We start from the raw sequence: 51,794 nt of genomic DNA on the forward strand, positions 1-51,794 counted from the left end.
AAACACGATAGTATTCGGATACTCGCCGAAGCAAAGTTGAACAGCATTGAGGATCATATTTCTACAGCAATGGCCGATTGTAAGATATCCGAGGATGAGTTTCGTTTAGTGCTGTCGGAACTCACCAAATACAACGAAATGAAGCAGGAGATTCGATCAAAATCTCGTAAGACCAGTGGTATTAGCGAAGACGAGAAAAAAAAGTTCATAGAACAGGGGAGGCAACAAGCGCGTCAATTATTCCGTGCCAAAACCAAAGAACTGGTTGGAGATTAAAAATAGATTGTTTACTATCGTGTGATTACATTTAGACAAATGCTAACATAAATATATAATAATGGAGAAAGCTATTCAATGGAAAGAATTACCACAAGGTTTTTATTATATCAGTGATGTCAAACCAACCAAATACGGTTATCAATTGTTTCTTATCAATTTACAAAAAGAGTGTAGTTATATAGTCTGGTCTCCTAGTAAAATGAACGAAGAACTTAATAAAAATGTTGAATATCGCTTTATCGATAAAAATAATAAAGAATATTTTTATTACCATTTAGACTCATCTAAAGCAATGATTGGCCCCAGGTATTGGTGAGCTAGAGCCAATCTAACTTAATCTCATGACTATCGTTGAGTCACATAATCATTTTGGCATAAAAAATTCCCCCTGTAGTGATGGTATAGGTATATAAATCCAGCTCCAGTGGAAGTGAGCCAGAACCATCATTACCTATACTACTCATTGACATTAGTCCGTACCAGTACAGATGCATACACGTTGCTATATCAGCAGAAAGCAACTCTAAACCCTATTTCCCTCACCTCATTGAGATCACATCGTTTTTAGAGGAGATACGGTAAACCTTGCCGGTCGACATGACATTGAAACCACCGGAGTAGGCCACGTCTGGGTCAGGGATATGTTATTCAAAGGTAAGGCGTTCGCGCCAGGCTCCTCTGTTCAAAAACATGGATGGTAAAATATCGGTATATTAAGGAAGTGCATTTGTCCATTCACGTCTGTTCAGCTTCCACTTTCAACCAGCAGACATGCATTTCCTTCGCGCTTTCCGAGTGCTGGGTCGTCACAGGCTAAAGGTAACCCCCGTATTTCATGTAAGCTCGCGTTGTCCATAATTTTGTATCGACGCTTCCATTAAGTCAAATTATTCAGATGTAGCATGTAGAGGTTTTGCTGTGAGTAACCACAGAGATATCCGCACAACTATCATGCTACAATCGCATAACTACAATCGCAACCGCTATTACTAGGGCGGGTGAGCAATTAACAGAACAGCGGGATCACATGACGAGGTTAGCTTTGCTCAAAGGCGACCGATATCACAGGAGTCCGTATCTAAAAATAGACACCCTCATGCATATTCATGACCATCTCCACATGTAAGGTAAGGATGCTAGTCTCTTATAGGGGCAATATGTTCTTATTATTTATTTAATCTTGAAATTATTATTTGAACTAATAACTTTTGCCTTAGAGAACAGTACAAGTCTAATAACGAGGTCTATGCGACGCGGTCGCCGACGCATGTTTGTTCGCTCCGACTTTCCCAGCTTCTGTTCTGTTTCAATGATAATTCTATAGCTTAATGTACAATAGTTTACTGATTCACAGTTAAAACTGTTTGGTTTTTTTGTGATAGAGATCTCTTTGTTTGTAATAATGAAGAAAGTGAATGAACTGACTATTCTCGTGCATGACGGTGAATCAGTTTGAGGTGTGAATAGTGGTTGTGATTGTGTTGTGATGTTTGGTCTGTGGTACTAATCTTTGTGATCTTCTGTTTTGCAGAAGTAAGATTGCTTTGAAATCGTGTATCTTATTACTTGTATATCTGTAATATGAACGAATATATAACTATTAATTAATATTAGTTAGCTTGTTTGTTGGTAAGTTGGTTAACGCCGCACATTCTAGCAATATGACGGCGGTCTGTAAATACTCCAGTCTGGACCAGACAATCCAGTGATTTACACCAGGAGCATCATTCTACGCAATTGGGATACGGTGACATGCATCAACCAAGTCAGCGAGCCTGACCGCCCGATCTAGGTAGTCGCCTTTTACGACAAGCAAAGTCGCTTTTTACGGCAGGATCTAGCCAGGATCTTCACGGATCTAACTACAGTAAGTTGACATGTACGTATTGTCAAAGTGTTCATGATTTTTCGAACCTTTCGAGTAAAATAGACTATAAGCTGGCCAGTGACCCAAGGTAGATGTTCACCATTTGTTTATTATTTCGCGTATCTAAACTTAGAACATTAGCCTCGGTCAAATACTTGCTGGTGATCAAACTTATGAAAAACGTTTCTGAAAAGCTCTCAGTGAATCCTCCCCATGACCCACAGAACTTGGCTGGAATTTCTGGGTTCGATCTTAGCGCAACCAGTGGCTATTACGAGTTATGTCCCTTCTATGTTCCTCCGACTGACCAATCAGATTTCACCTCTCATTTCCCATTAGCATTTGCTTCAAATAAAATCGGGTCACCCAGTGAAGACGATCTGATCGATAATCAAGATCTATATTGTCATAAAAAGGGTTTTTACTGCACGAAGTGCATCAAATCACGTGAGCATCTTGATTCAAAACTGAAAAGATTTGTAAAATATCTTTTGATAAGTTGTCGGCACTCATGCTTTGCAAATCCTCAAAACGACCGAAATAAGCAAGGCTGTTTACGAACCGGGTGTCGATTTCGTTACGCGAATTTGATTGGACTATGCATAAACTCGTTAGTCCAGCCAAAACATAACTACATAACTTCAGCCTAGTTCGGCAAGGGTGGAAACTGGACTTTTATGGTCAGTTAACTCCCTTGCCTCGGGAAGATAATAGAGGGTGTGTCAGATCTTGACTCAGGGGTATGAAATCCGAGTAAAAGATCTGATTTAATGAGATTGTCAGTCATGTGACCTGGAGTAAACCTCTCCATTTCAGGGCCTTCATCATACATGGTCCTTTGCGCATTCGTCACCACTCGCTCACTTCCGTAACCTGCAAGAGGACACGTCCCCCTTGCCTTCGATACCCTGTGCTTGGTGTAAGACAACGGTAATTTCTTCATACACTCAACAGCCACGAGGCTACACGTTTAACGATTGATGTATACCTACAGAGTTTACTTTCAAAGGAAAACATGAAGACCTTTCGTTTTACGGGTTTAATATTGTAGACACAAGTTGTTGACGTTTACAGCATTGTTGAAACATGCGAGCAGGGATGTCCTCCTTATCATCAGATTCATTTTGTCGTTTAGTCTACCATGGCAGCTGATTACCTCACCAGAAGAAAGTTCATCATTGACACAGACGCCGGCATCGATGACGCCCAAGCTATACTGATGTGTCTAGCGGCGTCTGACGTCGACGTCGTTGCTCTGACCACGGTCAAGGGCAACGCTACTGCAACACAGGTGACCTCAAACCTTCTCCGACTTCTAAAGGCGGCGGACAGATTGGAGGCAAGTAGTCTAAGGTCTTACAAATCTTTAAAGGATCTACAGAGGCTGTGAGGACATGTAATACATTTGTTATCTGCCATCAGATCCCGATCTACAGAGGCTGTGAGGACATGTAATACATTTGTTACCTGCCAACAGATCCCGATCTACAGAGGCCGCGAGGACATGTTACACATTTCTTATCTGCCAACAGATCCCGATCTACAGAGGCTGCGAGGACATGTAACACATTTCTTATCTTCCACCAGATCCCGATCTACAGAGGCCGTGAGGACATGTAATACATTTGTTATCGTCCACCAGATCCCGATCTACATAGGTTGCGAGGACATGTTATACATTTCTTATCGTCCACCAGATCCCGATCTACAGAGGCTGTGAGGACATGTTGCTTGGCTGGGAGAAACCCGATGAATACAACTATCACGGCAAGGACGGGTTTGGAGACGTTCCTGACCCCGACCCACCCAGTCGAGACCGGGTCCAAGCCAAACACGCTGTACAAGCACTGATTGATATTACCAAACAATACCCAGGTACATTTATTTCTTTTACAATACATTCTCATATACTAGGGAACATTATCAAGCTATAGGTTACATAAAGGTGGCACTGGATGTGTGTGTGTTTGAATGAAGAGGTAGATACCATTCTCAGCAACAGCATAACAAAAGGTTCGGGACATAACGTCATCCCTTCTAACACAGTAATAATAATAATCATAACTAGCAATAAAAGATTTATGAATGTTAAGGCTTGGTGCTTGTTCCTTTGAAAATACGGTACACAGAGCTTGCAACTGCGTGCAGAAATGGTTTTTTGGGTTGTGGTATAACATTATATAGGGTTAACGTTCATGCCACATGACGCCGTGATATAACTGGACATCCTCTGTAAATCTCCACTAACCCCTGGATCCATTCCGTAGTTCCCGCAATCTCAAATACCGTATTCGACGTAATAAGCGCCCCACTCTAATAAGCGATATTTGCTGATATAATTGCTACTGAACAATCCCAATTCGAGACATTCAACATTGAAAAAGTCACTGACACGCAAAACAAAGCCCTCAGACATCTTTTTTTATGGAAAGGGTGTCTTCAACTCTTCATGTTCATGAAAACTTGCGGTGGCTTTGGTTTCTAGGTAATACGAGTTACCTCCCTTATCCTATCCCCTTCTGTCGACGTTTGATTGGTCGGAAAATGTTAGTGAAAATCAAGGGCAGGTAATTTGCGATAGCAGGAACCACAGGAAAGGATCCGGGGGTTGGTGTAGGCTCACCGAAATGCTCCCCCTGGAGATATAACGGATGCTGACTGGAATGCGTTCAAGGAGGCGTCAGACCTAGCTCATTCACTCCACTCTGCCACATCAACATATTGGAATGGATTTTCCATTTTCAGGGGAAATAACTCTGATTGCGATAGGACCACTGACCAATGTGTCCATGGCTGTACGAATGGATCAAGATCTCGGGTCCAGGCTAAAAGCATGTTACATCATGGGCGGCAACTACAGAGGTAGGTTAATTTGGGTACTGTTGTGTATGGTCAAAATATCTCCCTTTATGATACTAGTATGTATTCGAAATATGTTCATTTGGCTGTCTCCGTTCATCGTGCCATCTCTGGCATGTGGTTAAGCTCTGTGATAAGACAGCGTCCATTCTCAGAGGTCCATCAGGCAGACGTGCAAAGACCTGACCAGAATTCATCCCAGTACTAGGTGGCTTAGGTGCTACACCAATCAAAACTCACTGTTAAAGATCTCGGGGCCATTCTCGATACTAACCTTACCTTACAAAACCGGAACCTCGGAATAATTAGAAAGTTTCTCGCTAAATATTCTGCAATAAAAATAGTTTTATCCTGGGTTATGTGACGGGTGCACGAGTGGCCCTGTCCCCTATCCGCCCCATTTCGCTTCACAGAGTTGCCTCCCTTGGGCACACCAGAATCCTATGATCGTGGGTGTTTCACACGAACCAGCCAGATTACTTCCAACTCATGACTGTCTCCTGTTGTGAAATCAACTCACTTTGGAGAAATGTTCTTATTTGCAGCAGTATTTGCATGGAACAGCTACAATTTGAACTCAAGACCTGTCCGTCTTCTCGACTTCTCCGCCGACAAGTAGTATTTTACGGTGCTTTCATATAATCGTGAATTTTAGATACGCCCTGATTATGATTCTAGGTATGACAACACCATGTCCTTGCTTGTGGGTTTCACCAGGGTGGTACACGTCCGAGACGACCTGCATCACTTCAATGAATACCCCACTCAGACACAGTATAATGACTCCAGTCCTTGTTTTATAGCCCCTTAATGCCAAGCGCAAAGCAGGGTAACAACAAGTACCATCCATATTTTAACGTCTTTTGGTATGACGGGGCCTGGGTTCGACCTTCCGCTCTCCTGGCGGACGCCCTACCTTTCGACCACGGAGGCGGTCATACTCTGTTGGGAGCTTATGGAATACCATGTGCACACAGAACTGTGACTTCCTGATCTGTGCCACCGTCGGCGAATGAGTAGATGAACATGTCGCGGTCATGTGACCGACCCCTCGTCCAATGGATAAGTGTGTAAACTTCACATTTAAAAAATAATCAACCTACCTTTAAAGGTATATATTTTTTAGAACTTGAATCGTGAATGATAATTACAATTATCAAAGGTGAAGGTAACGTCACACCGAGCGGGGAGTTCAACTTTTACAGTGACCCGGAAGCCGCCCACATCGTGCTGAACTCCCTGGGATGCCCCATCACGCTGACCTGTTGGGAACTCTGTGAGCAGTACGCTCTGACCTGGGTATGTCTGTTTTACTATCATGAATATTTAAATGATACTCGTGTTGAAGAAAAGTATTCTCAAGTATTGGAAGTATATTTGAAGTATTAGTAATAGTTTTCACATTAACCCTGACACAAAATGTTGATTTATATCTTTGTCGTGGAAAGGATATTTTATGGCAGTATATTATATTTCTATTATAATTTAACAAACTAAAAATCTTAAAGTATTTAGAGGCGTAATAGGTCTTCCAGATTACCATGATTAGTCTACCCAGACAGTGGGCCGCATGAACACACAATCAGACAGGTCATACATTTTAACCACCCGATCCTCATTTTACTGACTCTTCGAGAAGCACTGGTTGCTGGGTTCCAACCCTGTACTCACAAGAAAATAATTCCAGAATCCTAGTTTTTAAAGCACGACCCGAGTTCGATTCCCCGGGATATGTGTTCCCGCCATGATATTGCAGGAATGTCGCCGGAAGCGGGGTAAAACCCATCTTCGCGAAGCTAGGGAGTTAACTGATGATAAAAGTCCAGTTTCCACCCTTCTCTAATTCGAACTACGTTTGAATGGATGGGCTCGATCGTAGCGCCACCAGTGGCTACTACGAGTTATGTCCCTTTTCTGTCCTTCCTGTTGACCAACCAGGTTCCACCTCTCATTTCACGTGCATTTGTTTCAGTCAAGACGATCTGATCGATAATCAAATTCTATATTGTAATAAAACGGGTCTTACCTCGCGAAGCGCATCAAATCATTTGAGCACCATGATTAAAAACATGAAAAGATTTTGAAAATATTTGTCGACGCCCAGTTGACGGTACACACGGTCCTTTAACCGGATGTCTAGTGTGTAAAGGGGGGCACGGGTGGCCCAGTCGTCTAAGGCGCCGCGATTCGCTGTGCAGAGTTGCGTCCCTTGGGCACGCCAGAAACCTATGATTGTGGGTTCGAATCCCGGTTCGCCCCGATTCTGTTTCTAGGTTTGTCAGCACCATACCCTTGCTCGTGGGTTTCACCGAAGTCGTAAACGTCTGAGACCTGCATCACTTCAGGCTTTCCTCCCACATTAAGCTGACACGCCGCGATATAATTTGAATACTGTTAAAAGCGGCGTTAAACCCAACTCACTCACACACTCACTCTAGTGTGTAACGCGATTTTGATTGGACTAAGCATAGACTCGTTAGTCCAGCCAAAATATAACTCCATAATTCCAGCCTAGTTCGACAAGGATGAAAACTGGACTTTTATAGTCAGTTAACTCCCTTGCCTCGTGAAGATGGGTAAAACCACACTAACAGCGTCAATTTTTTCCGTAGGAAAAGTATGCAGAACTGAGAAAACACAATTCCAAGAAATGCCAGTTTATGAAGGAAGTCGAACGCCTCATGGTGTCCACATGCAAGGAGTTAAACTGGACAACGTACATTCCTTGTGACGAGGTGGCGGCTGCATGCGCTATAGATAACAAGGTCATCACGAAGAGTGACCACGTGTACGCAAGCGTGGAACTGCATGGTCACTTGACCAGAGGTCAGATGGTCGTGGACTGGGGGATGCGGCTTGGAAAGAAACCAAATGTTCAAATTGTTAAAGAACTTGACGTGGAGCGGTACATGGAGTTACTGCTGCATGCGATTGATGTGTCAAGCGATAAATGAATTTGAATACTGTAAACTTTGCTACTACAAGAGTTGTTCATATTCGTATTTCTGTCACATAAGTTCAAACACTAACGTGCGCGACTATTTGATAGAATCTGTTTGTTGTTTAACGCCGCACTCAGCAATATTCCAGCTATATGACAGCGGTCTGCAAATAATCGAGTCTGGACCAGACAATCCAGTGATTGACATCGTGAGCATCGATCCACGTCATTGGGATACGATGACATGCATCAACCAAGTCAGCGAGCCAGACCACCCAATCCCGTAAGTCGCCTCTTACGGCAGGCACGGGTTGCTGAAGACCGATTCTACCCCGGATCGTCACGGGTCCAATTTGATAGAAAGCAGCGAATCATGGTAAAGCATTGTCACTACATGAGTTTTATACACCACGTGCATCCTCCACCCGTGAATAGATACAGCCGCTTCGTGGTGTAGTCTCAATGTGTATACAAGGAAGCCCCGTGAAGATCCGGGTTCGTATAGGCACTAAGCAATATTCCAGTTATGACAGCGATCTGTAAATAATCGAATCTGGACCAGACAATCCAGTAACTGGCCTCAAAAGCATCGATCCACGCAATTGGGATAAGATGGCATCAACCAAGTCAGCGATCCTGACCACCACATCCCCTTTGTCGCCTCTTACGACAAGCATGGGTTGCTGAAGATCATTTCTTACCCGGATCTTCACGGGTCGAATTCACGCTCCGAGTAGAGCTCGTTTAACTTTCCCCGAGTTACACACGGCCTCATTTCATAACCAATATTTAATGGAGATGCGTTACTGCTGCATCTCCTATCGAACCTCTGCATCACGGGTGGTTGATTAACCCGATGGAGTGAGATTACAGTGACACCAGGTGTTCGTACATTGGTGGTGGCCGTAGTTCGTTAAAGCTTCGCTCGACATGTAGTGTCATTTCTGGTGTCCCACGACCTCATCTTGCTGGGATATTGCTGAAGGCGGCGTCAATCTTTACTCACTCACTCACAGTTGGTCCTTGTAACATTCTACGTCTATATAAAATCTTGACTCAGTTGCGCAAAGCGAATGTGTCGTTATTGCTATAGACTTAAACAGGCTGCGGTTACTTTGTAAATCAGGGCACTGGAAATACGTTCTGCAAGAATACAAGGTTTTTGTTCGATTAATAATCACGGAAAAGACATATAATTACGTTTGGAGGTATGCGTATACCATTGTTTGTTCTGCATTTAGAATACAGAGTAGTCCCATGTGTGTGTCATGTACCGTGTTTTGGTTATACATCTCAAGAGGATCTTTGGTTGTGGTGTGGCTCAGTATACGACTTACAATGACCCCTGTTCTCATTATCAAAATATGAGTAGGGTATTTTAATATGAAAAGATTAGAAAGTGGGATATTCTAAATTCGATCCCAACACACCGCGTGAACCCATTCTTGGGGTCCCTTGCATATTGCTAGACACGACGTAAAAGCATGTTCACTCACTCACCAATCATATTCAAAACCAGATCTTAGTGAGCAAAGATCTGTTGGCATCCCCTTAAGGTCACGTCAGAGCCCCTTTCGCGAACTTTGACCCACGAATGAAATGACTGACAACATGTCGATATTAGCCAATCAGAAAGCAGTTTTCTCGCTTTCAAACTGGCGACTTCCATTCCAGTCTATGCTTTGAAAAATATTTTGACAAAGTTCAAAATTTAAAACTGGGCATAAGAAAATTCTGAAATGTCTAATAGATAGCCGAGATTTTATGGCAGTACTTTCAACGGGTAATAGAAAGTCCCTTCCGTTTGATATGTTGACTCCGTTGAAGCGATAGATCATTTTGACAGAATCAGACCCACAGCCTGTAACTGTCGTTCGGAACACCTCATGTTAACCTTTTCGAGATTGCATGATCAGAAAACACATTGCGACTATCACTTTCCTGATCTGGTAAGCGACGCTCTGATTGGTCTGATGAAAGGTCGGTAATGACCTGTAATGAGATGTCCTCAGATCATTGTTTGGTGGTAGCGAGAACTAAGATCTGATTTTAATGAGACAGACTCACTCACTCCTTTGAGGTATTAAAGACTGCAACGACAGATATTTTATTAACCACGCCATCAGAGTATTTCAGACACTTCTTTGGCGCCTTATCTCCCGATCTGAATCACTTAAGTCACAATCTGAAACAAGCATACAAATGAGTGAGTATGGTTTTACGCCGCTTTTTGCAATATTCCAGCAATATCACGGCGGGGGACACCGGAAATGGGCTTCACACATTGTACCCATGTCGGGAATCGAACCCGGGTCTTCGGCGTGACGAGCGAACGCTTTAACCACTAGGCTACCCGACCGCCCCAGCATATAAGTCATAGCAATAGTTGTGTTATATAAGAGTTGAACTAATATCGTGAGTTATGAGGTTCAGAGGAACGAGGCATTTCTTGGCTACTAAATGTATCAATGTTGAAGATCAACCTTCCTTTCGAATTCATTGACCTTTTAACAACGGAATTGAAAGCGAGAAAGTTTAACATTACCAATGAGGATAGGAGGTTCGTGTGTCATAACTCTCCAATGTTTGCACATGCGCATTTCAGCGATTCCCAATGCTGATTGGTCATTTGAGAACAAAGGCATAGCTTAATATATATTATTATTAATGACGTAAACAATTGATAACATCACGTCATCTGAACAAAAGGATGACTCAAGTGGAGGGTTGCAATTTCATGTACCTTTTCTTCAAATGACAATGAGGTAGTAAAGAATAATGTTTGTATGCGTGTTGTTTAACGCCGCACTCAGCAATATATATATATATATATATATATATATATATATATATATATATATATAATGGAATAACCTACACGGCAATATGGATTATTATCTGCCCCTGGTGAATGACTGCTGTAAGTCATTTACTCGAGACGGGGGCACGGGTGGCCCAGTCGTCTAAGGCGCCGCAATTCGCTGTGTGCACAGTTCCGTCCCTTGGGCCCGCCAGAAACCTATGATTGTGGGTTCCAATCCCGGTTCGCCTCGATTATGTTTCTAGGTCTGTCAGCACTATACCCGTGCTCGTGGGTTTCACCAAAGTGGTAAACGTCTGAGACGTGCATCACGTCGGACTTTCCATCCACATTAAGCTCACACGCCGTGATATTACTGGAATACTGTTCAAAGCGGCGCTAAACCCAACTCACTCACTCAAAACAGATAATCCGACATTCCTCGTCGGTTATTCTGTAATTACGCTGACACAGATGTTTCAAGATGGATGTCGCAGCACCAGCTGAAGTGAATGGGGTTATCAGATTTAAACCGGAAGTACCTGTAGTGGCGGAAGTGTGACGACATTGGGAGCTGTGAAAAGAAGATATATGTTATATACAATAACCAAAAAATGAAAAAAAAATGTCCAAATTTATCAATCTCAATAAGGCTAAAAGAGAGAAGAATTCTCGACCTGGAACACGCAATAATGTGTGATTTCAGGCCTCGTTTCTCAAAGTGTTTGTAGGGCTTTGACAGTAAAACATGTTCACAACAGTCGTAGCAATATATGAAAGTCGGGGGGGGGGGGGGGGGGGGGGGGCGTACAGTGGAGACCCGTGAAGATCCGGGGTAGAATAGGTCTTCAGCAACCCATGCTTACTGTAAAAGGCAAACTATCCTTGTCGGGATCGGGCGGTCAGGCCCCCTGACTTGGTTGTTGCATGTCATCGATCCCAGTTGCGTGGATCGATGCTCATGATATCAATCACTGGATTGTCTGGTACAGTACAGGGGTTAGAGAAACAGCTATAATATCCCAAGTTAGATGTTAAATGAAAAAAAATGACAAAATATCACAAATAAATGGCTCACTGATGCAATCCTGTGACCTTGTGGATCCTGTCTGCAGAGTTATCTGCCCCTGTGGACATGTGATGCAGTGGCTCTGACCTTCGCGTGGTTGGTATGTCCCGGTGTCACACAGGTGGCAGACGTCCTGTACTTGGCGGGTACCAGTACCGCACTTCACTGCAACACCAGGGGGCAGACACCGAAACTAGGAGGTAGGTGGTAAGTATAGACAATGTAGGGCCGATTAAAAATATATCCATTGCTGTACAGTAAACTACGGTTATAACGAACACGCTTATAACGAAATTACGGATATAACGAACTTACTTTTCTGGTCCCGACAATTTGCTGTAGTTATGCTGTATATAGGCTTGTAACGATCTACGGTTATAACGAACTAAAATAGTAGCCCTTTTGAGTTCTTTATAACCGTAGTTTACTGTATGTAGATCTATACTTACAATCAACCCCCAAGGAGCGCATCTTGGCTAATTTTAAGTGTAAGCAAAAGCATATTCCTGAGTGCCCCTATATACGTGTTTCACCAACTTATTTTCGACACATTGAACGCCAGAAACCTATGATTGTGTGTTCGAATCCCGGTTCGCCCCGATAATGTTTCTAGGTTTGTCAGCACCATACTGTGCTCGTTGGTTTCACCGAAGGGGTAAACGTCTGAGACCTGCATCACTTCGGGCTTTGCTCCCACATTAAGCTGACACGCCGTGATATAACTGGAATACTGTTAAAAGCGGCGTTAAACCCAACTCACTCACTCACATTGAAATACACAATAAATATAAAGTCACCATGTCATCGACAGAATCGCAGAAGCTTTGAATGAACGTTGAAATATTTGTGACAAATCAGTTCTAATTCAAAGATTTGGGCAAGTTGGCGGTTCCGTCCTCCAGAAAAGTCGTCAATCACTTTGTCAATGTCCTTGTGGATGCGGAGGAGTGCCATAGAGTTTGTAACGTATTCTTTGTTTTTGTTTGTCGTAGGAAGACTTACAACTTAACCAACAACACGTCAATTATTCCGGTGTATCTTTACTTCTCTGAGCTCATAACATAAGACAAGAGTTACTTCCCTTGTACCGTATATAACCGTTATGTGCGCCCATCACGACACACAGTTCATCCTCTCGTTGGTCATTGTTGACGAGAGGTATGTCTTGATCTGCCTCATTGCGCTGAACGAACGTTCTGCAGTAGCAGAACTCACTGGCATTGTGACCAGGATTTTCACAGCTATGATAAACCATCTACCACTAAAATCCTAGTGCGTAAAGATTCGGATTTTCAAGTTAGACAATAAATATGTACGACCGTGTAGAGTTTGAATGAATAATTAACTGAATAAACGGTCAATTGGTTTACTGATTAAAAAACCCAACAATAAGTGCTGTTTTAGGTGTAAAAACAAATTGCGTTTTTTTCTTATTTGTAAGCAGTTGGTTTTCAGCTACAATGGTAGCTTCGCCACTGCTGTCAAGTTGTTATGCTCAGATTGGTTGTTTTAGGTAGGTTACGAATCTATAAAAGTAAACATGTTTTCAATGCACCGTGAGGCCTCTTTTGGCCGTGCACCCGCGGCTTGAAGTTTTGTTTGTTTGTTGTTTAACGCCGCACTCAGCAATATTCCAGCTATATGACGGCGGTCTGTAAATAATCGAGTCTAGACCAGACAATCCAGTGATTGACGTCATGCACATCGATCCACGCAATTTGGATCGATGACATGCATCAACCAAGTCAGCGAGTCTGACCACCCCATCTCGTTAGTCACCTCTTGCGACAAGCACAGTCGCCTCTAACGACAAGCATAATCGCATTTTACAGCAAGCATGGGTTGCTGAAGGCCTATTCTACCCCGGCTATCTTCACGGGTATGGAAAGACGCTTCCCGAGGCCATATTTACCACGTCTACTTTCCCCTGCTAATCTTGACACACATGAATGACATATGGTGTATTTATAATTTCGGAATTCGGATATAAAACGAAAACGGTGTTAAAAAGTTGTTTTAAAAAGTGTTTAAAAATACCAAACAATTAGGAACGGGCCAATTATATTATTAATAACAAGAAAAAAAATTAAAATTAAATTTAAAAGTGAAACGTCCTTATTCAAAATTTGAAACAATCCCTACCACAAACAGATCCTATGTAAACAGCGCCAACGTCACATTGGACAGCGGAGACAATACCCTCGGAGGTGGCGGTGTAGTGGTGGTTGTTGACGGTGACGGACAGCAGGGACGTCGTGTAGTTCTCAAACTGCGACCCCGTCAACTCCATGGACAGCACAGTCTGCAGGTACGTGGCTAACTCCGGGGACACTGCACGATGACAACACACAGGCAACTGACAGATACGTGGGTATGGTGGTCCAGTGGTCTAAGGCGTGCCAGGATCAGCTGATCATGGGTTCAAACCACAGATTCGCCCTGATTATGATCATTGGTTTGGTACCCGGTTTCTGAGACTTTTCTCCCACATTTTAACTTCTAGGCCAATCTCATTAAAATCAGATCTTAGTTGTAGATACCGCTAAACACCTGAGGACATCGACCTTTCGCGAACTTTGACCGGTCAATGAAACAGGAAGTCGGCATTAGCCAATCAGAAAGCAGCTTTCTCGAGCATTACAGCACCGATTTCAAACTGGCGACTTCATAACCAGACACTTAAAAAAATATTCTCGATTCAAAATTTGAAAACTGGACAAAAGAAAATTATAAAATATTCTTAAAGATGACCGAGATTGTATAGCGGTACTTCTCAATGGCTATGCAAATCTCTTCCGTTTGAAATGTTTACCCCATTGAAGTGAGACAGACGATGGTTTGGGCGGATTCAGTCGTACGGACCGTAACTATCTTTCGAAATACCCGATGTTAACCCTTTCGGGGTTACATGATTAGAAAATATTGCGACTGTCACTTTCCAAATCTGGTAAGCGACAATCTGATTGGTCGGATGAAAGGTCGCTCTGACGTGAACCGTAATGGGATGTCGTCAGATCTTTGTTGAGCGGTAGCGAGAACTAAGATCTCATTTTAATCAGATTGACTTATAGGCCGACATAAATGCATGACTTAACTGCCCGAAGTCCCCTTAAGCGCAACTCACTCAAATGTAAATCAGCTGATGGACAGATGGAACGAACGTGTGTTTCTTTGATTGTTTTAATTTTCATTACTGCTAAATCGATTATAAAGTCCGAAGCAAGTTTTAGTGAGTGAATACCATTTAGGAGTATAGCGCAGCCCAGTTATCTTAAGCGGAGAATGACTATCTGCAGGATCCGCTAATCGTTGGTTCGAATTCTTGTTCTCGTCGCTATATGGATGAAACAATACTGATGCGACGTTAAATGTCAGCTCGATTCCCGACATGGATACAATGTGTGAAGCCCATTTCTGGTGTCCCCCGCCGTGGTATTACTGGAATATTGTTAAAAGCGGCGTAAAACCATACTCATTCACTCTTGACTTTCCCACAAGTTTACACATGAAATACCTTCAGAACTACGCCAACCCACACTTACTCGCTAATGCCTCTGCACAATAGGATTCGGGGATATTACATTTGATTGAAGTCATTTCAAACGTTACTGTGGATATCTGCAAAGTAGAATTCTTTGATGTACATCAGTCTAACAGTCGATTACCCTTCCCAGAGATAGTGTTCCTGTTTCATACATGACACAAATTACAGTGTCGAGATCTAGACTGAATATGAGCAACAAACTCTGGAGCATGCCCGCCTTTAACCCTCTGGCTGCCACCTAAAAATAGCCTGTGTACTATCGCTGTGCCGAGTTTATTTGCGAGTGACGTTCTGGAAACTGCACACTTTCGTCTAAAAACGACGTAACGTAACAACGATAAAACCCACAATTTTCAAATTTCACACTATAACAGCACAACCATTTCCCTAACTGTCTATGTAAATATTGTAAAGCATTAACGTGATTAACAGTAGTTTATAGCTCGGCAAACGTATTGAATATGCGATTTTTTACAAAATGTCCATGGCGGCTGTTTTGTTAGCATTGCGCACTGGATACTTTGAGCGTCTTGTCAGGTTGTAAATCTCCACCAATATAAAAACCAAAAACATTATGCGAAAGCCCGTTTGTTTCCCGATTACCGTGTTGAAAATGAAACATCTCCGTGGAAAATCGTCCGCGAAATCGTCGATTACGAATTTGTTCAAATATGTGTGACGCCATTTTGTCCGTAAATTAGTGAAATTGTAACGTTATCGTTTGCATATCATGTCGGAAAAAGCATATTAATGAAAAAACTATTTATGAGTAAGGAATAAAATCTTATCCCTAAAATCTGTGGTTTATTACCTACATGCTGATATAAATTGTAACGTGTAACCTTAGCTATGAAATTCAAAATTACGTACTTTTAGAAAGAAGAGAACGAAATCGCATTTCAAACTAAAACTTATACGCGGTGTTGTGTTTTCTTCATTGCAATAAATTATTTTTCTTTTCGGTCATTATTCATTTTTTAGTAAGAAAATCATACTATGTAATCTGCAAAGAACATGCCCTTATGCATGGCATATTTTTACTTTTCTTGCACCGAAAGGTATTCCTCACGGCTCATGTCAATCAGTTCACTGTAAATACTCCTACCAGGCGATGGCGGACATGTCCATTTGCACGTCGACGAAATTTGCATACAGACGATTGAACGAGTTAGTCTCGTATCTTTATGAATCCTTAATAACGTTGTTTTATTTTCATTTTTAACTAATAACGATTATACAAACACAAAACAATAAAAAAAAATTCACATGAAGTAGAAACAATACGAAAATGCCTTTTGTGTTGTCGACAGCTTTAGTTTTGAATATTTCAAAATGTCGTCGACCGTGTTCAGCGGTGTTTGGGATTTTGGATTAACTATAACATCTTTGACAGCAACCGAGATAGTAAGTACATTTGAACATCATTCTGTAAGCAAAGCTTAGTGTTCTAGTGATGGTCTGAAATCTGTCGTAATTTGGAGATGATAAACGCATTGATTCATCAAAGATTCAAACGTTGCGATCTGGTCATATTTTCCCGATTTCCATCTCCGTCCCTGCTTACATCAGCAGCCACTGAGTGCCCATCAAGCAGTATTAAAGACATGGATCCACTGATCACAAACCCAAAGGAACTGTATTAGCTAACATTTATTACAGTCAGATGGATGTATATGTGATTTTTGTCATGAAATGTTCAAAGTATAATCAAAATTGATCTCTTTCGGGAACTTTTTGACGAATGATTTCCATGGCGATGTGGTAGACTAGCTGTTATGAATACCATTATCCGAAGTATATTTCAACGGACATTTAATACAAATCAAACCATGTATTCCTGGTAATGTTTGACGAATTTGAAAAAAAGGTAATCTATGAAGAATTTGTAAACACCAAAAGGCACAGGTTACCCGCTCGAAAAAAACGGGCATCATTTCAGATTTGCGCAAGCCGGAACAAATACGTTCACGGCTTGCTGTCTTCTCTCACGTCCGCGCTTGCTCGTGGCATTTACCGCTAAAATTTATGGATTACATTATGTCTGTTGAGCGAACTTTATCAGAATACGTTACGGCAAAGACGTGGCAGTTGTCCAATAGTCCTTGCCAAACTGACCAATAGTTAAGGTATAATACGGACAAGAAGAAATGTTCAATTTTTAAGGGTTTATCATAATAAGGACTAGAAGTAAAAAGTTTCTTTAGTTCTGTAGATGTATGTAAGTCATTGGTTATGATAACATTGGAGAATCGATTTCCATATATCAATTAATAATTAAAAAGTATGCTTACATATGCATACATGAATAATCTGTGAACATTTTTGAATATTTTGTTAATATTCCAGAGGAACAACCACACTTTCATATGGCTGTAATTGGAAAGACTTAAGAAAATTATTTCTTATTCCAAGGTCCTTACTGTTATACTTACTGTCCTTAATGTACTTCATTTAATATTTTGAAAAGTATCATCAGTAACAAATCTTGTAACTGTTTAAATGAGATATATAAGACAAATGTACAAATCTCTCAATCTATACATATTTATTGACAGTATTTACATGTGAATAATATATAAACTATGTACAATAAAGTTTAAAAAAAGGGCCGCATCTTAGCTGGAATACTGCTGAAAGCGGCATGAATCATACTCACTCTATTTACATGAAGTACATAATTGTGAACAAAAGATCAATAATCCATATACAATGAATCGCCACGAATTAACTGGAATATTGTAAATGTGGCGTTGAATCATACTCATGCACCAACATGTCCTTTTATATATACACAAATCCATTTTCTATTTACAGTAAATATATATAATATATATCATTAATATAATTTAATCTATTTACAATGAATCGCTGTGATGTTGCTGCTATATTGCAAATAATTTGCTATATTGCAAATACAGCATGGAGTCATACTCTCACAGATATATCCTGAAATATATATATACACATTGAGTATTTACAGTAAGTACCAATATACAATATATACAATCTATTTACAAAGATTCGCTGCGATGTTGCTGGAATATTGCAGATTCAGTGGGAAGTCCTACTCATCAACAGATCCTTACAAACACACAATAATTACATGTACAATAAATATAGAACATAATATGAACATAAATACATTAAACTGCCATATTTTTGCAGGAATATTGCTAAAAGAGGCATAAGACAAACTCACTTCATTTACAATAAGTACATAATCATATACAATAGACAATGATCTATTTACAATGAATTGCCATGATGTTGCTGTTATATTGCAAATACGGCGTTAGGTCATACTCTCTCACAAAAACATCCTTTAATATATATACACACATATGAAACATTTACAATAAGTACATAGATACAATAACTCGCTGTGATGTCGCTTGAATATTGCAAGTGCGGCGTAAGTCCTACTCACTCACTAGTTATTTACAATGAAGCACACAGATGGGGAAACTGCTTGAAGGGTTGATATGATGGAACATGAGTCATGTTCCATCATATGCCAGTACACACAGCCTTTCACTCTTCAATGTGATCAACTGTGTGATACTGACGGAAACAGCGTGCACAGAGACCAATGTGGCAGTCAGGACACCAGGTCCTGACCTTTCCTGCAGAGCCATCGAAGGTCCTCTGTCTCTTTCTGCAGAGAACACACTGTTTCCTCTTCCCTTCAGGCAGCACTTCTATGAAGTGACGTCTGGTCAGTCGTTGGGAAGGAGGCTGGGTCCTGGGCCTGCCAGTCCTCCTCTTCACATGAGTGTTCCCGACGAGTGAGTGGAGAAGGGACATGTGGAAGTCCAGACGGGAGGTCGTTCTACCATGGGTGTTCAGGAATGTCTGATAGGCAAATGAAATGAGTATGAAACATTAAAATCAAACATTATGAAATAGCTGTTCAGAAGATAAGGTCGAACAAATCAACACCTCCATCCCCTCCTCTGAGTTGCTGTTCAAAATAGCATATAGGAGGGGCATGGTAATCTGAAACATATATCATAATTTATTACATGAATTATTATAAATCATGCTGACATATATCATTGTATTTGATACATGTACATGTAATGATAATCTTAATATCATACAACTTATATCCACATTTATACCTAAACGAGACACCAAATATGAAACAATTCCTTACTTAGTTTTGGATGACAGGCATTGTCTATGTTGATTATGAATTCATGCACTTAATGATATTTGTATTTATCAATTCTTGTTACCTGGAGGGTTGACAGGGCCGCACTCCTCGGCAAAGTCAATGCTGTTGCCGAGGTCAAAGCTGTCTGTGTCCAGCACGGGCGGCCAGGGGCCACGGACCATTGGTTTGGCCCCTGCCTCTTCTTGGTTATTTTCCTCGTGATCTGAAATTTGAAATAATGCTTCTTATTAATAATGTCCTTTTCAATCACATATAAAAGTGCTAAGGGAAAGGATTCCTTGTTAAAAGATAGATATGTGTAGTGTGTCAATGCATTCAAATAACATAGGAGCATGGAAAAAGCATGTATGAATCATTCCACTTCACAGACCATATCCTGGACAGAGTAAAACTGTATTATAAAAATTCAAATATCATGAAATTTAAAAGCTTTTCAAATAATTTTGAATAATGACATGGTTGAAAATTAAAGCATAAGAATTAAGAGGTTGCAGATAAATTAATGCAATCACAATAGTGAGGACATGGTTAGCTTTGTTTATTTGTTTGCCTCTTTAGTATTTTTTTATGTGATGCTTAACACCGAAATCAAAATGAAGGGTTGGAACTAAAATACTTTACAAGACAGGGTAAAATTCCATTGTACTGTTAAAACAATGGGAAGATTTGGAAATTTGTCTACAGATAAGTGAGCTGGTATTAATTTCCATGTCATTGTCCTGATTATATATTTGCAAAACAGTCTAATAGTTAAGGTATCATAAGCACTAGTAGACATTTGCCAATTTTATAGGGTTTTGTTATACTCATCATTATAATATATGGACTAGTGGACTAAAATGTTAGTTTCTATCGCTGAATTTGCAAATTTTCATGGATGTTTCTTATCATAATTGGAACTAAGCAACTGCTGACTCATGTTTTCTTGGTGATCAAGGGGAGATAATGTGATTTGTTTATGTCCTATAATATCTCCCTTGGATACATACTTTTTGCAAATTGCTTCATGGAAGTTTGTCATTTCTCCAATTTATTTTATGTTTGTTATCAATCTTAAATTTAAATAAAGATATAAATATATCACATATATATATACATATAGACCTATAGACATATATTAAGTTTATTGAAGGAAATGTTTCAGACCCTGTAGATCTAGTGAATATTTAACAACACAGTATCAATATTCATGTGGCAACTTTATTTTCGTCAAGGCTGATATTTTGCTTGTAATTAATATGTATAACCTGTGACCTTTTTAGTTGGGTACAGATTAAACATGTTGAAAGACTTATTCTTCATTACTACAACATAAAGATAAGATTAGGATATATGTGCTCCACATGAATGTATTAATGAAAACTGAAGGGCTTCCTTGAGTAGTCACAGGGAAACAATTGTGTAATCATGATGCAAACATTTCAAGGGTGAGAACTAAAATCAAAAGCTTTACAATGATGCTAAATTTAAAAAAAAAAATTGGCCATAGCTTCCACGTCTCCGGGCTACCTGCCCGGTGAGGGAACATTTGTTCAGTGCGGGAACATTTGTTCAGTGCGCTGACCCCCCAACCCATTGGCACAAGGACAACAGTCACTTGGTGAATTGCCACTCCCCTTTCCCCTTAGTAAGTTATAGTAAATGTTAATCTACATCATTTAGATATATTTATAACATTTAACATTTAAAATTATGAAACATATTCATTTATTTTTAAAATTTCAAAATAAGTTAGACATTTTAGATTTTTTAGGAATGACTCACTATACTCATTTAAAAATATGGCTTCATGTCCAAAGTGTGAACTAGTGTGTCCTTCAAGATAAATTTAATTTTTAACAAAGACATTTTTCCATTAATATTACTGAGCTTTACCAAAAGCATGTGTAGGCCACATGTAGACATGTTAAAACTTCACTACCATGAGAGACTTTCTTTCAAATCAATTTCATGAAATACTAAACAAGGTAGTTTGCTGTTTCTACTATGACTATCATGGTATGGTAGATATTTTTAACATTTTAAACATCACAACTATCACGAGTAGATCTAGCCTACAATTTCGAAAATTGCTAAAAAAAATAACAAATTCTTATTCCCGCCATTGCTTTTACACTGACAGTACACCTACTCAATTAATAATGAAAATGAATTAATGTTACTTACCGCTTATCTCTTCCTGGGAGTCGGACTCGGAGTCGGAATCGAGAGAATCGACGGATATGTCCGACTCGAAGTCCGACTCCCCCAAATCATCGTCGTCGCCAATTCCCACCGCAGACATTATTCCTTCTTGGTGGACAGCTTCGATCGCAATGTTGTCGTCTGTCACATGGGGCTATTTTTATCCCTATGAATATTCATGCTCTCGGCGGGAGGCGAACGTTTTTTTTATATTTGATTTGTGTTCATCGCGCTGATTCGATAAACAAAGCACGAAGATAAAGATTAAAGCATATAATGTATAAATATTTACATTGGATGTCATATTTAACACTGTTGGTGATTTCAACATCGAACTTTGTTTTGTTTTACTCGGGCACCTGTAACCTCTGTGACGTTGCATGTCAAAGGTCGCGGGTCACGGTATTTCGTTCCAGACGAACAATCGGAAATTTGCCGCTCTTGCCAACCCCGTTATGGTGGATGATTGAAACCAACTGTCGATAACCGTAACAGCTTCATTTGTATTCGTGAAATAAAAAACTTAGTCTTGCAATAATAATAAGGTATTTAACAATAACAAACCGCATGAATACAAATTTACATACTGAAATTAAACGAAAGATTATTAATAATTTAGTAATGAATTCTACTGTCAAAGAGCTAGCTATTTATATTTAGACATACGAACTAATAATAAATATATAGATTCATCGGGGACCGGTATTCAAGTAATTTTAACTGACATTTACACGTTCATAATTCAACATCATATAGTTCTTGTTTATATACTTATATAACCAATAAATTATAAATATATTCGACACTGCATAAGATCCTATATGCCGTTGCTACCAACCTACTTTTCAACGTCTTGTAATAAATTGGGTCGCCTCATTAAACATACGAAAACGTGACTTACATATAATCAGTCACAAAACATGAACAACACAGACCCAAGAGGGTGTGTCAAAGTTTACCATGTGCGTTTTCGTTTCTTCTGGGAGACATGCTTTTGACTTGTTTTCTCTCATGAAAAGTACCGCTAAGCGACCTTCAACTTCGGTCGCCATTTTGTTTTAAGTTTCGGCTAAAAAGTTGCGGTACCTTTTCTGTGTTTTTGCAGAATTTGAGGTTTAGGAAGCATGAATGGAATTTCTAAGTATACGTATGAATATGAGGAGTGGCACATTTTCACACAGACTGTTTTTAAAAGATGTCAGTAGGTATGTATAACTGTATGAATGTTTTTGAATACGCTTTGATATGAATGTGATGAACGAGGCCTTGAACAAATACTGTAAAAAAAATATATACACTCCATTCACCATCGATAAACTGGGCATTTAGTTGGTTTCATTAGCTAATTAATACATAGATGCGTAGATATTTGACCATTTTCAATCTTTTAACCAAAATATTTATGAAGGTTTCAAACATTCCTTCGCATATGGATTTTCAATCAGTCGGTGCAATTTGTTCGAAATGAAAAAAATATTTCAATGGCGGCACATTTGAACGAAAGTGTAAACAAGGGGAATTTGACTAACTCCATATGCGTTATTTATTGACAGTAGAGTTGTGAAAATGACACAGATGTGATGGAAATTTACTGCTTTTTGCGATGTTGCAATTGCTATGGGCTTGGGGTAATCCAAAAATATTTTATTTCAATTCTTTTAACATGATGTTTCAGAAGGACATATATGTCCCTCTGGCACAGCAACTGCGTTTTGTGTAGGGACATATATGTCCAAATGGCATCCAGGGGGTTAACCCCCTGGATGCCAGAGGGACATATATGTCCCTCCTCTACAGCCCTCACTTTGAAGTCGAATAAAATTCAAAATACATCACCCACACAAATACACTTTACAGTTTTGAATAAGGTGGGAAATTCCCTGTTCTGTGATATCACCCACTGGCATTTTAGGCCAAGCAAAAGTACTGAACATGACCTCTGAAAATTAGGTACATCGTAAATGTCGCCATTTTTTACACATTACTAAATCACCTCTCACGGCGTTATTTACAGCATGTTTTGATATCTAAGTTTCGGATATTTACTCGGATAAATGAATTTCAAAAATAACATTTTAGTGATCACGGGTATCTGTCCTTTATGAAATCACCAATGATCATTCCAAAACGTCTCCGATAACCCTAGAATCGTTTCGAATGTTTTGGAAAATACGCAAACACGAACGCCGAAGTGAACTTTCCGCCATATTGGATGGTGTTTACAAAATCACGTTTCAGGTACACCGGTTTTGAGACGCCTGTAACATCACGTATATTTCAAACGTATCTGCGATACCTACATCCTTGAATTCCTCATACATTTTAGAATCAAATGACCAGTGGTCTTTGTCACCAATACAAAGTGGCTCGATGAAATCAAGCAAAATAAGTTAGGTGTGAAAACGAACGCTGTGCTCGAAAAAACTGCACATGGTTGAAATGTAAACAAAGCAAAATTCAGATTTTACACAGTGTAGCATATTCTCCTATTATGAGCTATCCATTCGTCTATTCGTTCAAGATATTGGCTCAACATTTTCAGAATATGCATGGGAAGAGAATCGTAGGAAGAATTGGGGAATTTCAAATAGATACATTGCAATGATTTGATATTTTCAACAGAAGTTGTCAAAGTTACCGTTCTGGTTGACGCCATGACTGACGCAAAATCACGCACAACGACAACGGTATTTATCTGAATTTCTGACTATTTCCGTTTGTTTCAATGAAAATTATGACAACAAATAACAGTACATAGATTGTCAGAATGTTTCTGATTACTTACATGTCACATTTATGTGTATACGATCCCTGAATCAACGAAAGTCCCCCCGTACAATCCCGCGTACTGTTGAAAGTGTACACGCCATTTTGTAAAAGTGGGTCACAGGTAGTGATGTCATACGTCAACATTGTTGTACATATTTGGTAATTTCTTTGAGGTGAAGGTCCTTGAATGAGAGTGCACACGATCACTGTATCATGCTGTTTACAGTTTCAGTTATGGTGTATATTTTGCATGTCTCTTATACATTTGTTCACACAATTTATTTCACTTTGGATATTTGTCAATGTTCAAAATGTAATCATACGTACATATAGGCCACAACATGTATGAACGAACCTTTGATAATCTCCTGTTTGTTTGAACATTGTTTGCATAACAATGTGATAGTTTTATAGTGTCGACTACGATATTTCTTTCCTTTGGACAAGTGTTACAAGATAAAGTGTAAATGTGACTGCAGCATGTATACGTATGTCTTGGGATGTGTAATAAGTCAATATCATAAGTTCATATAACCAATGTCCATGAATAGCCGTTTCATTTTATTTTATAACTAAAACTGAATATATTACTTTAACAAAATGGATAATATTTTTCGGTAAAATATATGCACACATTTCTGAAATGTCTTTGTCATGGATTTGTCTTTTATGTTGTTGGATACAGAGAACAGTGATATCTAACGATTCGCAAGGTGCGCGTTAGTCACAAACAATTTACGAATTATTCCTCTCGTTTTGCATTATATAATCAATTGTTTCATTCTGTTTTCAATATTGTGATCACAGGATAGTAAACAGTTTACTTTATTTCTCCAGGAATTGTAAAATGTATAAAAAATAAAACCCATGCCAGGTACCCCGTTGGTTCAAACGTATACGATTACCCTGATAATTCTATACTAATAGAGCTTTCTTTGCATCTTTTATTGTGTAAGAAAAAATAACATATTCATGAACAAATATATGTCCAATATTGAATATAATTTTGGTTGTTTTGAAATATTCTTTGGGGAATTTCATTACGTAAATTGATGCCAAACAGGTGCGTGTCTTGTCCAATTAAGATACACGATAAACTATCTAATTGTTTACATATTTAAGACATTATTTACTTGGTGAGAGCAGTCATTTTATGTTGTGTCGAAAAAGCGTCAAATTCCGTTCCACACATCGAGATTTTCCATAACATGAACGAAAATTAGGGGAGATATATATTAATCAAAATACCAGTGTCGTCTTTTTCCGACGTTATCAAATACATAAAACCAGCAATGATTATTTTTAGGGTATTTCATTACATTGATGATAAGGCTTGTGCTCCATTAATAATGATGCGACATTAGTCAAATTACACTTACACAATCAGGAGAATGTTGGAATCAAAGGACTAAATTATAGGTTAGATAAGGCCATCCATTTCTCTATTACCTCCTATTTTATGAAGTACGGTTTCATCATTTCTTATGGGTATATTTTATAACTAAACGTGTACAGTTTCAATATCGATATTTGTGTTGGAATAGTTTGGTTCCTCCTGAACAAAACACCACGAAAATATATTGTCCTTACCCACAGCTAATTCTTACCAAGTGACCCGAGTTACAACAAACTAGAGCTAAGCATAGCGGAGTTATGCCCCCTTTTCTCTGTACGTGTGTAACCTCTCTGTCACCTTTTGACGTCATAGAGAAAAATCAGTTTTCGTCATTTACGGCATGCTATTTTTGGAATTGAATGTATGTCGTTATACATACGCATATGACTCCATTTGATATGTAGTTATGTCGTTCTGATATTAGGCAGTATTTTGTTCGCTCACAGTTTCCGTAAAGCTTCTTAATAAAAAAAATTGTCGCACAGTACTTTTATCAGTGTACGATAAAAAGCGGAGAAATTTACTGTTTTTCAACGCAGAATAAATTCTCGGACAACACTTAGGAGTGTCTGTTTTTAAAACCGGTTTGATATTTACAGTTAAATTTACACCATCAAATGGGAAATTTGATATTCTCCACCTCTGCGTAATTTTATAGCCAGAGGTAGACCCAGTGCCGCGTGAGCGCAATTCTCGCACAACCTTCACTTTTCCGATCTTAGGAAAATGTGCGTCAGAAAAAAAACTCGGCATCCAGAGGGTTAAGGTCCAGTAAACAAACCCTGAAACATAACCTCCTCCCTTTAAGGTCTAGTAAACAAATCCTGAAACAAGACCTCCCCCTTTAAGCTCCAGTAAACAAACCCTGACACATGACCTCCTCCCTTTAAGCTCGAGTAAACAAACCCTGAAATAAGACCTCCCCCTTTAAGCTCCAGTAAACAAACCCTGAAACAAGACCTCCTCCCTTTAAGCTCCAGTAAACAAACCCTGAAAAAAGACCTTCCCCTTTAAGCTCCAGTAAACAAACCCTGAAACATGACCTCCTCCCTTTAAGCTCGAGTAAACAAACCCTGAAACAAGACCTCCCCCTTTAAGCTCGAGTAAACAAACCCTGAAACATGACCTCCCCCTTGAAGCCCCAGTAAACAAACCCTGAAACAAGACCTCCCCCTTTAAGCTCCAGTAAACAAACCCTGAAACAAGACCTCCCCCCTTTAAGCTCCAGTAAACAAACCCTGAAACAAGACCTCCCCCTTGAAGCCCCAGTAAACAAACCCTGAAACAAGACCTCCCCCTTTAAGGTCCAGTAAACAAACCTGAAACAAGACCTCCCCCTTTTAGCACCAGTAAACAAAGCCTGAAGCATGCCCCCGCCCCACCCCTTAATCCCCACTCTACATAGTTTTGATATACCTTATTACGCTAAAGGTAGTTCAAGAGAAGCACGTTAAGACATCGCGTACCAATTGCGTAAATCGATGCTCATGATATCAATTACCGGATTGTCTGTTCCATTCTCGATTATTTACAGACCGCCTTTATAATGGTGGGATAATGCTGAGTGCGGCGTTAAACAAACAAACATCATGTTCAGATAATGTTGTTTACGTGAAAGCTTCTAAGTTTCAAACCTTTCTTGTCTGTAAAGTACTCATGCATGTTGAGACTCCCCGCATCTGTGATGCCAGAAACCGTGAGTGTGAGATCCACGACGACATCCCGGTCAGGCACAGAGCACTTAACCTCAGTCTTGGAGGAACAGAAGCCACCATCTTTACATGCCAACTTGCTGGAGTGTTGCTCGATTTCATTGGTCAGTTCTTGCTTGTACTTTGCCTCCGAGCCAATCAAGGAACATTTTAGCCCGGTGTAGGACATAGTGTTTTTGATACTCATGCCTCGGGGTGCCTCCATCACTGAAAACACAGACAATACGGACACGCTCAAATAGGCCAACTGACTATAACCTTAAGGTTCTTGCATAACTAGTATGTGAACAATTTGATGCTGGAATTTTGGTAATAAATGCCTATGTGATTCTATGAATCACTTTTCAGTCGGCTCGAAAATAACATTGTATACTGTGGTTTCATTCCGTACCAGAACAAAGCCTTGCAGATCCTCCTTCAACTAGGCGATCTGACCGTTATGATTGCCATAGGCAGGGCTTACAGAGCCTCCTTCAACTAGGCGTTCTGGCCGTTATGATTGTTATAGGCAGGGCTTACAGAGCCTCCTTCAACTAGGCGATCTGACCGTTATGATTGCCATAGGCAGGGCTTACAGAGCCTCCTTCAACTAGGCAATCTGGCCGTTATGATTGTTATAGGCAGGGTTTACAGAGCCTCCTTCAACTAGGCGATCTGACCGTTATGATTGCCATAGGCAGGGCTTACAGAACCTCCTTCAACTAGGCGATCTGACCGTTATGATTGCCATAGGCAGGGCTTACAGAGCCTCCTTCAACTAGGCGATCTGACCGTTATGATTGTTATAGGCAGGGCTTACAGAACCTCCTTCAACTAGGCGATCTGACCGTTATGATTGCCATAGGCAGGGCTTACAGAGCCTCCTTCAACTAGGCGATCTGACCGTTATGATTGCCATAGGCAGGGCTTACAGAGCCTCCTTCAACTAGGCAATCTGACCGATATGATTTCCATAGGCAGGCCTTACAGAGCCTCCTTCAACTAGGCGATCTGACCGTTATGATTGCCATAGGCAGGGCTTACAGAGCCTCCTTCAACTAGGCGATCTGACCGTTATGATTGCCATAGGCAGGGCTTACAGAACCTCCTTCAACTAGGCGATCTGCCCGTTATGATTGCCATAGGCAGGCCTTACAGAACCTCCTTCAACTAGGCAATCTGACCGTTATGATTGCCATAGGCAGGGCTTACAGAGCCTCCTTCAACTAGGCGATCTGACCGATATGATTTCCATAGGCAAGCCTTACAGAGCCTTCTTCAACTAGGCGATCTGACCGTTATGATTGCCATAGGCAGGGCTTGCAAAGCCCCTTTTAATTAAGCAGTCTGACCATTACGGTTGTCGTAGGCAGGGCTTATGGAGCCTCCTTCAACTAGGCGAACTGCCCGTTATGATTGCCATAGGCAGGGCTTACAGAGCCTCCTTCAACTAGGCGATCTAACCATTATGATTGCCATAGGCAGGGATTACAGAGCCTCGTTCAACTAGGCGATCTGGCCGTTATGATTGTCATAGTGAGTGAGTAGATATGGTTTTTCGCCGCTTTAAGTAATATTCCAGCAATATAACGGCGGGGGACACCAGAAATGGGCTTCACACCTTGTACCCATGTCGGGAATCGAACCCGGGTCTTCGGCGTGACGAGCGAACGCTTTAACCACTAGGCTACCCGACCGCCCCTATGATTGTCATAGGCAGGGCTTACAGAGCCTCCTTCAACTAGGCGATCTGACCGTTACGATTGTCGTAGGCAAGGTTTGATTTAAGGAACTTGATTTAACTTGCACCAGGTGCATGTTGACCTGAAAAGCTAGTTGCACCAGACAAAACCAGGCAGCATCCTAAATAAATATCTAAATAAATTCTCAGGTCTCTGATGACTGTCATGATTTTTAGTACAGAGAGTACTGACGGTACAATTCGTATGTGGCAATGTCCATGGCAACCAGAGTATAATTAATAATTATTATCATTATACTGGTTGGATAATCTAAATATCATAGGTATACGATGGGCGACTTCTATGAAAGATGAAGCAACAGTACGGTATTTTAGCGTGAAGTACCCACAGTCTGATGACGTCAAGGAAGTCCACGAAGGAATGACAAAGTACACATGGATAAAGCCGATGTTGTGTGGACAATCATGGTTTGAGTCAAGATACAAATGTGAACTTTGTCGACATGCACTTGGTGCATGTAGATATAAATATTAGGTTGCATTTTTCAATAATAGGTTGCACTTGTGCATGTTGTAAATAGGTCTGTCTATGTTACAGTAGGGGGCTTGGGTTATGATCGGTGTGTTTACGGAGGCTAACAGGAGGTGTACGAAATAAATCATAAATGCTTAGTATATAACAACGTATCTACGCCCTAAAGAATGTCCATGTATGCAAAACGAGTATTGATAAGTGTACATTCATATTGCATTCTCAGCTCCCTGGGGAGTACACTCACTATTGCAAGATGGCAGAAACGCGGCAGCTCTGGTCTCATAGTCCCACGTGTAATCTGTCCCTGGTCCACAGTTGTACGACGGCAGTGGTTCATTTGTGAAGCTATATCCTGGATTACATCTCAGCTTACAGCTTTGGGTGGAGCCTGTCTGGTTACATTCAAACACGGAGTTCGGCGGCTTCGGGAAGGTTATACAGGCTGGACATTGTAGCCGATTGCAGGGTTCTGCCTGAGTTGTCTCCCCTTTGCAGTCGAGTCCGCCATGTTGTGGGGCTGGACTGTCGCAGTGACGTGACCTCGATCTGAGGCCAGTCTGACCACAGGTGGCCGAACAGTCTGACCAGAGTGACCATCCGCTCCAGCCACCGTTCACTTTTAATAGAGGGTCAAAGTTAGCAAAAAAAACAACAACAATATGACAGCGGGGGACACCCATTTTGGAAACCGAAACTGAGTCATAGGCGTGACGAGCGAACACCACAGAAGAGGGACACACGGGAGAAGGACTCATTCGGTGATCACGTTTAAGCAGTATTTCAGCAAAATAAACATCCCGGTGTGTACGATTGATAAACTAGGCTTGAACTAGGCTTGGATTCCGGAGTTACAGTTTGGCTGGATCAACAAGTCTTATGCATAGTCCAATCAAAATTGCGAAACTAGACATCCGATTCGTTAACAACATGGATTCCAACGTGGCGCTACGATCGGGCTACGTAATTCCAGCCTAGTTCGGCAAGGTAGACACTGGACTTTTACAGTCAGTTAACTCCCTTGCCTCGGGAAGATGGTGTACACCACGAGCATTGCTATGTTGTTTGGATCTATTGATGAATAATCGTGACCAACAACCAGAAGATCCTGTCTCGATAAAGGGAGAAACACAGGATTATTAAACGAAATTCACAGGCATATATAGGAGTGAAGAACATACTTCTAATCAGGCCCGTCATTTTTAAGTTAGATCTTTTAGGATTCTTTTCTGCGTCAAGATATGACAACACCTCCATAGAATGTCGCATCAGGTGGATCCTGAGTGAACTTTGACCCATCTAATTGAACTATACGTGGGTTCTTTAGCCAATCAGCGCTCAGCTTTCTGAACGATTCGGCTTGATTTCTTTACAACCTCGATTTGGAAATGTCGATCTCAGCAAAAGAAAACAGCAACAGAACACAAATATATCCTCAATAATGCACACTTGTAGGTGTTGATGACATGACGCTCAGAAACGACCTGATGAATACATTTCCCAACAATATAATAGAGCGGCTTTATGGTTTTGCTTTCGGAACTCCCCGTTTATGTTCGTTTTGGAGATCAATAAATCATTGTTTGATATTTTCTTGACCTATGATGTGCAAACATAACATCCTTGGTTGAAAAATAGAAAACTATGCGCTTTAATCTTTCATCCGTTTGGATGTCAGCGTTATCTAATTATTTCCAAACAGTTGAACTCGGAAGTTGATTTTACAGAGGATTTCGAACTCCCATTAATGTAAAGAGATTGCAAAAAAAACGCTTTACCTATCTGTTCCTGGCATCGATCGCCCGTGTACCCAGCCACGCACTGACAGACGAACCCCCCAGGGGATGTGACACAGGTGCCTCTGTTGGCACATGGCTGACTGACACAGTGGTCGGGGGGAGTCTGGCACTGCTCCCCGCTGTATCCCCCTGAGCACCGGCACCGGAAGCCATCAGCCAGCATCTCACAGGCGTTGGCACCGCAAGGGCTGCTCAGGCACTCGTCGTGGACTGTTGTGGCAATGTAGAGTGGAGAGTAGGATAAAATGGAGGGGGTTTGAGGTACATGTGTCAATAGGGAATGGGCTTCACCACATGATCCCTTTAGCCAACTCTTAGACTCATTGGCTACCAACTCGTGGTACTCCAGGACAAGCCGAATATCGACTCATGCCCCTCTCGTGGTCATTTTTGCGACCGGGTCCCGTCTAAGCGCAAACGGGCATAGCCAAAGGAATTGTCAGATCGTTGCGTTAAGATTCACCTATATTTTACCCCATATCATAAGTTTTCCAGATTCTATTTTAAACACCTCGGGACTGACAGTATTATACAGTATGATAGAACACATATAACTGTATCTTAGATATATTTTTATATGCAAGACATATGCAAAATAAAAAATATTCCTGAGGAATTCTTTGACCGAAGTATTTAAAGTCATACGCGTATTTTGATTGGTTTGTCGTATTTACGCACATAGCATTCATCGATAGGGGGACGTATCTTCTTGTTGCTATATGTAATAATACATCAGAAGCCCAACCAATCAGGAAACTGTAGTATGTTGGTGGACGGGCCTACTTATCGTTAGGTTAGGAAATATTAAAGCCAAAACATTGCTTGATCAGCCAATCAAAAGCCACGCAATTGATTTATTATGTTGTAATTGTAATCGTCAGATTGGCATTTGGCAGGTGTTTAATTAAACAATAACGTGTCCAACAGTCAACATGTTTTGCTATTATTTATTGTGATATACTCACGGTATGTGGCCTCAATGCAGCTACCCGGGCTGGTTGCCCCCGAGTCCCGGGTGGTGTACCCAGGGGAGCACGTACTACAGTTGACTTCCCCGGGGGTAATAGAGAAGGTGCCTTCTCCACACAGCGAACATGGCGCTAGTCCTGTAGCGGAGTACTGGCCAGGCGGGCACACCTCTGAAACGGCCGTGTTTCAGTGTCACTATTACCCCTTCAATGACAATCAAATGACAGGTCGCATTGGGCATCATCAGAAACAATCAACCTGTTTGTGGGGCTTTGACAGGGTCTTCATTCATGAATATAATAAAGATTGCTCTATTTTGTCGTCCCTACCTAAATGCTTGTCCAAGCTACAGAAATAGTTCATATGTGACAGGGACATATAATTGCGCTCCTTGTGGTTCATTATCCCTGTAGTGTTTTATTGTACGATAAACAACACCAATTCGGCTTTTATTTCTGAATTTACGGTAATTCTAATAGCCCTTCTAAGATATATATACATAATAAGCATGCAATTAAAGAGATGCCCATCGTCTGAGGCGTCGCAATTCGATTAAAATTCGCCAGACACCTATGATGGTTGGTTCGAATCCATGCTTGGCCCTGATCATGTTTCTAGGTTTGTCAGCGCCATACCTGTGCTCGTGGGTTTCATCAGCGTAGGAAACGACCAGGACAACTTCGTCCCACATCAGGCTGACACGCCGTGCTATAAATCCGGCCCGGCACAGAGCACCCTGTTTGTAAGGTAATATGCCTCTTACTCAACTTAATTTCTTTCTTTCTTAGAATTAGTTAAGCCCAGACATTGTACTATTATTACACCTCCATCTACTGCAACATGCTTTTTAGAGAAGTGAAGGTGTTGGTTATCTCCCCTGGTTGGGTATTCGACAAACTCCTCACAGCGCGTGACACCTTTACACTCCCGGTGTAAGGAGCTCCTCGAACGGGCTATCGCTGTGAGGAGCTTGGTTGCTCGAGCCCTTGATGTGTGGCTCGAGTCCATCCTAACCCGTATACGCGAGTACCGTCATGTACTTTAATGATTGTCTACCGTGACACTCGGCGAGGCTTCCAGCTCCGGCAGTTTCCGTGGACATCCCATTAGGACACGGCACATAAGTGACGGAGTTATCCGATGGCTGGTAAGACCCTTTCGGAACAGGATCACACGAGTCTTTGGTCTGGTTGTAATACTGGCCTCTTGGACATCCAGCTGAAATCACACAACACGCCTTGGGGACCGACCATTTGATATTCTGTTCCCGACAATGTTTGGGGTAAATAGTTTACATAAAGGTTTTAAAAAGGTACTGGCATCAACATTGTTCACTGCTGAATAGCCTGACCACCTAGTTGTGGTTCCTGAAATGTGTCTGCCTCCTTGCAGAGAAACAAATGTATGTCTTGAAACAGTGCGAGGAAAGTAGTGTTTTGTCTCCAATAAAAATTCCAATAGTCATATTACTGTCAGTATTCTGTATCGAACTAATCCCAGTGTTCGACACAAACGCTGGTCTGTTGGTCAGAGTCCAGGACCAGTAAAATTAAGCAAATGCTGTTCCGGTAGGCTAGTGTTATTTTGGGGACGAACATGTAATTTAAGTTTGTACGACTTTTGAAATCAGCAATAGATCAACTCTATATTCTAAGCAAAATCAGCGTGGTACAGTGGTAACCTTGACTGGTTTCTCATTCTACTTGCGCAATGAAGTAACACATTTTGAAACCCATTTTTTTCAGGAACATTAATTTGTGTCTTGTAGAGATCTAAAAGACTAGTAGATTTTCCATTGTGCTGGCCCTTTGATCCACTGACATATCTTTGCCAGTGTCAAGCACTGCTTATCCCTCGTCCTATTGCGCCAGTCTCTCGTCCTGTACATTCCATGACCTTGACCGTTGACATTGGTGTATACTGACCACAAGCTCCACTAGCATAGTCCGGCCCCGTGCCCTGCGGACAGTCCATTGCCATAGCATCAACATGGAGCACAGCACTTGATGCAGACAGCCCAAATGTCAGGAAATTCAGAGACCCAGACATGACACCAGTTGTGATTCCTAAAAACATATTTTCAACAAATGGCTAATTGAACCCTGGAATCACACGATCTAACATGCTTACAACACAACGTGGTCTTCCCAGTCCTCTAAAGCGCTGCAGTTTTAATTGTGATCGTGGGATTGTGAATGGACCCTATTTCTTTCGTCCCTATCCCTCTGCTGGTTCAAATTGCAGAAGTAGTTAATTTGCGACCTGGACCTAAAATTCTGTACTGTGCAAAGGTTCAAGAACGCAATCATGTCATCAAAGAGACAACGGGTGGCCAAGTAGTCTATGGCGCCGTAGTTGGCTATGCAAGTAACGTCCCTTAGGCGTGCCAGGAACCCGTGATCGTGGGTTCGAATCCAAGATTGACCCCGATTATATGTTTCCAGGTTGTCAACATCATACCCATGTTCAAGGGTTTCACCAAAGTGGTTAAGACCTGTACTTCGGGCTCAGACCTCACTCCGGCTTTCCTATCACATGAAGCTAACACGCCCTGGTATAAATGGAATACTTTACAAAGAGGAGTTTAACTCACTCAATCATCAAGCGGTCAGTTAACTGAGTGAGTGAGTATGGTTTTACGCTGCTTTTAGCAATATTCCAGCAATATCACGGCGGGGTAACCAGAAATGGGCTTCGAATATTGTACCCATGTCGGGAATCGAACCCAGGTCTTCAGCGTGACGAGCGAACGCTTTAACCACAAGGCTACCCGACCGCCCCTCGGTTAGATAAGTCGTATAAATATTAATATCGGATAGACAACGTACCCGCTGCGACCTTGTTCAGTAGGTTCTGGCCAGCCATTACAGCCAGTGGTCCCCCGCCATTAGCAGCGCTGTACGGAACAACGATGTCAAACTTTAACTGCACTTGGGAGGACGTCGTGCGTTTGCCGGTCACCATGCCGCATATGACGTCCACGTTCTGTGTATTGCACTGCGTCCTGTCAGCGCACACGGACATGAAGATACTGCTGGTGAGAGACTTGATGAAGTTGTCCCTGATCTGACCCCGAGCCGAGGCACTAGCCGGACACGCCCCCGAGTAGTACACGTTTCCCGGGGCACGGAAAGACAGTGGCAGGGTACTGGCTGGAAATGTGAAACACTGGGGAGATAGGGAACTAAGGCACCGACAATTTCATATGTGGAGGGGTTGCTGATTGTTCTAAAATATCATGGTTTTTTTTTCCATTCCTTTCAGAGAAATAAACTCTATGTTTTGAAGCACTGACTAAGATAATCTGTATCAAACAGCCCCTCCCCACCGAATATAAAATTGCTGGACATATAACTAGTGAACTGAACTGACATAATCATAAGATTTATTAGAAATAATTCTTTATATTCGGCCACAATAAATTATTTTTTGCAGATTCTTCCATATGATTCGAAATTTTACTGTTCAGAATATACTGTCTTCAAAGAATCTGTTCAGTGCATATGTCGATGGATGAGATTCACGTGAAGCATGATTCTTTGGTGGAGCTGGACTTAGTATTTTACGCCGTACACTTTAAGCAAGAATGGGGTACACACTGTTTCTTAGTCTGTTTCTACTTGAGGACAATAAAATGATTTGAGTCGGTGGCAATGAAAAAATAATAATCAACTTTTTTTTTTTATCTCAGGCCGAGTCAGTATATTTCTTGTGTTCTTGATTGGCTCAGTCACGACAATATGCAAGGTGTCGCCAATTTGAAAGGTTAATTTGAAAGAAAAAAGTAATGAATATTGTTCAATGTAACTTTTGAAAAAACACAGTTGAGAGGCTACGTGATTTGTTTTAGCATTTAAAATAAAATTCATGTTGTAACAGTTCACTGTGCATCTTCGTGCTGCCCTGTGAAGACCCGAGTTCGAATGGGTCTTCAGCAACCCAAACGGTATCGGGTGGCCAGGCTAGCTAACGTAATTGATGCATGTCATCGTATCCCAATTGCGTGGATCGAGGCTCATGATGTCAATCACTGGACTGTCTGGTCCAGACTCGATTCTTTAAAGACCGCCGTAATATAGCTGGAATATTGCTGAGTGTGGCGTTAAACAACGAACAAACAAACGAAACATCTTCGTGCTCGTTATAGCTGGCATCATAGGTGGAAAACCCCCTCATTATCCTGAGGTGTCATGGCAATGGGTGCCCTTGCTTGTTATATGTTATTTGGGGATTGATTGAATATAATCACTGTTATGTTTGGACACACCTTTCAGAACTGACTTGGCTGATTAAGAATATAATCGCACACCCCTCAGTACACTCAGTACATACTCACCAACACACGGCATGATGTAAGGGTTCGGCTTCCACGTGCCGCTCTTACCACCACAGGCGTACATGCCGTTAGGGGGCGCTGATCGCGGGATCAGGTAGCCATCTTGGCACTGCATCTGGCACATATTGCCCGACACCCACTTGTCGCATGACAACGCCCCATTTTCTGGCGGCACCAGGGCCGGGCAGCTCCTCTCTGTAAGTACGTATTCAGGTCACACAACAGATGGTAGCAAAATTTGGGGGGCATATTTTTTTGTTCCGTGTGGCCCTAGTGGCAGTTGTTTTATGTCTGTTTCAGTCTCATTAAAATCAGGTCTTAGTGCTCGCTACCGCCACACAAACAGCTGAGGTCATTCCATTACAGGTCACGTCAGAATGACCTTTCATCCGACCAATCAGTGCGTCGCTTACGAGAACGCGAAAGTGAAAGTGTTTTCTAATTATGCAACCTCGGACAGGTCACCACGAGGCATTCCGAACGACAGTTAGGGGTTGGTTATAAAGTGATCAGCATTTGAAATCATAGAGTACTACTTTGTTCCAGAATATTATTTTGTTCAGTTTTCATATTTTGAATCGAAAACTGTTCTTGAACGGAAGTCGCCATTTTGAAACTAGTGCGCTAAAACTCCATATAGCTGCTTTCTGATTGGTTAATGTCGACTTCCTGTTAGTCATTTCACTGGTTTGTCAAAGTTCGCGAAAGGCCGTCCTTTAATGGGACGAGCGCTTAGATCAGATTTATATTAAGTTGCATCTGTTTTGGGTTGATACCTATATGGCGTGGATCTACTTTCATACGACTGGCCTACTTATATAACAGAAGTCATCAGGAGATGACATATGCCTCCGATCTGGTGCAATTCGGAAAAGGAGTTTGGCAATTTATACCCCACTTTTGGTTCATTGCCATTGGATAACTTCAGTTAGTGAGGAAAAATGAAATACTGTTCAACATACTACATTATCCTGAATCATCAAATTCCTATATAATAGCAAAATGTACTACTTCAGCTCTGTTTAATACATGCACTAAGTTTGGATGAAAAATCTTTCACGGTTTTCAAGTTATGCTCCAGAATATACGGACAGACGAGCGAACGGACGGATAGACAGACCAGGGGATTATATGATGGGGGGGGCATAAAAGATGCGAATCGTTTACCAGGTCAACGTTTTTTAAACTGAGGGCCAAAAGAAACGTTACCAACATTAACTGATTTGCCACTTTGAAACAAAGATGCCAACCTGTTCAAAAACAGTAAAGAACACATCTCACGAATACAGCCTTCATGTTCTCTGTCGTTCTTTGCACGTGCTTTGCGGATTTTGGGAGATATTGGTGGTTTTTTTCAGCAATTTTTTAAAACATTCTTTCCCAAATTATCGTGCAATTTCCGGGTATAAATTACGCACGGATCTGTTCCCTATCATTGGTTGCGATGATTAACACCAACGAACAGGCCAAGACTGACCGCTGTCCAGAGGGGGAGAGCCATAGGTATGCTGCAGATGGGAGCGACACAGAGAGCGGTTGCCATTAACATGAACTGCTCCAAGATGACCATTACCAGACCGGTCGCACGTCTCCGACAGACTGGCAGAACCGCAGTCAGACCACGGAGTGGCAGACCAAAGGTCACGACCCCGCAGGATGACCGCTTTTTACGGGTACTTCATCTGAGGAACAGATTTCTTATTGTGACGTCATCAGCTGCCAACAGTTTAGGACATCCGGTCAGCAGACAAAGTGACCAGACGACTACGACATTATGGTCTCCGGGCTTATCGCCCTTTCAAGGGCATGACCTTGACCCGTCAACATCGACGTGCCAGATTGACGTGGTGCAGGCAAACTCAGCGATGGCAACAAAGGGAATGGCGGCGAGTGCTGTTTAGTGACGAGAGCAGGTTCCAACTCTTCAAACCTGATGGGCGGACGCGAGTTTATCGATGACGTGGTGAACGTACGGCTCCTTGTTGTGTCCAGGAGGTGGAACCTTACGGGGGCGGAAGTGTGATGGTCTGGGGCGGCATTTGCGGGGACGAGAAGACGGAACTTGTCAGCATCGAAGGCAATCTGACAGCACAACGCTACAATGACAATATCTTACGGCCAGTGGTTCTTCCTTTCATCCAGCGTCAACAACGGACGCGTACGGTGTTCCAACAAGATAACGCCACACCCCATAAAGCCCGTATTACTAGAGACTTCCTCGTGACTGTCCTGCCGTGGCCAGCTCGATCACCAGATCTGTCACCTATAGAACATCTCTGGGACCAGCTGGGGCGTCGTCTTCAGAAACGTCAACATTCTCCCTTCACGAGACAATCGTTGATCGTTGCCCTCCGTGAGGAATGGAATCGGATACCTGCAGTCGATGTGAGGACGCTTGTATACTCAGTTCGACGCCGCATTCGAAGATGCATTGCCGCTCATGGAGGTCATATCCAGTATTGAACGGTCTGGGCCGTCGTCACCTTAAAGTTGTAACCAATGTTGTTGATCGAATACTGGACGAATGACCCCTTGTCAAGAAATGTCCCTGTTGGAGGTCAAGGACTTTGTTGTTGAATTAGTAAATTCGCATTTTACTGTTCTGAATGATGAATTTCTACAATACAATTGTTATTGCTGCTTCAAATTGTGTTGGTCATATTTTATCCTAGAAATATCGTTGGTAACGTTTCTTTTGGCCGTCAGTTTAGTTAGTCTCTGATAACAAGGTGGGTCATTTGTCATTGAAGCAAATGACGTCATCTTTTGTGTTATGACGTCAAGCATTCCACACGTAAAACTTTGAGTGCTAAGACAAATAACCAAAAACCTTTGTATAAATAATATCAATAAACAAAAGTTTTCAGATTTATGGCTGTTATTTGCCATTCGAGGAGTAAGTGAGTGAGTTGGGTTAAACGCCGTTTTGAACAGTATTCCAGTTATATCACGGCGTGTCAGTTTAATGTGGAGGAAAGCCTAAGTGATGCAGGTCTCAGACGTTTACAACTTTGGTAAAACCCACAAGCACGGGAATGGTGCTGACAAACCAAACATAATCGGGGCGAATCTGGGGTTTGAACCCTCGATCACAGGTTTCTGGCACGCCCGAGGGACGTTACCTGCACAGCGAATTACGGCGCCTGAGACGACTGGGCCACCCGTGCCCGAAATCTAAAAAACATGTTAGTTAAATAATCTCTCTAGTGTTCCTTACTCTGACATGATGGTACGCTAGACAGCGATGTCCACGCCCAGGCCACGCCCAGTGTGGCTTGAGGGCTGTCGGTACACGTGATGTGGTCAGCGCCCACCAGGGGGTATCCCAGCGTGCACCGCACTGTGCACGAGCTGCCCACGTAGAAGCTGTGTGGACATGTGAAGTTCAAGTTGCCGTCGGTGAAGCTGTAGGAAGGTGGCGTGCATGTCTTCACTGAAATCAAGGGTGAGTGAGTATGAGCGGATGTGTAGGTAGCTGAATAAATGAGTGACTGAGGGAGTGAGTTGGCAAGGTTCCAGATATATCACATTTTCCCGAGGCAAGGGTGTTAATAGGCTACAAAAGTCAGTTTCCATTCTTGCCAAACTCGATTCCATCCTCGATAGTAGCGCCACCAATCGCTATATGATGTCCCTCCTATTGACCAATCAGATTCAACCTCCAATATCCCTTGCATTTGCTTCAATCAAGATGGCGGCGCCCAGTCAAGACGATCTGATAATCACGATCTTTTTTGTAATAAACGGGTCTTGCCTCGCGAAGTGCATCAAATCATTTGACCACCTTCATTACAAACACGAAAAGATTCGGAAAATCTCCGTCGACGCCCAGTTGACAGAACACATGCTTTGAAAATCCTGCAGTCGACAGAAATCTGCACGTTGAAATTCATGTTGTTTGCGAACCGGATGTCTTGTTCGTTGCGCGATTTTGATTGGGACTATACATATACTCGTTAGTCCAGCCAAAATGTAACTCCGGAATTGCAGCCTAGTTCGGCAAGGCGGAAACCGGGCTTTTACAGTCAGTTAACCCCCTTGGCTCGTGAAGATGGCCGTGACTATGTTGAGTGCTCTCACCATGTGCGACCACATTCCTGGGGTGGAGATACCCTTGACCGGTCTCCTCCTCCACAGTGATACATCACGACGGGGATACCAGACATGGGCGTTACACTTTGTTCTCATGTAGGGATTCGAACACGGATCAACACTTAAACAAATAACAATTGGGCGACCTCAGCGCCCCTCACTGTAATCTCAGGAACAGTGAGCTTAGTGAAGGGCCATAGGTCTGCAATTATTTTATGATATGTTTTGGTGGCATCATGTCATACTGCCCGTATTGCATTACTTGAAACGCTAGAAGGAGTTAAGAAGTGATTTATCACTGTTGCAAGATTGGGATATGGGAACATGCATAACGGTACGCTTACCTTTTCGTGAACACCTGGTATTTTCAGTATTTGAAACACGGGCATATGGTTCATAAACACATGCTCATAAAATAGTCGGAATCGTAAAATGTACACTCCTTTTAGCGGAGATATGCAGAGATTATTTTATGCTTATGGGAGGGTTTTGTCGCTATTATTGAAAACAAGTTCAAATCTGATCTAAATCTCACGTTCGGCTTTTTCCGTCAAAAAGAGCGGCCCCGTTTGGCAGAGCTTGCAACTTGTTCGCAATACATTTCAAGCTTACATAGAAGCCATTGGAACAGGATTTACAATATGACTTGTTTGTTTGTTTGTTGTTTAACGCCGCACTCAGCAATATTCCAGCTATATGACGTAATCTGTAAAATAATTGAGACAATCCAGTGGTTGACATCATGAGCATCGATCCACGCAATACGGATACGATGACATGCATCAACCAAGTCAGTGAATCTGACCACCCGATCCCGTTGGTGGCATCTTACGACAAGCATAGTCGCCCTTTACGGCAAGCATGGGTTGCTGAAGACATTTTCTACCCCGGATCTTCATGGGTGTACACTATGGAATAAGTAACGAGGAGAATTCAAGAAGCGTATCAGCCAAGTTTCTAAAGCATTCGAGCCGGGATTGTGTCCGACAGTCAAGACATGTCACTGTCCCTGGTATAGGTTCATGTCGTGACTGTCGGACTTCATCGCTGCTCTCGGTTCGTTTGATCAATGTCTCATCTATAAACTAAAAGCTCAACAATTTGCACGACCAATGTGGACAAGAAACACACTAACCAGCTCTCGATGCATCTACAGTAAAGTAGCATGTGGCCTTGCTTCCAGTCTGGTCCTGGGCCTCGTACACGACTGTCTGTCTGCCTGGACCTACAACGGAGCCTGGTTGAGGCCCGACTGTCTGGGTGACCCTAACCTTGCCTACACCCTTCGTGGGGTCGACGAGAACGTTACTCCATGTGACCTTGGCATTGGCTGTTCCAGTAACGGGGGTATAGGTGACGCCGACGGAGCAGTTAGTGTGGAGGAAGGAGGGAGGGGAGACAACTGTGGGGAAACAGAAAATAGAAGAAAAAAAATCAGTGTATTTTCATAGGAATAAAACGTCATTTTCAATACTGCTGCGATGACGGTCATGATCAGCTGTTCATTTAGTATGATAACCATTTTTGGTGACTCGTGAACTAATGCTTATGATATAGTCGGAATCGTACAATCGATTTCTTATGAATATGATAGACCGCCTTCGTGGTTTAGTGGTAGAGCGTCCGCCCGGAGAGCGGAAGGTCGGGGGTTCGAACCCCGGCCGCGTCATACCAAAAGATGGCACTTGTTGTCACCCTGCCTGATGCTCGGCATTAAGGGGCTAAAACAAGGACTGTGTCTGAGTAGGGTGTTCGTGTTAAAATGCGGCACGGCACCTCAGTGGGCTAGCACTATAAATTGGGCATCAGTCCGGACTAGTGCAAGCAACCACATACACACACGTACATGCACGTCGCTATTTAAGTGCAATAATCTTGGACACGACGTTAAACCCCATGTCACCTCACCTTATGACTATGGAAAGAGTTTTGTCACTTTAATTTATGTGGATTACCGGAAGTTTTAAAAGGTATGCTGAGTAGTTTTAAAGGTTTTGTCGAATATACACTGTTTCTTGGTCACAGTGGGGTTGAAAGTCATAACATGTAAAGCACGTATTAATAAGGTATTACACATTACCCCGGCGACGGGTATCTAGACGCTGTATAATTAATGCACTTTTTGTCTTCTACATCTAGACCGCCTCCGTGGTCTAGTGAAAGAGCGACCGCCCGGAGTCAGTATACTGTGTCTGAGTGGGGTATTCATGTTAAACTGCGGCATTGTATCTCAGTGAACTAGCACTATAAATAGGCATCAGTCCGGATTAGTACAAGCAACCACACACACACACACACAAACACACGTGCATGCACGTCGCTATATAAGTGCAATAATTATGGACACGACGTTAAACCCCATTTCACCTCGCCTTCACCTCTTCTACATCACCGATTAGGTTCAAGTCGTAATATATTTTTCAATTCTAAATTTTAAAATCCCTCATTTCCAAACTCGAAACAGTTTTTTTCTCGTCGAAAGTAAACTTTGAAGAAGGAAAACAAAAACTGGTACGGGTTTGGAAAACAAGATGGCGGCCGCTAGAATACAACACCGGTTTTTGTTGAATCTAATCACAGTCAAGTAACATATGAAAATCGTCGTTCTATTTTTGTTTTGACCACTCGTCTCGTTCCGAGGCAAGTTGCTAAAAAGATAAATAATCAAAATTAATACGAATAATCCAAACACAAGTCACCTTCACACTGCCCTGCCGGTGTCCATGTTCCTGGCGGTTGACAGGTGATGTAGAAGTTGTTGTGTGCAGGTGACGACCCCGGGGGACAGGTCAGGTAGCACGTTGATCCGTAGGTACCCCCAAGGGGGCAGGTGTAGTGCCCGGTGGGGGGTGTAGGGGGAGCCCCGCACCGTAAGGCTGGAGACCAGTATGTATGAGTGCACGTGGGTATGCTTGTTAGAACGAGTATATTCAAAACCCTGGAGGGTGTCTTTAAGTATCAGGTAAGAAAATGTCGAAATTGGTATGACAATCTTCTTACATTTGAGGGGCATCTGATTGGCAAAGTATATTTACTGGAAAAAAAACCCGAAATCTTGCAGCTTCGTGTCAACAAGCAGAAAGTGAAACACACATAATGTACCTAGATATGGTACTAGCTTTAGTTTGTTTGTGGTTTGACGCCGCACTCAGCAATATGACTCAAATAATTGAGTCTGGACCAGACAATCAATTGCAAGTGATTGACATCATGATCATCGATCTACGCAACCAAGTCAGCAAGTCTTACGGCAAGCATGGGTTGCTGAAGACCTATTCTCTACCCGGATCTTCACGGGTAGATATGGTACTAAGGATTGCCTGCAAGTGATGAAGAAAGCAGCATTGTTCTTTGAGTATGAAGAACCTACCTTCACACACGGGCAAGGCAGCACTGAGAGTATCAGCATCGGTGCAGGTGACGGTGCCAGCACCCTTCCTCTGATAGCCACTGCTACATGAGACGTCGCAGGAATCCCCCAACAGCTGGTAACCCGTTGCCGATGTACAAGTCAGGCGGCCATTTTGAATATAGTTCGGTCTGCGGCACCGCTTCACTGAAAGAGTCCCATGACACAGTAGGGCATTTCAGGACACGACATTGCCTTACTTTCCTTTCATTTAAGTTGCAGTCAATTATAGTCCCGGATATGCCTACCTTCCTATCTCTGTGTGATATCTGTGTTGGTTTAACGCTGATTTCAATAGTATTTCCATGGACCTAAATAATGTAGGTCCGTGGTATTTCTGTCAAAGCATGTCAGATTAAATGCCCGGACAGGACGCAGATTATTGATGACAGACCAGGGATCATAATCGGGCCGAATCTAGGATTCGAACACGCTATCAGCGGATCCTGACCAAACTATGGGACACAAATCTGCAAATGGAGAAGCGGCGCCTTACATAACTTATAGCCATCGTTGCCTCTGCGTCTGTATGAAGTGTTTCCGAAAACGACAAGGTTCGATAATCGATCAATGAATAAATCAGTGTTATCTGTAAATGATTAAAGTTGATATCATCAATTTTCGACGTTATGTGTGATACAAAAAAACAGCAAAACTTTAAATCAGAATCTCCACGCTAGTTACGGCCCTATTATCTATTTAAGTGTATTTTAAGTGAGTGGGTGTGTTAACGCCGCTCTTAATATTCCGTTAGGTCATCGCATGTCATGTTGATGTGGAAGGGAAGTCCGAGGTGATGAAGGTATAAAGTTAATAACCCCGGTGAAACCCACAAGCACGGGTATGGTGCCGACAAACTTAGAAACATAATTGAGGCGAATCTGGGATTCGCTAACCAACGATTATTGGTTCCTGGCGCCCCTAAGGGACGCAACTCTGCACAACGAATTGCGGAGACTAAGACGACTGGGCGACCGATGCCCCCTGATACTGTTTCAGAATGGAAAGAAGTAGGATGAGAAGCTTAATTTCTACCATTTCCAATTCGTTTTACTTCCCCCAGTCGAATACAACCAAATAGTGCACTTTTCAAAGACTGTCCAGGTGTTTAAGGTGATAAACTGTGGCATACCAGGGGCTTTCAGTCACCTAAACACTTTGTAAGTCCTTGTTCTATATCTGTAACATGAACGAAGTGTTAAGTCATACTCCTATATATTGCGTAACAAGCTGGTACAGGCGTCCTTGTCGGCTATACACATACTGTTGATTCCTCCTCCCAACCCCACCTCACCTCCATCTCACCCTACCCTACCTCACCCCCACACCACCTCACCCCACCTTGGCGCACCTCATCCCTTCCCACCAAAGGCAACCGCCCCATCCCCCGAAACCCACCCGTGACGGTGACGGACACAAGGCAGCTGCTGGCTAGGCCGTGGGAGTTGGTGACGGTGTAGCGGACGGCGGTGCTGCCTTCTGTGAAGACGTTGCTGTCGGGCAGGTTGTGTACCGATAGTCTGGAAAAATTGCTAAATGATCACGAGACATGCAAGAATCGTATAGCCTGTGACCAGTGTTTGGGAACGTCTTAGCAGATCACAACTAAAGCTTTTTGTGTTTTTCTGTGTGTCCCATCTCCCGCCCGCTCTGAATATTCACTCCAACGTGAAAAAATCAAAAGTCTTCGTATCTTAATTTTCCCCGCCGCTGTGGAAAAATCTGCCCTGCCGGATAAAGAAACACGACAACCATTGCACACCAAAAAAAAACAACCCAGATCAGCTTGATCATTCTTCAGTATGGTTTATTAAAAATTCGTTTCCGCAAAGTGACGTCATAAACAAATTTAAAGTCGGGTACGAAGTGTTTTAAACTTTAATATGTCATAACATAAGTTACACAATTAGTGAACTTATTGTTATAATGTTTAATTTTTATATTTCGCTTGCCCTCTATCTTGCTATAGTTGAGGTTGAAGATGAAAAAACAAATAAATAAATATGGACCCGGTGATCTATCTAAGTGTTCACATACCCGTCATAGGTGACGCGACCCGTGAAGATTCCGGGGTAGAATAGGTCTTCAGCAACCCATGCTTGCCGTAAAAGGTGACTATGCTTGTCGTAAAAGGCGACTAACGGGATCGGGTGGTCAGGCTCGCTGACTTGGTTGATGCATGTCATCGATCCCAATTGCGTGGATCGATGCTCATGACATTAATAACTGGATTGTCTGGTCCAGACTAGATTATTTACATGCCGTCATATAGCTGGAATATTGCTGAGTGCGGCGTTAAACAACAAACCAACCATAGGTGACGCGATCCCGTAATTAGCGCTCAAAGGAGTAATTTGTTTCGACTGCTATTTTCAGAGTCGTGCTCGTCGCTTTTAGCAATATTCCAGCAATATCACGGCGGGGCAAACCAGAAATGGGTTTCACATATTGCACCCATGTGGGAATCGAACCCGGGTCTTCGGCGTGACCTCACCGCCCCTAGCATGAGACAAGTATTAGAAGTATAAGAGACATTTTAGAAAATTCGTTATACCTCCTATGGGTATATGAATTACTCACGTGACAGGGAACCCATTAGGGTCACTGTACTTTGGAGAAGCAATCGTGACGACCTTGGACTTTGACCTTGGTTCAGCGGTCGCACTTATGCTGGGTGGACACGTGATAACTGGGTGAACTGCGCGACCATGGTCTGGTTTTACAGAAAGAGAAATAGTTTATATACATGCATTGAAAAAACTTGTTTCCTTATTTATAATAAATACAAGAAGACGAAGAAAAGACGAGGACAAGATCCTGTTAAGAAACTAACACGAAACATGTCAAATAAAACAGCAAAGGGTTACATTCGGTCAGTGTTTTGTTTGTTTGTTGTTTAACGCCGCACTCAGCAATATTCCAGCTTTATGACGGCGGTCTGTAAATAATCTACTATGGACCAGACAACCCAGTGATTGACATCATGAGCATCGATCAACGCAATATGGGATACGATGACATGTATCAACCAGTCAGCGAGCCTGACCACCCGATCCCGTTAGTCGCCTCTTACGACAAGCATAGTCGTCTCTTACGGCAAGCATGGGTTGCTGAAGACCTGTTCTACCCCGGAATCTTCACTGGCATCCTGTCAATGAATGACAGACACTAAATTTAATAAAAGGCACGCAGTGATATAACTGGAATAATGTTAAAAGCGGCGTTAAACCCAACTCACTCACTAAACATTTAACAATGACCTTGCTCCGCAATCAGGAATCATATACATAAAAGTTGTCCATTTCATGTTCAACAGCACAATACGTTTCTGCTATGGATACAGTTTTTGCCGTTCATCGTACAGTTAGAGGAACATCTTCGAGTTGTCCGTAGTTCGAGACAATCGGAGTATGGCTTATTATTAAACCACAAATGATTCCTCGGGGACCATGCAGCAGTAAACAGAGTGGGAGGTTCTATTTGCCCACTCTTTCCACAGAAAAATTAGTTGGAATTCTGAACACAAACCTTAGTGCATTCTTATCCCAACAATGTAGACGCGTTCAGGGTCTAAACATGCTTTGGGTTGTGTTTAACAGCTGAATGATAAGCATTTTATTTACATATTCAGATTTTTGTGATAATACACAATGATATGAATTTTATTTAAACATGTTTAGATTAATGGGATAGTACACAAAGATATACTCTTTGTCGTAAACATGTATTAATTCTAAACAATTTAATATTCTAAACATGCGTAAACACCCATGTGTTTAGGTGGCGTCTAGGCTGTGAGGCGACAGCTCGTTTTATGTTTACAGGCCCTAAACGTGTTTAGTATAACACACCAAATGTGTATTCCGTTTAGGATTTAAACACATTCCAAGACATGTATGCGTATGTGTTTTTACAGTGAAGGTTCTGAGATAGGTACACAAGGAAGATCTCTATTTACCACCATGTTGTCTGTTATGACAGAAGAAGAAACAATGCCCTAAGATGCCATCGATAATGTCGGTGACGCCATGCACAACTCCAGAGGCTAGGTCAAGGCCACCGTTCAGCACGTCAACAGCTCCCTTGGTGACAATGTCCACTTTATGCAGAAGGAGGTTGGCGCCAGCCGTCACTATGCCTTCAACAAGACCCCCAGCAGCTCCTGGAGGGTAGCAACGCATCATCACCATCATAATCATCATAGTCATCATCGTCACCTCCATCTTCATCATCATTTATACTTTCACCATGCTACGTCGGAAGTAAAACATCTTTCAGATCTTGAAATGTGTCGTCATCAGCAGCATCCACATCGACATCATCACAATTACATCTACGTGTATTTGTCTCTGCAACACTCTCTCTAAATCTCATGGCCTGAATATGATGTTTTGTTTTTGTTTGTTGTTCAACGCCACACTCAGCAATATTCCAGCTATGTGACGGCGGTCTGTAAATAATCTAGTATCGGCCAGGCAATCCAGTGATTGACATTATGAGCAATAATCTACGCAATTGGGATGCCATGACATGCATCAACCAAGTCAGTGAACCTGACCACCCGATCCCGTTAGTCGCCTCTTACGACAAGCATAGTCGCCTGTGACAAGAGCATGGGTTGCTGAAGACCTATTCTATCCCGGGTTCTTATCTTTACGGGGCCTGAATATGTTAAGACTATGTCAGATCAGATACCATAAAATAATGGTCCCTGGCAAGATATAATACCCTGCATTTACGTTATAACGTTTGTGCCCCATGTTCTTTACTTACGTGTGGGAACAGCGACATCACCTCTCATCACCACCGCAGACCGCCGTCATTTTGCTGGAATATTGTTAGGTGCGGCATTACAAACACAAACTAATCAATGGGAAAACGACGTTTAGTTCCATGTACCTAGCAACGTTCCTGTGGCATGCCCGAGGGTGTTGACGATGCTGTGTGCAGTGTCCGTGATGACATGTCCGAGACTGTCCACGGCGTGGCTCAGAGTGTCCAGCAGGAACCGCTTCTCACAGTCTAAGACGCAAAGAAGCAGAGTATACACTTTGGCATGATCGTTAAAACACATGGGTCTGATTATAGAGTGTTTAAAGCAATGACAATTACAATAAAACAATAACAATACAACACAAAAATAATACAACAAGAATACAAGAGACTCAACAATAATACAATAAACACAACATTAACACAATAAACACTACAAAACAACAATAACACAACAACAATACAACAAATCAAAATAACAGCAATTTACAACAATAATACAACAAACGAAACAATAATACAACACAACAACAAATTACAACAATACAACAATAATACAACAAATAATAATTATACAACAAACACAACAGCAATACAACAAATTGCAATAATACAACAATAATGCAAAAAACACACAATAATACAACAAACACAATGATACAAGAATACAACAAATTACAACAATACAACAAATTATTATAATACAACAAACACAATAGCAAAACAACAAATTACAATAATACAATAATGCAACAATAAGACAACAAATACAATAATAACACAAAAACAATGCAACGATAATACAATAAAATACAGTAATACAACTAAACTCAACAATAACACAACAATAGAACAATAATTGGATCACAATACAACAAATACAAGAACAATACAGTCATACGCATCTTTGTTGTTTAATTGTTTCAGTCAAAATGCAACGCTCTTGAAAGAAATGATTACTCACCACATCCAGATAAAACGGTGAGTGCCACAATTATCAGGAATGGTAACAACTTCTGGAATGAACGAGAATTTGGGTTTCAAATAAAGCAGTATGTGAGGACATTAACAGCTGCCACATCATTCTGATGCGGGCCCAACTGTAGACTTTTAATTCGTTGGAATCTAGTTTCACTGACCTCATTCTCTTTCTTGAACAGGGGTGGTCGGGTAGCCTAGTGGTTAAAGCGTTCGCTCGTCACGCCGAAGACCCGGGTTCGATTCCCGACATGGGTACAATGTGTGAAGCCCATTTCTGGTGTCCCCCGCCGTGATATTGCTTGAATATTGCTAAAAGCGGCGTAAAACCAAACTCACTCACTCACTCTTTCTTGAACAACAAGAGTTTGCTTAACGCCGCAGGCTTGTAAATAATTCAGCCTGGGTCAGACAAGCCAGTGGTTGACATCATGGGCATTGTTAGTTTTGTTTCGGTTGTTTCTTTGTTGTTTCCAACTATATGGCGGCGATCTGTAAATAACAGATTCTGGACCAGGCAATCCAGTGATTGGCATCATGAGCATCGACCTAACCAATTAGGAAAAGATGACATGCATCAACCAAATGAGCGAGCCTGACCACCCGATCCCGTTAGTCGCCTCTTACGACGAGCATAGTCGCCTTATTCGGCAAGCATTGGTTGCTGAAGACCAACTCTAACCCGGATCTTCACTGGTAAATTGGGAATTTACGTTGGAAATCAAAATATGAAACACAATTAAATTTCGACTTGCATGTACCATAGAGGATAAGATGGTAATGGGACTGTTAACCCTTTTAGCGTCTTTTACGACAACCACAGGTTGCTGAAGACCAATTCTACCCGGATCTTCATGTTTGGTAATATGATCCACTGCCTGCGTTGTCATGGCACGATGACCCGCTATCATCCAAGTCACCCTGCCCGACCACATGATCCACTCAGTCGCCTTCATTCCGAAACAACCCCATTCTCCCCTCTTCTCTTTAACAAACAGTTATTAACTGTCCCCAGCAAGCACAATGTGTAAATGACATTCAACTAACACCGACCTATGAAGTTATTCCCAATTCTCACACACACTTACCATTGCAACACCACTGTGAACACACACTTACCATTGCAGCGCCACAGTGAACACACACTTACCATTGCAGCGCGACTGTGAACACACACTTACCATTGCAGCGCCACTGTGAACACACACTTACCATTGCAGCGCCACTGTGAACACACACTTACCATTGCAGCGCCACTGTGAACACACACTTACCATTGCAGCGCCACTGTGAACACACACTTACCATTGCCGCACCACTGTGAACACACACTTACCATTGCAGCGCCACTGTGAACACACACTTACCATTGCAGCGCCACTGTGAACACACACTTACCATTGCAGCGCCACTGTGAACACACACTTACCATTGCAGCGCCACTGTGAACACACACTTACCATTGCCGCACCACTGTGAACACACACTTACCATCGCCGCACCACTGTGAACACACACTTACCATCGCCGCACCACTGTGAGAAACACAATATGGACGAATGTGACCCAGCAGATTACACTCTGTCTATAAATCCTATATTTGTCAGCTGTTTAAAGTCGTACTGAGC

General features: G+C 42.0%; 2 protein-coding genes across 5 annotated transcripts; one reads left to right on the plus strand and one right to left on the minus strand.

Annotated features, from left to right (window-relative positions):
- Positions 1-847: 847 nt before the first annotated feature.
- LOC124148985 (inosine-uridine preferring nucleoside hydrolase-like) lies at positions 848-7,983 on the plus strand. Of its 4 annotated transcripts, none has more exons than XM_046520303.2 (7): positions 848-933; positions 2,963-3,076; positions 3,282-3,485; positions 3,844-4,021; positions 4,892-5,008; positions 6,168-6,304; positions 7,618-7,983. In XM_046520303.2, the coding sequence occupies exons 3-7, from the start codon at positions 3,288-3,290 to the stop codon at positions 7,957-7,959; spliced, it is 972 nt and encodes a 323-aa protein (XP_046376259.2). In that variant the 5' UTR covers positions 848-933; positions 2,963-3,076; positions 3,282-3,287; the 3' UTR covers positions 7,960-7,983. The 4 variants fall into 4 exon arrangements, with proteins under 4 accessions (XP_046376259.2, XP_046376261.2, XP_046376262.2 ...); XM_046520305.2 differs by having other exon boundaries at positions 2,963-3,065; XM_046520302.2 differs by lacking the exon at positions 848-933 and adding an exon at positions 944-1,098.
- Positions 7,984-10,020: 2,037 nt separating this feature from the next.
- Positions 10,021-51,458, minus strand: LOC124148984. The gene is made up of 22 exons (XM_048389136.1): positions 51,441-51,458; positions 50,153-50,204; positions 49,315-49,437; positions 48,374-48,577; positions 46,996-47,128; positions 45,814-45,935; positions 44,377-44,562; positions 43,706-43,882; positions 42,142-42,408; positions 40,132-40,347; positions 36,915-37,109; positions 35,407-35,730; positions 34,504-34,644; positions 33,635-33,796; positions 32,575-32,748; positions 31,589-31,819; positions 30,058-30,429; positions 27,520-27,804; positions 13,958-14,146; positions 11,825-11,980; positions 11,289-11,320; positions 10,021-10,131 (listed from the first exon to the last, which is right to left on the minus strand). The coding sequence occupies exons 1-22, from the start codon at positions 51,441-51,443 to the stop codon at positions 10,120-10,122; spliced, it is 3,756 nt and encodes a 1,251-aa protein (XP_048245093.1). The 5' UTR covers positions 51,444-51,458; the 3' UTR covers positions 10,021-10,119.
- Between the last annotated feature and the right edge of the window lie 336 nt (positions 51,459-51,794).

This window comes from Haliotis rufescens, unplaced genomic scaffold (genome assembly GCF_023055435.1).
Source record: "Haliotis rufescens isolate VD_foot unplaced genomic scaffold, xgHalRufe1.0.p SCAF_8, whole genome shotgun sequence".
Classification (NCBI taxonomy): Eukaryota; Metazoa; Mollusca; class Gastropoda; order Lepetellida; family Haliotidae; genus Haliotis; species Haliotis rufescens.

What these genes read in the sequence shown, in the direction of transcription:
- LOC124148985 (XM_046520302.2), top strand. Translation starts at nt 1,051, where the DNA reads ATGCATTTCCTTCGCGCTTTCCGAGTGCTGGGTCGTCACAGGCTAAAG. An exon ending in TGGGTCGTCACAGGCTAAAG is followed by an intron (nt 1,099 to 2,962) that starts GTAACCCCCGTA and finishes TCTCCATTTCAG; the next exon opens with GGCCTTCATCATACATGGTC. An exon ending in GTGCTTGGTGTAAGACAACG is followed by an intron (nt 3,077 to 3,281) that starts GTAATTTCTTCA and finishes TTTGTCGTTTAG; the next exon opens with TCTACCATGGCAGCTGATTA.
- LOC124148984 (XM_048389136.1), bottom strand. An exon ending in TCATAACAGACAACATGGTG is followed by an intron (nt 47,129 to 48,373) that starts GTAAATAGAGAT and finishes CTGTAAAACCAG; the next exon opens with ACCATGGTCGCGCAGTTCAC. An exon ending in TGTAGATGCATCGAGAGCTG is followed by an intron (nt 40,348 to 42,141) that starts GTTAGTGTGTTT and finishes CCTTGATTTCAG; the next exon opens with TGAAGACATGCACGCCACCT.